This window comes from Hibiscus syriacus, unplaced genomic scaffold (assembly GCF_006381635.1).
Source record: "Hibiscus syriacus cultivar Baekdansim isolate YM2019G1 unplaced genomic scaffold, ASM638163v2 tig00110435_pilon, whole genome shotgun sequence".
NCBI classification, from domain to species: Eukaryota; Viridiplantae; Streptophyta; class Magnoliopsida; order Malvales; family Malvaceae; genus Hibiscus; species Hibiscus syriacus.
Genome location: NW_024062736.1, coordinates 729,677 through 801,765, shown reverse-complemented (window position 1 = coordinate 801,765; position 72,089 = coordinate 729,677). Strand labels below are relative to the sequence as shown.

The window sequence follows — 72,089 nt, the reverse complement described above, 5'->3', positions numbered from 1 at the left end:
AAGAAATCAGGTTAGTTAGATTCTTTTCCCCTTGGAAGGCTTGATGCAAACTAATTTGACAATTAATTTTCATTGTTGAATAATATATTTGTTCTAGTAGTTAACTCTAGTGAGCACATGCAAATCCCTCATGTGTCAAACAATTGAAATGAAGAAATAAATGATGAGCAGTGGTATTTTTTTTTATTGATATTTCACAAATTTTGTTGCTCACTTGATTTGGTGAATGATTTATTATGATATGTTCCTCATTTTCTATCGTTCCCCTCTGTTCCTCCCCCATCTTTTCTTCTTATTGAAGATTCTAACTTATAGGAAATCCTCACTTTTATCTGATATTAACAGAAGAACCGTGAAATGTTTGAACCCTTTATCGAGGATGATGTGCCATTTGATGAATACTGTCAGTACAAGGAAAAGGATGGCACATGGGCTGGACATATGGAACTGCAGGCAGCTTCTTTTGTTACTCAGAAATATATGCATACACTGAATAAGATCCTATCTTTTTCTCTCTTTTATGATTAGCCTTGGGCATCATGGAAGTCATACCACACACTTTTGCATTGTATACAGAACATGTCGCCGCACTGGTACATAAAGAATTTTGATGACAGAGCAACTCGCATGGTCCATTTGTATGTGTTATAGTATTCCTTTATTGATAACAGCAGTGCTCATTTTGCTTTCACTTCCTTTGGTTGTAGTCTATAGCATCTAATTCCTCTGTACGAAATGCAAATGTTTTTCAGATCATATCATGATGAGGAACATTACAATAGTGTAAGAACAAAAGTAGACCCCTGTAATGGGCCAGCAATTCCAATTATAATTAAGCTTTTAGGTTTGTCTTTTATAATTTTCCACTGTGACTGCTCTTATATTTATTCTGATTTAAGTTTGAATGTCTTAAATGATAACTATAGTCTACTAACTTCTAGTTTGTCAAAAGGCGGCGTCATCTAATCAATCAAAATTTGCAGTTGGTAAACCTAAGGAGGCAGCTGGAAAGAACAGGGTCAATCAAATTAGTAATGGCTGGAAGTGGTTGTGAGAGTGCTGAAAAAGTTGAAGAGGTGATGAACTATCATATATATATATATATGTGGTGTGTCTTTTCTAAGTTATGGCCTCAAGCCCCTTGTTTCGCATGCTCTAGAATTATGATATGCTTGGAATTTTCTCTTTGCATACTTGTACTCCTCTTTAGGTTTTACTACAAGTAGATGGCGATGTTGATTCTGCTATAGAGTTTCTGGCAGCAGAACAAGGGGCTGAAGGAGGTGCTGCTGTAAATGATTCACATACTTGTAATGCAAATGATTCTTATGGTAATTGCCAGTCAGTATTTAAGCTAATTCTAGATATTTTGTTAGAGTTCTCCCTTCATTACTTTTTCATTTTACTGTTTATAATGAAATAACACACTTTGTTTTTACAACATCTTATGTAGGATTTTTTACTTAGTAAGACAGTTGATGAGATTAGAAAGATCATTACAAGATGAAGTATGAAAATCCTATTCATACAATATATGGGTCCTAGTTTTTTATAATGAAGGGCCGCAATTTTATCTGTTGTGCCCATTCAACACCATCCTAGCTTTATTGGATTTATGGATCTGTCTCATGTGAAGATTTTCGGAGTTGATTAGGAAATTCATATTTTTACTTCAAATGGAACAATGTTAACTTGAAGAAGATTCATGTTGAAGTCCTCCTTTGCCTTTAGTTTCTCAGTGATTAAGAACAATTGATTTCTTTTTATTATTATTATTATTATCACCTCTGTTAAATCTGTTTTTTTTTACTTGATACCTGCTTGACATTTGGGGAGGTTTCACTTTGCTTTTTCTTTCTATGATGTTTGAAGAGAAATGTTTTAACATATATGGTATCCAGGTAACGATGAAAATGGAGACAACACAAGGAAGAAGCTGTAGAAAAGACCACGAAACAGGATCCATCTAGAATTGGCACTGAAACCTTTGATGGTAGCACTTATCGGCCGGATGAAAGGTTCAATGATGTGATGAAAATAATAAATCTTTTCCCTTAAAAAATTATATGTATGATTTAAAAGTAGGATTTTCACTCTTTTATCTTTCCAAACTGCTGAAGATTCCAAGAAACAAGTGTTGCCCTTGTGGATCAAAGAAAAAAATACAAGGCTTGTCGTGGATCTGTCTCAAGGAGGTCCTAGAATAAGCTCATAGTGTATTCCTCTGAAACTTTAGTTTGCTTTTGGGTCTATTTATGCTATCTGAGCTAAATGCAATATATATTAGTTCTATTACTCAAATTCAGCTAAACACTGGCACGCGCTGGACATTTTTTTTTTGTAGCACATGATTTTGGAACTTGAGTCTCTCTCTCATTTTTCCTAAACCTATTTTTTTGTATAATAACCAAACAAATGAGATCAGAAAGAGTAAAAAGGAACAGAAACAAGGCAAGAAAGGAGTATCTGCTAAATCTGCAGCATTTCCTGGATCTGATGGAGGGCCACCTGACATGGGAGCACTTTGCATATGAGCTTAGTTAGTGATTGCCTTTGCCACAATTATTATCCTAAATGATTTTGATGCATGATTGCATATATATATTAATTCTAATCTTTCAACGAGAATTTATTCTCGTTCTACTTGAGGAAGAAACAGAACTTTTGGTAGAAAAATTTAAGCCATTTTAGATAAGTACACCCTGCTGATTATTTTGTTCTTTGATTTGGGGTTTCATACAGGCCATAGGTAGGATCTTATCCTTACGTGCTGGCGGTCTGTGGAAAATGAATTTGAGTGCTCCATGCCCTCTGTCAAATGCTCGTTCTTCATTCTCGAGATTCCTTATCCATCCAAATGTTAATCAAGCAGAATAACCAGTTTGTGCTTTTTAACTCCAAAGTTTATTTTTGAGATTCCCTGTAAATAGTTCTTATGTATCTTTGGCAAAACATGAGATTATGCAAACATAGAATGATGATGGTGAAAAGATTAGTAACAGAAATGGTATAGATTCTTGTCTATATATGCCACTCTTGTTTCACATTCTATCCAAAGTGCCGGTAGCATTTGCTTCTTTTAGAAGCATAGAATATATTATAGGGTTCATAACTGTGTTTTGTGCATGCATACGGAAGACCTACCATCAAGTGTATGAAAGTTTTATTCCCTTGTACAAGTGCAAACTTGGTCTTATCATTTTGGGTCTTTCATGGCTTCAAGGAAACTGGTTCATGGAGCTTGCCTTCATTTAAAGTCAAAATGCTTATTTTGGCTTTTGATAAATAAATTCTAAAATTAGAAAGTTGGTTTGATCATAAAGATTCTTCAATTAAGGAAAGGTTTCATTTCAAATTTCATAATAACCAAACGATGCTTTAAGCAACAACTATATATTTATACATAACAGTATCAATCGAGTTAAGATTCAATTCAATTTACGGATTAGTTTGATTAGATTAAAATTTCTAAAGTTTGTATTTTTGTTGGTCAACAGGCCGTAGCCATTATCATGGTTTTATTCGTCACTCTTCTGTGGTGAAAACTGAAAGCCGCCCATTTTGGAAATAAAAAGGCAAAGTCTTTTCTTGCTTAAATCGGAAACTCGTATAAACCTTTCTTTGTTCCCCCAAATGGGAAATTATTGTTTTCAGCGTGCAATTATATGACATCAAATTTTTAAAGAATCAAAATACTTTCCATTGTAGAAAAGGAAATTAAACCAAATGGAAAACACAAACGAATTCTCATCTAAATAATATCAAAAGAAAGTCCCAAAATTGGAATTACATTTATATTAAATTAATATATTTTTAAAAAAAAGTTATATATATCATATTTTTATTATTATCTCAGTTATCTGGTCTTTTGACAGGTTCAGACACAATAATGACACGAAGTATACAAAGCCTGTGACATTGGGTAGGTTAGCCCACCATTGATATTTACTGAGAGATCTAATATTTCAATTTGTTTATTCACTGGTTCAAATATTTTTAGCATAAAAAGTGTGGTTTGGTCATGGTGTCGGCAGATTTTCATGATTAATTAAATCCGTTGTTTATTTGATTTTGCAAAGGTTTTTCCTTTTCTTATCGGCTAACTTTTCACTGAAAAAGATGAAAATAACAGCCATGTTCAACGTTTGTTTTGGTGGACCAAAGCTCACAACCCTCCATATTCGGCAGCTTGACAGAAACTTAACATGAAAAGAATGGACCAACTCCCTTTGAATTTTTCAATCTTTTTTTTATAGTTAAACGTCAATGCAATGTGTTACAAAGAAAATCAAATAATCGATAATTAGAAAATCTAAAGATAGATTTTATTAATGACAAAAATCCAACTGAATCAATTAATTAAAATAAATCAACTATTATCAACAAATAATACGTGCATCATATAAATAATCAATTTCTTAATTTACCGATTGACCGACGGGTTCTCTATTCAATGATTAAGAATTTTATTTATTGACATGCCTATATATAGAGAAAAGAAATGCCTGTTGGCAGCCAAAATTTGTTGAAAACAAAGGGGGACCCACTAAAGCTAAGCTAGTTAGCCTAGGTTTTTTTTTCCTTCACCTTCATAAATGGTCCAACCGGTTAACGTAAGTCCAACGAAAAGAATATGAACTATTTTTTTCTATTTCATCCAACGGATATGTTAATTCATTTTTTTAATAAAAACCGTTGATTTTATTAAAATATAAAAAATTAAATTATAATAAAAGTTTACTATTAAAAGTGTAAGCTTAACATATAATAAATATATTCTTTATAATTGTTAATAAAATAAAATTATTTATTTAATAACACAAAAGGATCATAAAAAATGTTAAAAATTTAATCAAATAAACTTGAATAAAAGCTAAATACGAATAGATTTGATTATATCGCAAAAGGGGATCAAGCTATTGAAAGATCATCGATAAATCACAATTCAGAGTCGAGTGACGTGAAAAAACTATCCACAAACACAAATCATGTATCCAAATCTAATTTTATGGTAAAAAGGGAAGATCGGCATGATACAAATAGACGTGGGATGTCAAATCTAATCATGAGAAAAATAAACGAAAACAATGATCAAACAACCGAAAATGTATCATAAATGCATAAAAATCGTGTCGATGTTGCTACGCGATCAAAAAGAAGAAAAAAAGATTAAAGATGACCCAAAGAAAAATGAAAAAAACTACCACGAAATCTAATAATAATTTTATTTATATTGACGTAATGTTAATTCGTATTTAGTACAATATTATTTTAAAATTTTTAATAAATTAATATGATAAATACAATATTATAACGTGAATGAGATTATAATTTAAGATGTTTGGGTTATTGAATGATCCAACCGACAGAAAAATTCGATTTAATGAGCCAAAAATTATTTGGTAGTGAAAGGAACAGGACATTAATGTAGTTACGCATATCCCTGTGGTCTCAAAAGGGACATAAGTCATATCAGTAACAATATTAAACCTAGACATGGCTAAAGAGACAAGTAGCAGTAAACTTTTTTCTCACTGCATCAGTGTTGCATTGTATTATTGGTTGGTTGCAGGTAAAGGATAATTCATTCATTCAGATGTGCAACTTGTTACACGTGGCAACAAAAAATCTGCTCATACAAGATTTTTTATTGTCTCAAATCGTATGTAAACGAGTGGTTGAGTATTGTTGGGTTAGAATGACTTGAAAAGTTTAAAATTATTTGAAAATTTACGAACTTAAAATGTTAAATTTGACTCTAATTAAAAATTGAAGTTTAACTCAATTCATAAAATTTGAATTAAAAATATTCTCAAACTTAGTACGATTGGAGCTCAAAGTCATATTAAACATAAACTTTAAATACATAAAAATTTATATTGCATTTAAAAAAAACAAATATATAAATATTAAGATTGTTAATAATTTATTTTAAAAAAAAATTAAATATATTTTTTGATATCAAATAGTTTACTTTGATTCATTAAGAACTCGAGTCAAATTCAAATCTAGTTAATATTAATCAAATTTTAACCAAGTCAAACTCATTTAACTTATGATATGCATTGTCTCTTATACAATCTTAATCTTAAATATGATATATACAAATGATTATTTGGTATAGAAAAAGAGTTTTTTTTTATTTTATTTTAAAAATATTATTCTCACAAATAATTATTATTTTGATAAAATAGCGGATTAAATCCAAAATGTGGTTGGAAGAATTTAGAGGTAAAGGAATGTTGGAAATAGAAAATAAATAAAAACAAAAGGCAGGAAAGGAAATAGAAGTGTAGGGAAGAAAAGAGGTGTGGTATATAACAAACCCAAAAATAGAATTCCAAAAACAGAAAGTGTCTGAAAGGAAAATAACATAATGAGTGGAGAGAGAGAAATGGCTAAAACCAAACCAAAGTACTGTAGAGGGAAAAACCCAAAGGAGAAGTTTTGTCAGTGTGAATGATGAAAGCGATCTAACACTTATCGCTACCCAATTTATTGCCTTTTTATTTGTTCCCTATTAATTTAAACACAAGCATGGGGACCAATGCCTACTCCCACACATTTGACATTTCTATTTCCTAAGATCACAACTAATTTTTCATTTTTAACCTCAAATTAAATGAGAATAAATAATATCTAGTGTAGAGATAATCTTATATTAAACATATCTTTTATTGAATGGATTAATTTTTTCTTGTTTTAGGATGCAAATACTGAAAAAGTTTTACTGGTTGAAGAAATCCTATAAATGGAAAGGCAAAAGTTGTACTCCTATCAAATCCCACACCCAACAGCAAGGCAAACTATTCTTTTATATATACTTAAAAATATCATAAAATAATTTATTAAATATTAAAATTCAAATGCTAAATGAATTAACTAATTTGAATACCACTTTACTTTTTATTGTTATTTTTTAGAAAAAAGAAAAAAAAATTGTAATGGGTAAAATAAAACAAAGAGAGAGAAGAGAAGGCTGAGGATTTGGCAGTGTTTCGTAGATCCTATTGCAAAGGAAGAGAGGATCTAATAAAGAGAGAGGGGGGGGGGAGAGAGAGACTTTACTTTTTGGTTTTTAAGATGCTACAGTGCCTGTTCTTTTTGCATTTGTTTCATCTTTTATCCGATCTTTACCTTGGCGCGTGGATACTTCACTTTTACCCCTACATCAAGATAAATTCGTGTAGAAAAGAACGCAGAAACCTCAAAGAAAGGGAAAGAAAAGTAACACCAATTGAATGTTATCTTTAAAAAGAAAGCGAAAGCAGTAAGGATGGAAATCAGTGTTTTGAAAATCGGACTGGATCGATCGGTTTAATCGGGAATCGTTATCTGATTCGGTTTATTTTACACGATTAAACCGTTATTAGTGAACTGAAAGAACCGCTGAACCGGCTGTGAATCATTTGAACCGGACTGGACCATGAACCAGTTGAAAACCGGTTATGTTTTTTTTCTAAAAAAAATTAAATAAAACGACGTGTCGTTTGTTAAATGAGCCGAGTCGAACTCGAGTATTGCTGAGCTCGACTCAAACTCGAAAACTTTAAAAGTAAGTCAACTCGACTCAAAAACTCTAGAGCTAAAAATTATCAAGTTCAACTCGAACTCGAAATATAATATTGAAACTTGAACTCAAAAAGGCTCGAACTAAAAAAAATAGAAGCTCGATTGAAACCTAAATTCAAGCTTGATTGAAGCGAAAGAATAGTTCGCTCTGTGCTCACCAAAAGACTCCATGATTTTGAAAGCCAAATTATCTCTATTATTTATAGAAGTCAGTTGGGATGCTCTTCTATATTTCTTAGTTATTTGGGATTGTTTTGTTTTCATATTTTTACTCTTTAGACTTTTGTGATGCTCTTCTATGTTTCTTAGCCATGTGGATTTAAAAAAAAATTAAACCAAACGACATCGTTTGTTATAATTTTTTTAGCCCCAAATTTATTTTTTTGATTATAATTATATTTATTATTTAATATGTTTTACCTTAAATATTATGTTGTAATTGATTTGAATCATTTTGTTTCACTTGATTTTATGATTTTTAACTTATATATGTTATAATTTGCTTTGAATGTGGCTTGTGATATAAAAAAACTATTTTTTATTAAATGTTTTTTATATTTTTATTTATTTTTTAAATAATTAATTAATTATAACGTCGTCCGATTCTTTCGACCGGTCTAACCGATTCGACGGTTAAACCAATGAACCAATAATACGATCGGTTCGTTGATCAGTCCGGTTCTAAAAACCATGACGAAAGAGCAGTTGAAGGGGACGATTCTTCATTTCTTTGCACCTATATATGTATTCACTTTACCAACCATTCATATATCTCCGTATGCAATCTGATTTAAAAAAATTGAAGAATGACGACCCAGATGACGAATTGGAAATTCATATTTTATTCAATTTAGGACCTTTATCTTCATTCCAAAGGTCAATAAAATCGGGAATGTATAAGGAAAGACGAATTAATATAATGTTAAAGAAAGACATATTAATATAAGGTTAAGAAAAAATGTGATCGAAAATTTAATAAGATACTTAATAAAGTCGGTTAAGCGCGATCGAAAATGTTGACCTAATAATAATGTTCTAGGTGGAAAATATGAAGAAATATTAAAAAATTTGGTAACCGACAAACTTCGATTATCGGTAGGTATCAATACATATATATAAGTATTGATACATGAGTTCATGAGTAGACAAAAGGTTGAAACTTAAACAAATCGTTTGAGCGCGACCGGAAATGTCAAATTACACATAATATGTTATATTTAGATATCGATACCTTTTTGATTCATGTATACAAGTATCGATACATGAGAAGAAAACAGGTAAGAACTTAAACAAATTGGTGAAAATTTAACATTTGAGGTTGGTTGAACTGGGGAAAAAATGTGAGACTGTAAGTATCGGTACTAATGTACAATTATCGATACGTGTAGTAACATATAAGAAACTTAATAAAATCAGTATTGCTAGACCGAAAATGTTGATTTACACATAATATATTATAGTTTGGTATCGATACTATTTTTCAATACATGTAGACAAATATCCGTACAAGTATTGATTTACAGGTAAGAAGCATCGATATCGTGCACACAAGTATCGATATATATAGTAAAATATAAGAAAGTGAAGAAAACCGGCTAAAATTTGACAATACCGGTTTATCGAGACCATAAATGTTGACTTAAACATTATATGTTATAGTTTGATATCAATACGTTTTTAAGTATATGTATAAAATTGTCGGTACTTTAGTAATTTAAAAAAATTACAATAAAAACATATCTAAAGTATCGATACCTTACACACATGTATCGATACATGACAATATAATATGTTAAAATTTGACAAAACCGGTTGCAATTTGACAAAATCGGTTGAAGGACAAAACCGGTAGGAATTTGACAATATCGATTGAAATTGGACAAAACCGGTTAAGCTCTACCGAAATTGTTGACGTGTACATAATTATAGTTTGGTATCAATACTTTTGTAAGTATATATATAAAAGTATCGGTACTTTAGTAATTTAAAAGAATTGAAAAAAAGAATTGAAAAAAAAACGGTTCGAAAGTATCGATACCTTACACAAAAGCATCGATACTTGGGGAATATTATCGATTAAATATAATTAACATAACCGGTTAAAATATTTTGAAGGCATAACAGAGAATTTGAAGGGGCATACGTTTCTGCGAAATAGAAATCATTACATAAACGTCTCGTAGTTTTTTGTTGCTGCGAAACAAAAGGGTTCCCCTGATTATAATTGAATTGAAATGTATGTTATTGAAAACCTAATTTTTTTTGTATTATAGTAATTGAAAATATGGTTAGGGTTTAAGGTTTTCGAAGTAAATAAGGATTTGGGATCGATTATAGGTAGAAATTGATATTCTAGGTAGAAAATAAATATCGATACTTTTATAAACATTATAGGTAGAAATTGATATTGTAGGTTGTATATGTTATAGGTATAAATACTTGTATTAAAAAATATTCTCATTTTTTGAACTCAAACGGTTATTATAGGATTAATTATCGATACTTGTATATTGGATAAATTGTATGTAACAAGTATTTGATTTAATTCAATGCAAGAATGTTCATAAATTGATATATTAAGGATAAACGAAATCAATGGATCTCTCAATTGTTTTTCGCGAATATGACTTTGAAATATAGTCGGAGAGTATCGAGACTAAAGAAAATCGAAAGCAACCACTATGTGGATATGTGTACTTCTAGTAAGTATCAATGTATTTGTGTAATTGTTGTTGAAATGATAATTGAATTAAAGTATTTAAGAACTTGAAATTGATTACAATTTTCAAATCTTAACAATATAACTGAATTCCAAATGATGAAGAAAGTTGTTAGTTACAAAATGGGTTCGATATGTAAACTGAATTTAGAATGAGTCTTAAAATGGGTTCGATATGAAGAAGTGTTTATGTTAAGAATGAACCATATACGACATTGTCCAAAAATGACAGAGAAAAACATAAAGCTTGGAGGAAATCACATGAACATAATGTATTCATTAAACTTGTAAATGTTGTGATAAATGATATATAAAAACACTAACATTATATATATTTTAAAAATGTAGGAAGTATCGACAATGTGTAACATCAAAAGAGTTCAGGACATAATTAACACTTGAAGATAAGAAGAAATAATATGTGTTGAAAGAAATAGGGTTTGGATCTTTGATCGAGTGAAGGATCGAACAATTTGGAGGGAATTGTGTCGATCGTTGATGGAGGAATTTGATGTGAAAAATTGTCGAGTTTGGTTCGGTGAATATTCATTTCCTCTGGGGGTCCCATGTGTTGTAGTCATATTGGGCCTACAAGATATATGCAGTAGTGTTGAAGAAGTAATTAAGAGGAAGAATAGGAAAACACTTGCCAACAAGTATGATTTAAAGACCAAGATTACATATGTTGTACTCGAGGAAGATATTAAAAGTGGTCGTTATGATGGGGATAACCTGAAGGCCCGAGTACTATTATATCTTATCAGAATCTTTCTTTGTTCAACGGGTGATACATCCCTGAGCAAGGACAATAAGAAGTTGATTTGTGACGAAGGATTGAAAGGTGAATTCAATTGGGATCAATTTGTCCATGAAAATTGATTGATGCAATCATGAACTTTCAGAAGCCGACAGCTACACATACCTCAAAAAGTGCATATCAATCTCATAGGTAAAAGAGTTGAAGAATGTGACGGGTTAAAAAACTTTTAAGTATATTTATTATAGAAAATGATAAAGTTCGTTATAAATATTGGTTCTATTGTTTGATTTTTGGACTGATTCTACAAATGTGTCAGTCTTCCAAAGAGCAGAGTGTCACGCACCCTTGCATAGGGCAAAGAATAAGTTGTTCGAGTGATGACAAAGTTAAAGTTGAAAAGACTGGCAAAGAAAGAAAGTGTAATAAAAGTAATTATATAATATTAAGGATTTAAAAAAGTGTTTTAATATTGTAATTTATTTTTGAAGATTATTGGCAAGGAGGAAAAGGAGAACGTAGAAGGGGGATTTTGGTGAGGGGAGTGCAAATAAATTTGACATTTTGATGTCTAAGTTGGCGGAGCTTAAAAAAAGTCATTTTAATTGTTTGCAAAGACAATCCAGAATCGAATAGGGGATTGAGAGCATTAAGGAGTAAGTGGGGGGAAAAAGTTGATGAAGTGGTGAAAGAAGTGGTGGAATTGAGGGGTGAATTGAAAGGGGTGATGAGAGAGCTTAAAAAAAGTTTGATGACGGGAAAAATACCATGGTTGAAATGAAAGACATGAAGAGTTATGTGGAGGAAAAATATGATGAAGAAAAGTTGGATGAAGTGAGGAGGAATGAAAAGGTCAAAGAGTTTGATGATTATATGGGATACCAGAGAATGTCATCGATGCCGAGCTGGATTTAGAATGTTGCACCTAAGAAGAAGCAGAAGGTAAGATGAATAAAAGAAAATTTATTTTGATTTTGATTATCGTGTTATGACTAATATTTATAATCAAAATTGTAGGTTGAAACCGGCTAAAAATGGGAAAATACCAAAAAAATGTGTATTTGAAAATGCAATGTGTGACTATGTATGGAATAGTGGGTTAGCATTGAAGTAAATAATATATGTTGCTTTGTGAATGATATTTAAATATTTATTTGAAAACATTAATCCAAAAAATATTATACAACAAAGTTGTAATCGAATTGGGAAACCAACACGCCACAGTAATTGACGTTGCGACGTTAAAACCTAGTGCATGGGTTAGTAGTGCGATAAGTAGAAAATATAAATTGTTTTTGTTGTTTAAAATGTGTATATTGATTGGAATAGGTTGGAATTGTGTAATTAATTTTGTAAGGTTATTGATTTGGTCGGCTGGGTGTTGGTTTACGAATCAAAGAAGAACATACCGGGGAAGCGGAAGAATGTCTACCTTCCATACAACTTTTCAGTGAGTTAAATTAATAAATATTGAAATAAAGTGTTATGGATGGTCAATTAATAATGATTGTTGAGGAAATGCAGTCAAAGGTATTAGAAAACAATCTGACTGGTGATGTTGTTGTGGACTTTTGAAAGTCCATATTGAAAGACTATACGAAATTAACCAATTGTGACACGGTAAGATACCATTTGTGACACGATATTTGGAAGTCCATATTGAAATACTATGCCAAATTAACCAATTGTGACACGGTAAGAAACCATTTTATTTGCAAATGATGTTTTGTATTTTAATATTTATAAAGAAATGTTATATTTTGTTAAATTGTGTGTGACATTTATTGTAGATCCTTATTACAATAAACGATAGTAAGAGTCATCGGTATCTGTTGACATTGGGTATGGTTTCTCGTGTAGCAACGCTTTATGATAGTCCATGTAACACCCCCACCTCGTACCCGACCCGGATACGAGTCTGAGGTGTCACATTGACTTTTCAAACTTTTACTCTGAACAAAATTCAAATAAATTTAAAACTTCCATTAAAATAAAAGCGATTTATCTACATAAATTGACCAAAATAACCAAAATTGATTAGAGCATATTCAACTCAATCACTTAATACATGCAACTATATTCAAATTAACCAAACACATTTAAATAATCTATTTTCTGATCTGAAATTTTGTACGAGAGATGTTGACATGTTTTGCGCTTCTTCGCTTCTCTTCTCGCTTCTGTAACCTACGTGTGAAACAATCACACGCTAAGTTATGACTTAGTGAGGCAAATAAACATATAATGTAAACTATAACTTGTAATCAAGCATGAACTATTACTGCTATCACTCATACCCTTATTCATGTAACAAATCCCTATAACACATATGCAATATATCATTACATGTAAGAACATATATACACACATATACTTATCATTTCCATCATTAGCATCATTTCATTATAAATATCATTATTATTTATCTCACTCCGTGCATATCCTCTTATACCTAGTATTTTAACCAACATTTGACTTATTTAATCATACAATCCACATATCATCATATAATACAATTCATAGCACAAAAGCATACAAGTCACATGTAATATGTTTGTTGTTATTTCTTTATTAGCCCATGTACATATATGAGAACTATAGATATGTGAGTCTGTATAGGTTGTGCACAAATGCTATCACCACAGCTTGTATAAATGCACCGAAGTTCCGCGTAGAATTGCACCGAAGTGCCATATAAAATGTCCCTAAGGACCACGTAGAAAATTCCTTAAGAATCATATACATATACAAAGAATCAAGTATGTGTCTCAAAAGACATCACACATGTTCCAGGAATACATATATGTCCCGAAGGACCGTGTAGACCCTCGACTCTTGGCATGCCAACTATACCCCTAGCTCTTATGACACATAACATGGGCATTACTATTTATGTCATTTCATATTCACACATTCATAACACTTATCTCTTATCTCATGTCTGATCTCTTATAATCATGTAATCATATAGCTCATGTCATTTATTGTGAAATCATACATATCATGTAAGACATATCAGACATGTTCACACAAATCACTTCCATATAATTCACATGATTTATTATCTCATAGATCATATCACATTTCCATACAATTTCACAAATCATTGTCATATATGGATATCACATTTGTACTTAATCACATAAATAATGTTATATAGCACTAAAATCCCACATTTCCTATTTCGTAGATTATATATATTGTTCTTATATCTTTTTATAGACATATAAACACCTAGATCATAATTCCCTAATTTGTTGTACATAATCATATCATCATTTATATTCATAACCCCTAGCTCATATTTTGTTCTCTTATGCTTACATAGATCCTATAACATATATTGTAGCATACTAACATATATCACTCATATAAATTCATTTATATACAAATTTCTTATATTCTCTTAATTCAAGTTTACATTACTCTTATAACCTTTTCATATGACTTCATAGATCTTTACCATGTAATTTCTATATCATAGTAGCACATTAATCTTTCTCATACAGGTTATAAGGTTCACATATAGTTACATAACCCGTATCATATAAATTCACTCCTCATAACATATAATATGAACAAAGCATATACACATAATACAAACTTAATCATGCTTCTATTCATGAAAACATATAAAATATTGGAAACAAACTTATCACAAGTCTAATTTCATACATAATATACACAATCTAATATTATGCACTCACCTTGGCCTCACTAAGCTCCAATCCACTTTTATGATTTCCTCTCTTTCGATTGAATCTTAACATGATAATCATTCTGGAACTTGTTCATGTTCGATATCTACATAATCATACATTGATACATATCAGTATTTAATTGATATACTCTAATCTATCATTTCTTAGACCAAAAGAAATGTCTATTTCAATTTCCCCTTGAAGTGCATCGATACATTCTACAGTGTATCGATGCATCCCTTAACCTGTGCATCGATGCACTCCTTATGCATCGATGCATTAATTGCATTCGATGTTTCCATTTTAAGGGGTGCATCGATGCACTTCCTGTGCATCGATACACACTGAATAATTTTTGGAAATTTACCCCTGATGCATCGATACATGATGAATGTGTACCGATGCACACTAGCCCAGAAATCCAATTTATGCCCGAAAATCCACTCTTTTCAGCTTAATTACTTCATACATCCTCCTCTTTCTTATTCTTAACTTACATACTCATATTCAAACTCGTTTTTATTCATTAATCACCTCTTTAACATCAAAATCCTATTCTCCATATGTAATTCAAGAATTATACTCAATTTCTAACATGTTCCAAATCAAATTTTATTACTTCATATCTCTTAATTAGATTGATGACAAGTCAAATTTAACTTCTAATTCTAGTTAAGAACTATATTCCAAGATTTCATCCAAGAACCTTAAATCTTTAATCCCTCCTAACTCTATCATACTTTGATTTTAAGATAACGTAAGCTTTCCTTAAGCTTAGTTATCATCTAATAATCAAAACACAATCTTAAATTTAACCAAAAACTCAATAATCAGAAAACTCACCTTTGGCTCTTGGTTTTTACGCGTGAAGGAAAAGAAATATGAAGAGAATTTGGAAACCACTTTGTTTCCTCTTCCCTTCCACGTGTTAAATATATAATCATATTTAAATATTTTCCTTGCAAATGATCCTTTTGTCCTTCAATTCACCTTATAATTACTAACATCTTTTAGGCAATATTTCAAAATAAATCATTGAACTATTTTATTCTTTTACTTTAGTCACCAAATTCTAAAACTTTACAATTTAGTCACTAACCCGGTATTGCGGATGTTACAGTCCATTTCATCACCAAGGGTAAAAAAGAGAGTGCAAAATGCGAAAAATTGGTATATTTGAAAGGAAAAAATAATTTATAATGAATAATTTGTTAGTAATCTAACTTTATATTTTTTCATGCAGATGACAGAATTAGATAAGTATAACAAGGAAACGATATTTCTAATACATGTGGGAAACTGAAAGTCCCATTGAAAGATTTCACATTTGTGGAGCATAAAATGAATGCTCAATTGAATGGGTATGAAATTTGCGTATGTAAGAAGTGAAATATTTATTAGAGTTTCATATTTGAAATTTGTGGTAATCAATTTTTTAATAGACATGATTGCGACATTTTTTTGTGATGATGTGGATGGAAGGGATCACTATTAGAGGTAAACAGATGAAGTGGTAAGTAGTTTGAAAAATTACTTTGATTTTAAATTTGTAAACTATTAGATTGAATGATGAGATAACATAATGACAATTTGAATATAGATTATTGGAGAGTGGGACCGTATGAGAATATTAAACGATCTCATAAATCACAAACAAAATAAAAGGAGAGATAAGTTGACAAGTGCTTGCATGAGACATATGAAAAAATAGAATACAGTTAGAGGGAGAAAACAATGATGTTCGTTTTGCCTAATTTTGTATGTATTTATTTAGCACAATTAGCTTGTAAATTATGTATATGATTACCAAAGTTACAACAAATTATGTATGTTAGGTTAGGTTACCAATGTAACATCCCAAATTATGGGTTAGTGACTAAATTATAAAATTTCAGAATTTGGTAATCAAAGTAGAATAGTTGAATAGTTCAATGATTTATTTAGGAATATTTTAAGAAAGTTGTTAGTAATTATCGAATGAATTAAAGGGAAAAATGGTTAATTGACAAGGAAAGATATTTTTCTCCTCTTTAATATGAGATAAAAACGTGGGGAGATGAAAACATTTCTTCTTCTTCTTCTTTTTTTTCTTCCTCCTTCCCGTGGAAGCTAGACAAAGGTCAGTTTTCTATTTTGTTGATTATTTGTTGAATGAAAGGTTGAGTTTTGATCATTAGATGATAACTAAGCTTAAGGAAAGCTTAAGTTGTCTTAAAATCAAAAGATAAAAGAGTTATGACAGATTAAAGAAAATGGGTTTTGAAGTGAAATTTTGAATAGAAAGGTTTAAATGAATTTGGAGGGTGAATTTGACTTGTCATCTATGAGAATAAGAAGTTAGAAGTGTTAGAATTAAGTTTGGATAACATGAAAATTTGGTATGATTATTGATTCCTATATGGAGAATAGAATTTTGAGGTTTAAGATGAAATAAATGATATAAATTAATTTAAGTATGTATAATTGAGTTAAGAATATGAAATGGAATGAAACTTGAAGAATTGAAGTTGAAAGAGTGAATTTTCGTTCTTAAGATACCTCTTGAATGAAAATTCCAGATTATGCAGGGGGTATCGATTCCCCCCTAAAGAAAAAAAAATGGAATTTTGGTTCTTTAAACAGGCTTAAGTTATTAACATCAAGTTTAAGGTTTAGGCTTCTGATAATTATTTTGAAATGTTATATTTATGTAGATATTGAGCCTAAACAAGTTCTGGAACAATCAAAAAATTAGGATCGAATCAAAGCAAGGCTAAGGCGAGTGCAATTTAATTGTGCTTATGTTATAGAATGAACGTTGGCTTGCGATGAGCCAGTGATGGAGTTACTATGGTAAGAACTAACTCTTAAAATGTTATTATATGTGACATGAGTTACATGATTATATGTATATGTGATATGTTTAACATGATGTTCTATGCGTTGTGTGATATATATATATATATATATGTGCTTACATAAGAACATGAGAAATAAAATAAGTTATTTGATAAGGATATAGAAAATGAAATGAATGATATGAAATGTGTGTATGCTTGATTATATGAGTGAATATGTTCTTGTAAGTACTAAATGGCTTATGTAAATAAATGAAAAGGTGAGACAAAATAAGTAGTATTTATTGATAAGGTAAAATGAGATTATATGAACAGATACTATTGATAGGGCACATAAGACTATATATATATCATTTAATGTAATAAAGTGAAATAAGTCAAATGATATTGAAGTATGTGAATATAGTATATGCGATAAGTGATGTATGTGAAGCATATGATAACAAGAGATGACAATGATTTACATGTCATATGAACACAAGAGAAGTGTTATAAGCTAAGTAACATATGATTATGAAATCATATGAAAAGTGGAATGTGCATGTGAATATATGAAATGATATAAATGATATTGCCCATGTTATGTGATATGAGAGCTAGTGGTATAGTTGGCATGCCAAGAGTCTAAGGTTACAGTGGTCCTACGGGACATAGTGGTCATTCGGGATAATACAGTGGTCCTTCGGGACAATACAGTGGTCCTACGGGAGATAGTGGTCATTCGGGACAAATTTTAGTGCCCCTAGTGGGAATTGTACGAACTGTAGTGACAACATTGTGCACAACCTCAACGCACTCACATATCCTTAGTTCTCACAAGTGTACCATGGGTTAATTAAAGAGATAACACAAATATAATATATGTGATGTATATGCTTTTGATGATATGAAATGTTACAAGAATTATATGATGATGTGTATATTGTTTGGTTAAGAATGTTAGATACAAGAGCATATAACTAAGGGATTAAGGATAATGCTAAAAAGGTAAATGACGATATATTTATTCTTTGGTATAGTGCTATATGTATTATATGATGAATATATGGTAAGTAAAAGTGATTAATGATAGTATTTGCAGATGTATGCCTTTTGTTTTATGAAATGATATATGGTTATATTATATGTTTTATATGCCTCACTAAGTCATCGACTTAGCTTGTGATTGTTTCACACGTAGGTTTGGAAAGAGAAAAGAGAAATAAAGAGGAACAAGACAGGTCAGTTCTCCTTACCAAAGATCATATCAGAAATGTAGATCGAATTACATGTATTTTGTTAGAAAGAATTTAGTTGGCATGTAATAAATAAAGGATTTGTATTGGATACGCTCTGATCGAGTTTTGGAATGTTTTAAACGTATATATGTAAATGGTAAATGTATAGAGATGAAAGTTTTAAATTTTAAGATTTTATATATATTTTACTGAAATACTGTAGCAGTATTGTAGCAGGGTATCGTTTCCCTGTAGCAGGAGAATCGATTCCCCTATTACAATCTGGAAAATTTTAACATTCGGGTACTGTTCACGGTGCTATTCATTAATGTGTATACCATATTTTACTGTTTATAAATACGTTTTTTGTCTCAAAATTTTATAACAAACACAATTCAATAATATATGATCGTATTTTCTTAAAATGAGTTCAAATGTTTTGATATTTTGTAAGAATATCGTTTTTAAGAGTTAATGTGACATCTCAGACTCGTATCTGGGTCGGGTACGGGTTGGGGTGTTACATTTAATGGTATCAGAGCTACAGTTTAGCGGATTTTAGGCTAAAACGAAGTCGAAAGTGTTTTAAAAATTATACATGCCAACACAAAGTGAAAAATTTCCTTATATGATAGTGTAAGGAGTGTATTGTCTTGTTAATAGAGTTAAATTATTATGTTATATTATAAGTATGATCATGAGAGCTTCCAAAGTGAAGCACAAGGCGATAGACCTGAAGATAATTACATTCATCTGCCCTGGTCAGGCAGGGAGAAAAGCGAATACCTCAGGGAGTGCATGTATAAGATTAGAGAATATTATATGATTTGGAATGATATTTTATTATGTTTTCAATTTTATACTTCTATAATTCATAGAATGAATATATCGAAATGAGTTGAGAACACCCGAGTTCAAGGGTGAATTTGAGAAATGTTCTATTGTTATAGACATTTGATTAAATAATAGGAATATAATGTTAGAAGATTTTCATTTCTCCAAAGTGGAGAAGTTAAATTGAGTAGTTTCGTTACTACGTGGGTAAGCTAGAAGTATGGTGGAAAAATGTCACCATAAGAATGTTGAAAGATCAAGTGATGTGGTTATTGTTTGTAGAAGAGTTCAATAATAAGTACATGGATGACCAGTTCATAAGACAAATGAAGCTTAAATATATGAGTTTGAAGCAAGGGAATTACACATGTATGTGTATGAGTATAAGTTTAATAAGTTAAAGCAGATTTATTACTGGATTGATTCATATTAAGAAGGATAAGAGGGATACATGTGATTGATTGTTGAAGGCTTGCGCCTTAAATTAAAAGAGTGTTACTGGTTTTGAATTTGTTATCATTTCAAGAAATTGTTAATCGCGTTAAAGTTCTTGAGAGAGCTCAAAATGAAAGGATTGAAGAACAAAAATCTTAGATTATTAAGAAAATTAGTGCTTAATAAAATTAAGCACCATCAAAGAAAGGTATAGATTCTGGTTTTTAACTTTAAACTGAATATAATTAGTTGTATTCTTCGCCAGATAATAAAACCAATCAGTTCAGATGGATTGGAAATTATAGTATTAAAGGAACTTTATTGTTCTGAAATAGAATAGTTTCTTTACAGCATGGGCAAGATAAAGTGGAAGAGATTGATGTTTATTGGAGAATATTAAAAGACCAAGGAAGGGTTTAAGAATATATATATATCAGTGATCAGTTATAAGACAAAGGTAAATGAAATGGTTGAATTCGAACCAAAGGAATTGTATTATGGACGAGTGAGAATAAAGGTTTGATAAGTGAAGAAAATAGAGAATGAATTATTTTGAATGGAAAGAATATATTTATATGGATAGTTTGATGAAGGTTTATGTTTTGATTGAAAGAAATAAGTTGAATAATAAAGTAGTGTGATAGTGAATGTATTAAAGTTAAAAGATTTGTATGTTTGACGGAAACTAAGGATTGATAGAAAAGTTAAAAGGATAAAGAAGGAAAAGTATAAATGATATGAAAGGAATGTAAAAGCATAAGGGAAAAAGGTAATGAAAGAATTAAAGTAATGAAGTGAAGATTATGATAGCATGAAAGATTTATTGAAGAGGTGATATGTGAAAAGGAATATCAGAAGTGTAAATAGTATTGTGTATAAGCAAGAGTGTGGATATGATAAGGGATTTGCATTATAGATGGAAAGAGTTAGCAATGGCTAAAAAAATTATGTGATGGAAATGTATTGAAATTATAAGATATTGTTAGGTTATGATAATCAAATATGAAGTGGATTCGAATACAATGTATATTTTAATTATGTAATGTGATGTAGTGAAGGATATAAGGATTTGAATGTTTAAGAGAAGATAAAAAGTAATAGAAAAGTTTAAGAATGAATATATCAGTGAGCAGTTTATAAGATAAAGAAAGTTATTTTGAAACAGAGGACTAGTACTGTGTGTGAGTAAGAGTATGAGTTTGAAAAGTTGAGTAAGATACCATTGAGGAAAATTTCAACGGAAAAGAAGGTATATGATTGAGTTGATAAGGGTTGTACCCCAGATTAAAAAGTTAAGTATTTCGTTCAAAAAATTAAATGTGCAACTGGATAATGTTAGAGGATCTCCACTATTCTAAAGTGGAAAAGTTAGATGAAATAATTTAGTTGCTATGCGGTTGAGCTAAAATATGGTAAACAAATGTTATAATGGGAATAAAGGAAGATTCATTGATGTGAATATTGTTTTGGAAAAAGTTTAAGAAATAGGTACGTCGGTGATTATTTTATATGGAAGACGTTGAAATGTTGAGTGTGAACAAAGAAAATTACATGGTGTATAAGAATAAATTTGGATTTGATAAGTTAAGTAAGCTATTGTTGGGATATTTTGATTGAAAGGGATGTATATGATTGAATGATTAGGGCTTGTGCCCTAGATTGAATAATTATTATTGACTAGCTATAGAGTAAAGGTGATAGAGTTGTAAGATTGGAAGAAAATATAAAGTGAGTTAATCAAGTATGATATGAATCTGGATTTGATTGTGTATTTTGATCATATAGATATGATGTAAGCAAAGAAATAAGTATTTGTATAAGATTAAATAAGAAATTATTTATACAAGAGATGGTAAAGGAAGAAATCATGTATAAAAAAGGGGATTATCAAAGTTACGAAGATGCGATAAAAATCAATAATCAGGGATACGTATAAGTAATATGAACAAAGTATGAGAGTTTGAAGGAAAGATATGATCTATGTTGCAAGAAGATTTTTGATTTGTGAAGGAGTAAAGGGATAAGGAAATTAAATGAAAAAGAAATTAAAGGGTTAGTATGATAAATGGTATATGGAAGTGTAAACGATAAGTTTGAGATAGAAATACGAAAAGTATGTAAGGTGATGTGAAAAGATTGTTTGATTCTATAAAATATATGTTTAATTACGTTTGAAGAAGATTTAAAGTTAATATATTTTTTATAAAAGGGTGATTATTCCTTGAACAAGTACGTGAGATTATATGAAAAGATTTTCTGTATTGTAATACAGACAAGAATTAAGGAATGAGTAAATATTTGGTTTATGGTGTAAAGCAATTAAAGAATGATGAAGGAAATCAATTGATTCATAATATTAAGTAGTAAGGATTGGATGTTACTGTTTACGTGATGAGTGATATTATATGGAGTTTTTTTTAAAGGTCAAAGAAAAATGCAGAATAAAAGACAGAAATAAATTGAGATTATTTGTTACTGTTTATATGATAAACTACAGTAGATGAATGATAAGGGAAAAAGTTAGTTGAAGAACTAAAGGAATGAAAGATTAAATAAATGAAACAACCTGAGAGTATTAAAATATATGTTTTTGTCAAAGTGTGCAATGAAAATTCGAGGAAAAATTTTCTTAAAAGGAGGGGAGATTTGTAACATCCCAAATTACGGGTTAGTGACTAAATTGTAAAATTTCAGAATTTGGTAATTAAAGTAGAGTAATTGAATAGTTCAATGATTTATTTGGGAATATTTCCAGAAAGTTGTTAGTAATTATCGAATGAATTAAAGGGCAAAATGGTCAATTGACAAGGAAAGATATTTTTTCTCCCCTTTAATAAGAGATAAAAACGTGGGGAGATGAAAACATTTCATCATCTTCTTCTTCTTCTTTTTTCTTCCTCCTTCCCGTGGAAGCTAGGCAAAGGTGAGTTTTCTATTTTGTTGATTATTTGTTGAATTAAAGGTTGGGTTTTGATCATTAGATGATAACTAAGCTTAAGGAAAACTTAAGTTATCTTAAAATCAAAAGATAAATGAGTTATGACATATTAAAGAAAATGGTTTTGAAGTGAAATTTTGAATATGAAGGTTTAAATGAATTTGGAGGATGAATTTGACTTGTCATCTATGAGAATAAGAAGTTAGAAGTGTTAGAATTAAGTTTGGATAACATGGAAAATTTGGTATGATTATTGATTTCTATATGGAGAATAAAATTTTGAGGTTTAAGATAAAATAAATGGATATAAATTAGTTTAAGTATGTATATTTGAGTTAAGAATATGAAATGAAATGAAACTTGAAGAATTAAAGTTGAAAGAGTGAATTTTCGTGCTTAAGATACCTCTTGAACGAAAATTCCAGATTATGCAGGGGGTACAGATACCCCCTAAAGAAAAAAAATGGAATTTTGGTTCATTAAACCGACTTAAGTTATTAACATAAAGTTTAAGGTTTAGGTTTATGATAATTATTTTGAAATGTTATATTTATGTATATATTGAGCCTAAACAAGTTTCAGAACAATCAAAGAATTAGGATCGAATCAAAGCAAGGCTAAGGTGAGTGCAATTTAATTGTGCTTATGTTATAGAATGAACATTGGCTTGCGATGAGCCAGTGACGGAGTTATTATGGTAAGAAGTAACTCTTAAAATGTTATTGTATGTGACATGAGTTACAGTGGTCCTACGGGACATAGTGGTCCTTCGGGACAAATTTCAGTGCCCCTAGTGGGAATTTTACGAGCTGTGGTGACAACATTTGTGCACAACCTCAATGCACTCACATATCCTTAATTCTCACAAGTGTACCATGGGCTAATTAAAGAGATAGCACAAATATAATATATGTCATGTATATGCTTTTGATGTTATGAAATGTTACAAGAATTATATGATGATGTGTATATTGCTTGGCTAAGAATGTTAGATACAAGAGCGTATAACTAAGGGATTAAAATAATGCTAAGAAGGTAAATGATGATATGTTTATTCCTTGGCATAGTGATATATGTGTTATATGATGAATATATGGTAAGTAAAAGTGATTATGATAATATTTGCAGATGTATGCCTTTTGTTTATATGAAATGGATATGGTTATATTATATGTTTTATATGCCTCACTAAGTCATCGAATTAGCGTGTGATTGTTTCACACGTAGGTTTGGAAAGCGAAAAGAGAAATAAAGAGGAACAAGACATGTCAGTTCTCCTTACCAAAGGTCAGATCAGAAATGTAGATCGAATTACATGTATTTTGTTAGAAAGAATTTAGTTGGCATGTAATAAATAAATGATTTGTATTGGATACACTATGATCGAGTTTTGGAATGTTTTAAAAGTATATATATGTAAATGGTAAATGTATAGAGATGAACGTTTTAAATTTTAAGAGTTTATATATATTTTACTAAAATACTGTATCAATACTATAGCAGTATTGTAGCAGGATATCGGTTCCCTGTAGCAGGGGAATCGGTTCCCCTATTACAATCTGGAAAATTTTAACATTCGAGTATTGTTCACGATGTTGTTCATTATTGTTCATAGTATTTTCATTATTGTTCATACAGTACTGTTCATATCATATTTTATTGTTCATAAATACGTTTTTTGCCTCAAAATTTTATCACAAACACAATTTAATAATATATTATCGTATTTTCTTAAAATGAGTTCAAATGTTTTGATATTTTGTAAGAATATCGTTTTTAAAAGTTAATGTGACATCTCAGACTCATATCTGGGTCGGGTACGGGTTGGGGTGTTAAGACCAAAGTTAGCAAACATTTTTTTAGATATTTGTAATACATGCTAGGTGTTATGATATTTACGATATATGTAGATTGGTACTTGTAGTATTCCAAAGGTCGTCGTTATCCTAAGACGTAATGGAGAGATTGAAATTATAAATAAGCATAAAAATGTAAGACATCATAGTAAAATAGATATAGTAACTATAGTAACTCACATCATTGTCATAATCTGCGAGACTGTACGACCATTCAATTTCGTTTGAAAAAATTCCATTTATGTAGGTTTGTACTTGTTTCCAAACTGAGCTTTAATTGAGGACATGTTACTTTGTTATGTCCCTCACCGTTGCAGAACCCACATCGCCTAATTTTCTCATGGACCTTATTCTTGTGTACTTTTCGCTTTCCTTGCTTTCATTGTGGGTCGCGAACGTCGTTTACACCATTGCTTCAGTGAACTAAATCTTTTAAACTAAACGAGTGTTCAAATTCGACAATTAGTCTTTTCATCTCATCTCTTGCGGTTATGAAAGACGCATCAATCTTTGATACAATTTTCATGATAAAGTATCGATACACATATATAAAGTATTGAGTTTTATGCAATATCTTCAATGTATATGTATCGATAATAGTTATGACAGTATCAATACTTTTTTTCCAATATGCTCTCTCAAATAATTTGCATGAAAAGGTATCGATACATACATATCAAGTATCGATATTGTTTATTTCGATACAAAATATGCAATATCTGAAATGTCAAAGTATCGATACTAGTTATAATAGTATCAATATTTTTGTTGCAGTATGCTCTCTAAAACAATTTGCATGAAAAAGTATCGATACACATATATAGAGTATTGATATTTATAATTTCAAAACAAAATATGCAATATCTGAAATGTCAAAGTATCGATACTTGTTATGACAATATTAATACTTTTATTCCACTATGTTTCTCAAATAATTTGCACGAAAATGCATCGATACACGTATATAAAGTATCGATGTTTATAATTTCGAAACAAAATATACAATATCTTCAACGTTAAAGTATTGATATTTGTTATAACAATATCAATATTTTTTTCCAATATGCTTCTCAAACAATTCGCATGGAAAATATATCAATACACATATATAAAGTATCAATATTTATAATTTCGAAACAAAATGTGCAATATCTAAAATGTCAAAGTATCAATACTTGTTATGTATCAATTTTTTTTCAGTATGCCTTAGTACAATCTATGTAATCAATATCAGTTTCAATGAATGCATATTCTTTTTGGAAATGTATTGAAACTTGCAAAAAAATGTATTGACACTTCAACCCTGATCAAAATGCATATTTTGTTTCAAAATTTTCAATATCAATACTTACAATATTTGTATAGATATTTTGTAAAGATAATTTTTTTAGATACCAGTCTGACTGCATGTATCTATACTTTCACTAAAAGCATTGATACTTGAACATTCAACAAAATGGATGGTGTGCTTTAAAATTATAAATATTGTACTTCATAATCTGTATCGATATTTTGTTATGCTCATTTTTTGTCAAGGCATACTGCCGAAAAAGTATCGATATTGTTATAACATGTATTGATACTTTGACATTTTAGATATTGCATATTTTGTTTTGAAATTGTAAAGGTCGATATTTTATATATGTGTATCGATACGTCCTCTTGCAAAATGTTTAAGAAAGCATAATGGAAAAAAGTATCAATATTGTCATAACAAGCATCAATACTTTGACGTTGAAGATATTGCATATTTTGTTTCGAAATAAGCAATATTGATACGTTATCTATGTGTATCGATACATTTTCATGCAAAATGTTTAAGAGAACATACTGAAAAAAAGTATTAACCGATTATGTTGTAAATATTTTACCGGTTACATTATTATTAACCCTATAAACAAACGGTAGCAAGTTTAAAGTAATAGGTTGCACCTAAATTTTTTTAACCGGTTAGGTTTTAAATATTTTACCGTTTACATTATCATTAACCCTATAAACAAGCGGGTAGCAAGTTTAAAGTAATAGGTTGCGCCAAAATTGTTTTAACATGTTAGATTATAAATATTTTACTGTTTACATTATTATTATACTGGCATATAGTTTAACGTAATAGGTTGTGCCTTGTTTTTATTAATTAGGCGCGTTTTTTCTTTGTTATTCAAAAAAATATCTATCCTCATACAATTGGTCTCGATAATTATTCAACTAGTTATAATTTTTTCCAACTTTTATCTATATTTTGCTCCCCAAAAGGTAGATATCTCTTCCACTATGACGAATACCACCATTCAAAAAAATTGTACAGTTAAAGCTTCTTTAGCAATTTGGCCCAAATTTCATTAAATTGCTTCTAAATTTTTATTTTTATTGTAATTTATTTAAATTGGGTTGTGACAAATTTTACATACAAATCTTATCGTAATAGCTGCAAAAAATGGGTCCAGTCGAAGGGATTTTTCGATAGTAAGCTATGTCCAAAGATTATCCTGAAAATGTATCCATACCTATACTATATGTATCGATACCTATACTTTTGATCTTTTTTCTTATGTTAACCGGTTTAGTTAACATTAAAATAAAATAGGCGTTACCTATTATTTTAAACTAGTTACCGGTTTGTTTGAAGGTATAATACTAATGTAAACGGTAAAATATTTACAACTTAACCGATTAAAATAAAATAGGAACTACCTATTACGTTAAACTAGGTACCGATTTGTTTAAAGATATAATATTAATGCAAACGGTAAAATAAAATAGTCGCAACCTAACGTTAAACTAGCTACCAGTTTGTTTAAAGGTATAATAATAATATAAACGGTAAAATAAAATAGGCGCAACATATTACGTTAAACTAGCTACCGGTTTGTTTTAAGGTATAATAATAATGTAAACGGTAAAATAAAGTAGGCGCAACCTATTACGTTAAACTAACTACCTGTTAGTTTAAAGGTATAATAATAATATAAACGGTAAAATATTTACAACTTCACCATTTGAAATTTTTTTAAATTTCGAAAGTATTGATACTTGTAGGTTGATGTGAGGGGAGTTCATCAACTTTTTCAAAAATATCGATACATCATATATCAATTATCGATATTTTAACATTCATCAAAATTTCAAATTCTAAAGTCTTGATAATAGTCATCAAAAATCTAAAATTCTAAAAGTATCAATATCGGTATTAATAATTTTTCTGAATACGTATCGACACATATACACTAAGTATCGATATTAATAATTTTCATACAACTATACCAAGTATCTATACTGAGTATAAGAGTTTCAATACATCTACACTAAGTATCAATTACTTTGATTAAGACAATAATGTTTACTTATAAGGAAGTAGGAGAAACCGAAGTATTGATATTTTCCGTAAGTATCAATATTTTTACAAAGATATTTTAATGGAATTTTTTAAATAATTAACTTTCGATCTTAACATTTCAATTTTTTTCAAATTAACAAGTTTCTAAAATGCTAAAATATTGAACATCATAGAAATAATATCAATATTTGCTAAAGTATCGACCATCAGATCATAGTAGTATCGATATTTATTTTAAAAACAATTTCCTCCAAAGATACGTAATATATTAAATTGCTACTGAACTTTAATATTTCAGATTGCAACATACTTTTTTATTTACAATAACATTATTGGGCGCAACCTAGTATATTAATATTTATTTATAATAAAATAAGTATTTAACCTATTTTGTTGTTGTGAGATTTCTAAGGCCTCGTCAGCTTTAACTTTGATAACATATTAGACACAATCTAATATGTTGATAATATTTATAACAAAATAAATAATTAACATATTTTATTATTGTGAGATTTCTAAAACCCTATCAGTTTAAACTTTGGTAACATTTTAAGCGCAACCAAATATGTTGATAATATTAATAACAAAATAAGTAATTAATTTATTTTGTTATCGTGAGATTTCTAAAGCCCTATCAGCTTAAACTCTCATAATATTTTAGGCGCAACTGTTATATTATAACTAACCTAAATTATTAAAGTCAATATTTTTTTGACCCATTTTACGTACAACAATAACATTTCTAGTTATTACCATTATTATTATCAACACAAATATTTTCAGTATCACATTCAACCGATCACACTATTTTTTAATCATATTTTAACCTCCTCACACCAGAAACTACCGTTAAAATCAGACTGATGCGAATAACACATTTATCTTAATTCAATTTACTACACTTACCAATATACCCATTTGGTCCCTTGCCTTGATTGCTTTCCCTTACGAGATGTCCTTTTTAAAGTAAACTGGCATTGGTTAGAGTGGGGAGGAAGGTTTAAGATGACAAAAGCTCATCATGTGATTATAACCACACATGTCTGACTGCTTTTGACTTGAGAGAACTGATTCAAAGGACATAAATGATGGTGACTATTCATCACCATCCCCATTCATACATGCATTCTCTCAGATTTTTCATTTAAATCATTTTAATATTGATAAGTTTCACCATCAATATAAAAACGGGGTCTTGTTATTATTATATCAATAATACCAATATATACAACTGTATAAGGCTGCAAAACAATGTCGTTAAAGACAACATAAAAAAAAGTCAGGATCTTGATGTAATAAAAAAAACATTCAATAATTTTGTTAGTGAGACTTAGGGTAGACTTTTTTAGATGATTGAATGCAAGCCATTTTGGTGAGGCCAAGTTTGGGAAGAAGGTCTAATCTACGATGGGAATCCTGATGATGCTGCAGAATTTCCAAACAACTGGTGAGGACCTGATTGCCGCTGTTGATTATCACAGCTTGATAGTGAAAGGTCAGTACTCCCAATGGGGCCTCCATTGCTGCTTCTTGGAAAATGAATCTGATAATTAATACACACAAATATGTTTTAAAAAAGGAAAGTAATTTAATGTCCAATCAATCAAAACACACACCTGATAAGTTGATGGACTAATGCGAGGAGGAATAATGTGAAACTGTCCGTTATACTTGGTTGTAGCTGGAGATTGAATGTGTGCTCGACTCAACAGCTGCATTGTTTCTTCCTCGATATATCCATCCGATCTTCGGTGATGGGCTTCATCAGTTCTAAATTGTCCCTGCTGCAGATTTTAACTGGGTTTGAACCGTATGATCAACTAAAAATGAAATCAGTCCACTGTAAAATTATATACCGACCTTAAACCTAAATCCCTGATGTTGCCAATCAGTTGCTTCAAATGGTAGATTATGCTGATAACCCATGCCACTTTGACTATCAGCCCCAGGTTTTACAATGTTCGGGATCGAGTTAGAGTTTGAATTCCCTAAACTTAAGTCGAGGTTGTGATCTCCGGCGTTACCCGAAGCTTCTAAACAAATAAGAAGCATAAAGAACGAATTTAGCATAGAAACCATTTGAAGGGATAATAATGAATGAATTATACGATGAAATTTAATTTACTTACCACCAGAATTATTAAGCTCGTTTTCGTATATGCTGGGATCAAAGTTAGTAACAGCGTCTTTGCCATTGCACTTAATTGCAGCTCTGTCATAAGCCCTACAATAACGGACCAGACACTTTCATAAACTTTTTTTTACTGCCTTGTCTTGGAACATCAAAAATAAAGGAAAATACACGTACCTAGCTGCTTCAATCTCGGTGTCAAACAAGCCTAAATAAACATACCTGTAAGAAGACAATTGAACAGCTCAATAAAGAAACGAAGAAAATATTATTTGCAAAGATAAAAATGTTAAGAAATTTATAAAAAAATGTTACTTTTTGCCTAAAAATTGGCCCATTCGAGCTTCCCATCTCCCACATTTGTGTAAAGTAACTCCTCTATATTTGGAGCTTCCTCTGGGAAAACCGGTGCTTTGTCGGCGAAGAACATGCACAAATTCTTCCTTGGTTAGGTTACTCATCTGTTATGCAACAAAAAGACAAAGAATCTTTACTTTTTCGTAACACAAGATAAACTATGCAATTATTCGTTGTCTTAAAGATCACCTGTTTCAAATCTTCCTTGTAGTCTTCGATGCTAAAATTTATATCGGCTTCTAATCCCCGGAACTTGATTGCTGCCCTATCGTATGCACTGCAAAAAAATATCAAGTTTTTGTTGAGTCTTTCCCCATTGTTTTCTTAGCGTAATAAAAGGGAAAAAAAGGTCGAGACTTGAAAGCTCACCGAGCAGCCGCATGTGCTGTGTCAAATCCACCTAACTCGGCCGAGAAAACAAAGAAATCAGACACGAAAATTTGTCTGAAGAACTTATAAAACTCATTCGAAGAAAGTACAGTACTCATACCTAAATAAACTTGTTTTCCACAATCCCTGTACGTCAAATGACAAACCCAAAAACACCTTAACTTCTGATTGGCTTAGATATAGTAAAAAAGAAAATGAAATTTTTTAGTTTTTTTGTTGTGATTTCAATGAGAAAAAAAACTGACCAAATATGAGACTCCCATCTGCCAGTTCTTCTATAAAAGGTAACTCCTCTATACTGAGAGCTTCTCGACCTTGGTCCTCTCCTGCTTTTCTTCATCGGGTGCGAAGCTTCTCCGGATCTTTCCGGTGCGAGAGGCTCCGATTGGCAGAATCTGACACCGACCCAGTGAGCCTGGGGGAAACCTGAGGATGAACCAGTTTCCTGGTCCTGATCGAGAGGGAAGAACTGGTGGGTCACGGGAGGAGGGTCACTCTCCATTGAGCACTCTTCTACTTCGTGAGGCACCGAGAAACCGAAAATCTTGCTACTTCTCTTCTTTAAACCTGCTTTAATTCGCTCACCATCTTCTTCTTCCGATCCATCCTCGAACACCAAAGCGGAAGAGTTCGAATTCGACACGGATCCGACCCGTTTTCCCTTGTCTTGATCTCCGTCTACGGAAGTCTTCTGCGACGAACAGCAGCCCTCGGATTCATGGTCTCTAGGTTGTTGATACGGCGAGTCATTAAGATCCCACATTTTCCCCTTTCTCGGCTTATAATCTCAACCAAAAAACAACAAACTCAAAAAAACATCATCACCAAACAAAGAAGGGCCAGAAAATTCAGAAAGAAAACTAAAGAAGAAGAAAAAACTCTCTTCTTTTATCTCTGCCTTAACTTTATACGTACAAAGTGAAGACAAACAAATGAGTGAAAGGTTAAAGGAAAGGTATGAGAATTGTGAGATAGCTAAAAGATAGTAATAGCTAAGGAAGGGTTAGAGAGGAGGGGAAGATGTAAAAAAACTCAAGCTGCTCAATGCAAAATAGACGAGGCAATTTTGAGTTAAACCTTGTACCCACAATCTCATCCTTTATTACTAAATATCTTTTTTTCCCCTCTTTCTTACCACTTGCTTATATATATATATATATATATATATCATTTTTGTGCTTCGCCTTATAACCCATAGGGCTTAGAGATTTTTTTATATATTAAACGAATGAAAATAAACTTCAGCTATCTTTATTTTCTTTTGAAATGTCCCGATACATTGTCTTTAAAACTATAAATTTAAATGTGCTTAAATATAATTATTTTTATTTAAATTTTTAAAATATAAATAATTTTGATTTTATATCTAAAATGTTCATACATATTATGTGAAATTCCATACCATTTTGAATTTGTTAATTTCTTCAATAAAAAATAATATATTTCCTTATTAAAAATACCTCTAATAGGTTGAAAACTACGCCACGTCTCTTAAATAGTGGATTAATATGGTATTTAATTATACTAATTCATTTATAAGTTCATTAATTTAAAATTTTATGATGTGAAAAAATGATGTTTTCAACCTAAAAAAGTATTGGTTTTTAATATAATTTATTGTTTGTGTATATGGTTTATAACTCTAACACGTAGCATGTATAAATGATTGGACTAACAACTTTGAATGTCTAATATAAATATAATTATATTTTTTTATTTTAAGTGATTTCTTATTTGATATTCAAACTTTTCATAATGTATAAATAAAAAATAGTATTAACACAAAAAGTATTAAAACTTACATATATTGACTTATATTAAAATGTATATGTTTATTGAGCTAGAGAATATTTGAATTATTTAACTATGCTCAAATAATTATATTGGTTATTGAATTTTAAAATGCTTATTATTACAATGATTGTTTTATTAAAATATTATAAAATAAATATTATATAATATTATAGTAACCATTTTATAATATTTTGATCAATTTAATAATTATTTAAAACATAAAAATTGAATAAAAAATAATGATTTAAATGTAATTTAATTACATGTACTATTTTTCACCTTTATTGCCTAAATCAACTTTAGTTCTTTACAAAACTTTTCCCACGTTAACCAAATCGAAAAGCAATTTTACTAAGTTTCTTTATCTCTCATGAGTCTCTCTATAAATGGTACAGAGCCCCCAACCAATGGAAAAAGACAGCGGAAAAGAAGGCTCATTACTCAATTCCATTAATTACCTCATTTATCAATTCATCACGTAAATAATTTTAAAAACATTAATTGCTTTATTTAAGTCAATACATATATTTCAACTTCAAACAATACAAAATTACTTAAAATCCAATAAAATTATTTTTTAAAATGAATTATTTAAATAATCTTTATAATGTGGGGAAGGATGAGATAGGGAAATGGGAGTGTTTGTAGGGGTGTTCAAATGGGTAATTCGATTAATCGATCGAATCAAATTACCCAAATTTTATTAACAGTTAATCCAATCATTTTTTTCTAAAATATTTAATCGAACCAAACTAAGTTCGGTTAATTGGTCTATTAATCGAATTAACCAAAATTTATAAATAATATATATTAAATATTTAATATTTTTTGGTTATTCAGTTAATTTGGTCGGTTAATTCGATAAAAATCGAGTTCAAACACCTCTAAAATTAAATAATATATATAATATATTAAATGTTTAATAATTTCAATTAATTAGATTAATTAACTGATTTTGAACCGAATTAACTAAAACCAAAATTTTAAAATAACTTTAATCACTAACCGATCGAAGCCAAAATTAACTAATCAAAATTTCAGTTCGAAATGTTAATTCGATTTTAACTAAACAGTGAACACCCTAAGTGTTTAGGTATCCAGAAAAGGAAATGATAACAATGTAAGCAAAAAGGAAAAGCTTTCCGGAAATGTTCAATCCAATAATACGGGTAGTTATGCGGTACGAAATCATATTAGAAATTTATTATTTTTTTAATATTTTTGATAAAGTGTTATTTAAAATATTATTTTTTAATAAAAATATTATTTTCTCTAATTAATTTATTGTATAATCTAATATTAATATTTATGGTATAAAAAATAATATTTTAAATAAAAATTTACTAAAAATCTTAATATTTTAAGTAACGCTCAACATTAATATTTTTTAAAAATATTTTATGTAACATTTTATTAAAAATATTAAAAGTATAATAATGTTTCCGTAATATTTTTAATTAACCGTATTAAGCTGTACTTGATTCATCCAAAGAGTACGGGATGGGGCCCCACCATTTCTCACCCTCCCTTTTTCTGTTCCTCCTATTTATTGTGATACACGAAAATAGGTTTAGATATAACTACACAATCTAATTATTTTTTTATTTATATGATCTTTTATTCTTAGATTAAGTAATTTTAATATTTGAGATTAATTTTTTATTAATGATAATATATTTTTTAATGTATAAAACTTAAAATTTTAACCATACTCACATCAATACCACAATTAAAAATAATTTTTTATACTAACAACCAGTTGATATAGTGGATGAAACAATAGATTCATTAAGCAAGGTTAGTGGTTCAAATATAGCGTTTGTGAATGAAACAAACTGAATTGGAAAGGTCGCTCTCGTTTTTGCAGTAACTGATCTGGATTAGTCGTTTAATAAATTAAATACCAGTAATTAATTCAAACAAAAATATTTTTTATAACAGATTCTCAAATATTTCAACAACAAAAAAATAACAACCGAATAATAGAGATGGGGACCATCTTTTGAAGCTTACGGCAACTTTACTATTTACGTACATAATTAGATGCAATGCATTCATTAAATGCTATAAGGAGCAACCTTGAAAAATCAACCCCTAATTTTGTTCCAATTGTTCATATGGAAATGGAATAGATAGTTCTAAAATTTTCTTTTAACTTACTCAATATGGTTTCATTTTCTTACATTAATTATGTAATATTAGTTATTATTTTTTTAATACAAAAGGTTCAATATATATATTAAAGGGCTTGGACAAGGTGTGTTTGGACAATAATTGCAACATATCTTTCTCTAATTACAATAAATAATAATTAAAATCTTACAAATATTTTATGTAATTACACATAATTTAATAAAATTAATTAAATAAAGATAAAAAGTATGAAACTCATTATAATAGTTATTCGTGTAACTCGATTGATTTCCCTCAAAATATATCGATTTCTTTTCTTAAAAAAATATGGATCTCATTTAAAATTTTACACGATTAAGGAATCTACCGGACCAAATTTTAGGGTAAACTACAAGTTTAGTACCATAATTATCATTTTTGTTACGTTTAGGCATTTAACTATATTTTTAAATCATAGCTAATATTTAGTTTTGGTTTTATTTTGGTCACATTCCGTTAAAAAAATAACAGTAATGCTAAAGTGTTTCCATAAAATAATACCATGTTATAATCGAAAAAAAATAAAAAAATATCATATCAGTAGTTCTGTTAATTTTTTTAATAATAGGTGACAAAAATATAGCGTTAGGTATAATTTTGAAAGAATAAATAATTGGATGACCAAAATGGAACAAAATTAATAGTTGAGATACTAAAAGTGTAGTTTAATAATAAAAAATCCATGACAATTTTGTAAAATTTAATAATAAAAGAAATAAGTCTTTCATGTATATGCAATAAACAAGTGTCCCCATTTGTGAGAAAGGAAAAAAATAAAGAAACCATGGTTTCACATTGATTTCTGGTTGAGGGCTGGGCGATAAAAAATTATATAATTATTGGACTTGATTTGGAAACTTTCTTAAAAAGGAAATTCGTGATTGGCATGTGTAATAAAAAGAAAGAGCAATTAGCGTAGACAAAAAATATGAATACCTGGACCACCAACCCACTCCTCCCACATAAACGAAATGAGACTATAAATTAACCATTAACCATTGTGGACCTACTTTTATCAAAATTAAATTATAAAATTTCTATACAATATATAATGTATACGAAAAAAATAATTCAATGTGGTAATAAAGATAATATAAATATACATATGATTATATTTATCCTAAAAGAACAATTATATCAAACTAAAATTCTATTCGTCGTAGAAATAAATTTGGCTTCGGTAATTTTAATGAGAACACTCGAATCATGACCAATGTCTTGTTTTTTTTATTTGAGAGAATTTCTTTATTTTTTTATTGTAAAAAAATCATAAGGGATAAGGTTATCTATTAGAGTCTTTAATAATTAAATCAGTACAAACAATAGTTTATGAGTTGCGAGAAATTAGAAGATGACAAAATTAAAATTCGTTTATTGATGAAAATAGAAAGAAAATAACAAAAATAATGTTGTCAGCATCGTGCTATTATCTAAGGTTACAATTTTAGGTGACGCAAATATTGAAGTCCACTTCAAATTTTGGAATTAAACTTCATCAATCACCATTCAACTTTATTTTTACCATGATATATCAGTCTAAGTCTTCAATTTTTTTTTTTTTTGCTTTTTTAGAGCTTCAAATTTGTTGGGAATAACGTTCTTTCCCGCTTCGTGAAGCTTCGTGAAGTTAAGATAGGCACTTAGAGATTAAAGGATAGTAAAGAGAGCATAAGAGTATAATTTTCCAATATGGAGATTCTTCCACTATACAAAAAATAGTAGGATTACAAGGATGTGTTCGTAAAATTTGACTCACACTTGGTAGCTCACTCAAGCTTGAGGATAAAGACTTCTCAAGTTATCTTTCTTTTCTCTCAAAGAAACTCTCTAACTCTCTAGTTTTTCACTCTAAGAAGTGGACTCTCTTAGTGTTTTTAGATTTTGGATGGTTAGGAAAGAAGTCTCTCACCCCTATTTATACTACTCCACCTCCACAATGAATGGTGGAGATTACTTACATCCAAGGGTGGAGGTTAATTATCTATAATGCTCAACACACTCTAAGAATCTCTACACTCTTCCACTTCCTTCCATACTCTTCCATAAGGTTCCACACATCTCCAAAATATTTCAGAGGATTTCACACTTTTCCACAAGCTTCTAGAGAGTTCTACACTTCACTAGAGTTCTCCGGAATGTTTTAGAAAATTCTACACTTCTCCAGAAAGCTCTAGAATTTTCTAAAACCTCTCCAATTAAGGAGGGATCCAACAAAATTTTCAATTCTTTGTTGAATTACAATTAAAAGATAATTATTTTTATACTAATAATATTTGTTTTTATTTTTTTTTATCAATTTGATAATGTAAAAATGGATAAAATAATTCACGTTAGCTTAACATTTATATTATTTTTGTATTAATTTAATTTAGGAAAAAAAGTTTTAAAAAGTAATGATATAAATAAAGATAGATGACTAATATTCTTTAAAAAAAAACTTTCAAAAAATATTTTTACTAAAATTGTAAACTATTTTTCATTCATTTCTTGTAATATGAGAAGTGCTTTTAGCTATAAACACAAATTTGTAAAGCAGCAAACATTAAGGCCTAAGCGTCAATATACCCGTAGGCCAACACAACAACTGCTATCTAACTAATTCATCCCATGAAAAGATATTATGCGATTAATCATTTTCAGCTCTTAACTTTTGAAAATTGTCATTAATAACATTCCATATCTAATTAACAGGTTAGCACTTGTAAATTCTAAATTTTGCAATATGGTAGTTAAGCATCCTAATTTCTTTAATACGTAGGATAAGAGTTTAATATAAAATTCATGAAAAAAACTTGAATTTCATCATCTTTAATATCATTTTAATTTTAATTGATGCTAACTCTAAAAATTCAATTTCATATAATCCTATATTTTCCTTTCATATATATAGGTATATATAGCTGTATGTAGATCCTAATCAAAGTTAGGTAGCCATTTAAAATTTAGGCTAATTTTGTCCATAGGCTTATGTTAGACATCCCTAACCTAGCCACACACAATTTGACAGCGAGTCCAAATGTCTAATTGATCTCAATTAAGAATTATTATCCCCTGCGGGGGCGTACAACTTGATATATATATATATATATATAAAAGTAATATGAACATTTTCATACAAAAAGTAATAAAATTCACACAAGGCAAATAATTGACATGTTAAAAATATATGATACCTTAGATGGAATCGTGAGAAAATAATATATAAATTATAAGATAATGGCACCATTGTTATACTACGTGTTTCCGCTTCCAGAAATGGAATCAGACAATAGGGTCTTAGATGATATAATGAATTATTGACAGCAAAAACACAAAAGGATATCTAAGAGCTCATCAGTTGGGAGGAGATTATATGCCTTATTTTATGCATTATAAAAGGTGATCTGATTTAGCTAGAAAAGAAAACTAATAATTGAATAGGAAATAATTATAAGATAATGTATGACACCTCATCCTAGTGCAGATGCAATTAGATACCAACAGTTGGAAACTTGACGAGTCAAATGGGGTTTAAGGATTCATGGCAGAGGTTTTAAACTTTGGAGGACTACTCTGTCTTCGCCCATTTTCAAGCACCGAAAAGCCCAAGTCCAATGTGAGTTTCAAGTTCTATGCATAATACATACACCCAAGGGCAAATTAAAACAGGTTTAAATTTTATTATTATGAGAAAATAAAATCAAACATTTTTGTTTCTTACACGCATCTTGTCACGAATAGTTGCAGAAAAATATGGGAATGATAAATTTACAGCCAACATCACTGGAATGGCTGTTATGAACACCGCGTAAACCAGATCATGGCATGATGGGGCAGAATGCGACCGTGGAGTGATTGGCAATGTGCAAGCTGAATTGCCCTCCTTTTTCACTCACATCGATTTTATCAGTTCCCGATGGAGTTTTCAGTTCAAAATTCGACACTAATTTAGCAACGACAAGCCCCAGGATGGGAAGCGCGAGGATGATTCCAGGACAGCTTCGCCTTCCAACACCGAACGGCAGATATCTGAAATCAACTCTCCCACCAGCCACGGCGGCGTCTATGCCTTGTTCTTCTTCCATGAACCGCTCTGGCCTGAACTCCTCTGGGTTTTTCCACCATTCGGGGTTGTTGGCTAACCACCAGGCATTGACTACCACCTTGGACTCCCTGGGAATGGTGAACCCACCGAGCTTCGCTTCTTCGAGGTTCATGTGAGGAACCAACAATGGGATCGGCGTGTGCAACCTTAATGACTCTTTCACCGTTGCCTGCAAGTAGGGCAATTCATGGAGGTTTGATTCCGTCACAGGCTTCCCATTTAGGACTCGCGAGATTTCTTGACGAATCTTGTGCTGAACGTCGGGATGATTCACCAACTCGGCTATAACCCACTCCATCGACCACAATGTTGTTTCGATTGCCGCGACGTTGATGTTCTCGACGATATACAGCACGTTTTCTTCGCTAATCTCTCCTTTCATTTGAGCGTCTATAATATGATCAATGGCACAGCTTATCTTGTGGTTCTCCCCGTTAGCCGCCATTATTTCCCTTCTTTTGGCAACGTAATAGTTGTTGAAGAATGCCAGCCTTCTTTGCTGCAAATCCCTGCACTTGTTCAAGTACCCTCGTAAGAAGGGTCTCAGCAATGGAATGAAATCACCATAATTGTATTCGAAACTCTGAGCCAACCGGCTTCTCTCCGAGTTAAATCGAGTCGCCTCGATGAACAAGGGATCTTCCTGAGACTCAAACTTGGCATCAAACATCATCCTATACATGATATTATAAAGCATCAACTGCAAACGTTTTCTGATAACAACCCCATTGCTCTTCACATTCTCATCTCTCTTCAAATCATTAACCACCAGATCCATTTCTTCTTCCCACATGTTACTGTAATGGTGCACGACTTTGTTAGTGAAAAACGGCAGCGTCATGATCCTACGCATTTTGCGCCAATGATCTCCGTAAACCGTGAACACCATGTCCTGTCCGTTGCCAGTGAAGATGTCAAAAACGACATTACGTGGCCTTGAACCGAACTCGACTCCTTGCGTGTGCAGCACCTGGGTGGCCAACTCAGGGTCCGATACGACCGTGAGATTCTTGGAGCCGAGTTTGAGGAGGAAAACCGGACCATAGGTTTGGGCCATGGAAGCGAGAAGTCGGTGGTTAAGGTCATTCCCAACTTGAATCCAGTTTCCGAATATCGGAAAAGGGAAAGGACCCGGAGGAAGAGAAGTGGAAGAAGACTTGAAAAAGACGTAATAGACAGCAAGTGGCACAACAATGGTTAAGACATTCATGTAGAGCTGAGGGTACAGCATTTTGGTTAGGGCAAGCATAAGTATGGAAAGAGTTATAATCATAACTGGTTTGTTAGACATGTTTAAGGATTGGTAAGAAACAGAGATTAAATTGAAATGGGTTGCTTATGGTGTGGAGGAGACAATTTGTGTATATATACAATACGGTAGTGGATGAAGTTGGTAGAAGAGTTGGTGGGTTGCCCAATGGTTTGTGGAGAATCCATGGGCTGATATTGTGTTTTGCAAATCAAGGTAGGAAAGGATTTTCAAAGTTCAGTTGGTTGGTGAAAGGGAGGGCGTTCAACGTCAATGTTGTCATTTCCTTTTGACAAGTTGTGTGAATAAGACTTCTGGGGAATGTCGCTTCAATCTTCTTATTATTAATACCCTCATAATCTCCGTAAGCGACCAAAATCAATGCAAAAGGTAAAGAAATAGGAACCAAAACATATAATTAAAATTAACTTTATCTACTTAAATTATTTAAACATATTTAATTTAATTAAAACGTTTTAATTAAATTAATTAACCTAATCAGTTTCAACAATTAAATTAATTGATTATCTATTATCAAAACCTAAACCGATTCATAATAAATAACCTATACCCAACCCAATCCCAAAATTTTTAATAAAATAACTCAATCCAAAATCTAAAATATAAACCCAAATCAATTGTCCAAATAGTTAAACCCAATGCTTCCACATATATGGGAAATCTTTTGAAATCTTTTGCGCTTTTTTTACTATGTTGTTTTTCATGAGATATCGTTGTTTGGGGTGTGTTTGTTTGCCGTAAAATTAATTACGGAATTAGTTTTCTCCGAAATCTCGTGTTTGTTTCATGTAATTCATTTTTTGGAAAATATTTTCCGTGTTTGTTTCACGTAATTCGTTTTCCGAAAAATGTTTTCTCGTGTTTGTTTCACGTAATTCGTTTTCCGGAACGTAATTCATTTTCCTAGTAACAGAATTTTCTTTGTGTTTTTTTGTAAAATGACTTACAGATTCATTTTCCGTAAGTCATTTTCCGAACTTTTTACTTCAAAGCAAAAATAATCAAAATAATTTTATTTTATGAATTTAATATTAATAAAATATTTTAATATCATTTTCATCAAAATATTAATTATTAAAATATTTAAAATATATTTATTAATATTTATAATATATAATATTATATTTTAATATTATATAAAATAATCAATTATATTATAATAATATAAGATATTATATTTTTATTTTAATAATATATAATAATTTTTTTATATATTTAATAATGAATAATATTATTTATATATTTAAATAATATCTTAGTAAATATATTTAAAATATACTAATTAATATTTTTAAAATATAATATAACACTATTACTTTAATAAATAATTAATATAATTTATAATATTTTATTTCACTAAAATATACCAATATTAATATTTTTATTAATAAAATTATAAAAATAATATTTAATAATAAATAAATTATTTTAATATTTTAAAATAATAATATTAAGTTTTATGATAAATAATATTATTTATTATATTTAATATTTGTAATAAATAATTTTTAAAAAACTCTTCAACTAGTGGAAAAAAATGTTTAAATAACATCTTCCAAACATCATAAAACGTTTTCCAGATGTTTTCCATAAATGTAATTCATTTTCCAGAAATGTAATTCATTTTCCAGAATTCAAATTCCAGTAATTCAAATTCCATTAATTCAAATTCCGGGAAACCAATTACAGCCAAACAAACAGACTCAGTTTAACTTCTTCTAATTAGAAAGCAAAACATTATTATAGTTGTTAGGTGACTCGTTTTTTTTTTCAATTCTAAGTTACCTAAATCAAGTTATTTGATTTATTTGAGTCGACTCAAATTATTGAGTCAAATTAAAATTTGAAAATTTTGAGTCACTTGAAAAACAAAAATCTAGTTGAGTATTTTGACAGTTTTGTTATTTAATTCATGATTTTCTTATTCTTTCAATTCCGCCTTTGTTTTAAGTTCATTTTTATCAAATTTGAATAACGTGTTTCTAAACCATTATAAAAAACCTATATACTTTTAATTCATCTTTTTGATAATTGTTTTTTCTATTTTTCAATTTAGTCCTCAACCTTTCATGATTTCCTTATCTCTTCAATTAATCCTTCATTTTAAGTTTTTTAATCAAATTTGAACACATGCACCTATGCCACTATAAAATATCTATATAACTTCAATTCCTATTTTTTTGTGCTAAAAATGTACTCTCTTATTTAATTTAGCCATTTAACTTTGTATTTTATTCAATTTGGTATTTTAATTGTAATTGTTTACAAATTCTTTATTCTCATCAATTCATTGACTCCTTTATACTTTAATCAATATTATACCTTCAAATACATTCTTTAAAATATAATATTATAAGTATATTTTATCATTTTAGATTGTGTTTAATATATTAAATAATGTTATAATACGAAGAAATATATATATATCTGTATAGTTAGAGAAAGTAAAAAAAATCGAAACCATTTTGTATCATAATACTATAAATAATTATAATTAAATTTATATATAAACTCAAATAACTCGACTCGACTAAACTCGAAAATTTTTCAAGTCAACTTCGTGTCATAAAATACAATTCATTAACTTGAATAACTTGAAATTTGTTGACTCGACTCCGTCGAATGCTCACTCCTAATTGTTGTTGTTTACTATATTGCATGCATGTTTTTGTCGACTCTAGTGAAACTAGTAGTACTAATTTTAGAACTGCTTTCGGGACAAAACATCTTAAAGAAGAGCTCTGTTTTATATTCAATTGTATCTGAAATTTTTGGCTTATTGAGGTTTCTACTTTCTTTGATTCATCGCGATAAGCAAGATTTTAGGTGGATTAAACAATGCTAATGCAGTAATTAAGTTCTACCATGTTATATTTATTAATATGCAAGCATGTTAATATATGGTGTTTGCGTGTCTCAAACAATTTAGAGCTAAATCAAATACTTCAGGTCAATCCAATTAGATCAAACTTTTTATATTTTCTGCCTGTGTAATTGTTACTCGAATCATAAATACTTGATTCAGAAGGAAAAAAGGCTGTAGCATTCCAGCTCGGGAATATTGTTTTTCCAAATTTACTCTTGCTCTTTTTATGAACATTTATTCTTTATTTGGGTTATACAGCCAATAGGAGTATATATAGTTGGGGATTTCCTGACAAGAAAAGAGGATTTGCAGGTGGTAAGCCTACAACAACTGTTGATGAAGGTTTTATCATTCATACTTTATATCTTTCAGTGTTTGTCATGATTCATCTTTTGCCAACATCAACGCACTACAAACTCTATTTGAACACAGAATTTGAGGTTTTCCTGTTGTTGATGATGATCGGAAATTGGTATGTTACCTAACCTTTAATGTTGGTCATGAGATTTTAACTATTCATTAGCTCTAATATTTGGAATTGTTTATAGTATCATGACATTTCCAGATAAGTGGAATTGTTACATATGCATCGTTCCACTAGGCCCATGGCCCAAAAGTGAGTGTTAGATTACAGTCCTTCCTTTCTCAATCCTTAAAACTTTTTGGTGAGCATATACTGGGGGAAGCAAAGATGGCTCTGCTCATATGATGACCTTTTTGTGCTTTTTTGCATCTCCTTTATATCAACTCATTATTGCTTCCACATTCCAATGTCTCAAGTGTTGTCATTTATATACCTTCTTTTTTCCATCATGCAGTCATTTGCTGCAAATTCGTATCTGTTTTTTCTGTTGGTAAATCTGCTTTATCTTTTTGACCTGATAAATTTTAACTACAACTTTTTGGAATAATTGGAATTGGACCATGTTATCTTACTGCTGCAGGTTGGACTTGTTTCTGATTATGACTTGCTAGCATTGGACTCCATATCTGGTATTTTGAAGTTATCTATTGAATTCCACTTTGACTTTATATATTTTTTTACTTTGTATATTATCGACTATTTGTCTACTCGGTATAATTCCACAACTATATTTGAAGTAGACAATTTTATCTGGTATAGGCATAAACTGCAGTATAAGTTTTTATTACTTCCATTTTCTCGTGGTTTTAGGAATTCTTTTTGTTGATAGTATAGCGTGATCTAGTCTTGTTAACCCGAGATGTAAGTTTTTTTATATGGCAGTTTCCTCCGGAATATTGTCTCTTCTTTATTCTTGCCAAACTAAGTGAAAGTAGTAGGCACCGACTGTGTTTAACCAATATCTTTATAACATAATTTGTCACTTAATTTATGTCATAACTTATGATAATAATATACATTAAAAATATGTGCCCCTAATTATAGATTTTAATCCAACATTTGTTGTTCTCTGAACCAGGGCTGATGACTGAGAATGACTTATTTCCTGAAGTTGATAGCACTTGGAAGGTATGTGAAAACTCTCTTCGCGAAATAGATGCAACCGAGGCCAATGTCTTTCTACATAGTTTTGTATTAATCATTGTCGAAACTTGTAATACCCTAAAAATTTAGATAATGACCAAAATATAAATTTTGAAAGTTTAATGATCAAAGTAGAAAATTTGGGAAAGGTTTAAAGAATTAAGTGTTAATTTTCCCAAAAAGAATATTATTCCACAAATGGATTTATTTAGTGACCAAATTATAATTTGGTAAAGTGTGGTGACCAAAGTATAAACTTTAAAAAGTTTAGGGACCAAAATGTAATTTTAAAAAATTACATATGAGTCACGAAAATAAGTAATAAAAATATTATTTTCACATTTTTAAAATATTGGGAAAAAATATTTAATGGTTTAATTTCATATTCAATTTGGATTGTTTGATTAAAGTGACTGAATTGTAATTTTTGGGAATTATAAGGGCAAAACGGTAAAGTGGAAAACTAATTTGTTCATCTTTGACTTTTGAAAGATGACAAGGCTGATATTTATCTGATTTTGAAGATGATAAGGATATGTATCTTGGTTTTATGGTAATTATGAAGTTATATTAAGGGTATATTGGTATTTTCTCAAGTTAATGATTTAAATAATATTTTTAAAGGATGTTAAGCATGATATCAATAAAAAATATCATGCCAATGTTCATCTTCTCGAGCATCTTCACGTGAGAAAGCTTCCAAGGTAAGAAAAATATTTTATTTTCAATTTTTGAGCTAATTCCTTTGGAATTGAGGTTATGTCGTGAAATAAGAAAGTGATCTACGTAAAAAACACTATCATTTGGTACCAATATTACTTTTTAATCTTGTTGGATTTCAAAGATCCCAAATCTAAGGGTTTATGTTCATGATAAGATTCATGAAATTGATGATAAATCTTGATGATTTACATGTTGTAGATTCATATTCAAGCATGTATGATGATTAGAACATGTTTAATCTTTCTAAAACTTGTTCTTTAAGTTTTGGCCATGGATTGTTTGAGTAAGGAAAATTATGGAAAAATTATATATGGGTTGGAAATAATGAAGGAAGTATTCTACAAGCTTTAGAAAAATTGGGGATTATTTTGTAATTTTTGAAAAGTTAGGGATCAATTCGGTAACTTTAGAAATTGATGGGTTTTTGTGTAAGTTTTATATAATTGATGTACTATGCTGGAATTTTTGGTACTAAGAATCTAAGTGATAAAATGGTGAAGGACCATTTTGTATAAATTGGAAAAGTTGTTTCCAATGTTAAAAATGAATTATTAAATGTTAAATACTTAGTAGAAAATAAATTCCAAGTATATTATGGAATTGTTTATGTTAGTACAATACTAACATAAGTATTGTTATGAATTTGTGATTTTATACAGATTGTGATTGAAGCAAATCAAGTATAAAAGAATTATTGTGGACCGTAGTGAGCCATACATATTGTGGATATTATAAAGTGTCAAGGTGAGTGCAATACATGCATGATATGGTACATAGATGTTTTATACATCGTGTACATAGATGTTTTATACATCGTGTACATAGATGTTTTATACATCATATACATAGATGTTTTATACATCATCTGGAAGACTTGCGATAAGTCGACCTTGTTTTATCAACATGAGATTTGATATGGAAGTTATTTTGGGTATGAATTGCCTTAATGTTTATACATGGTTATACGTTTCCATGGATGATTTAATTGATGACTATATGCCCAAATATGTTATTGAGGTTCAGTGGTATTAATGGCATGCCATATAGTATAACAACTGTAGAATTAAGTAGTACTATAGTGTCAAATAAGATATATAGTACAAGTCAGGTGGGTAAAACCCGACCTCAGCATTACGGTGCATTATTAGGTGAGCAATGCTCGACCTCAGCACTTTTGTGCAATATTTGACTCCTATACCGGGTTCCTCATAGATTGAGAATTGTGGGCAATAGTGGTGGATTTAGAGCCCATAGGGCGTATAGGGGGCGGGCTCGACAAAGTGGTGTCAAGAAGACTAGACTTAGAGTTTGTATGTTGAATGTTGGCACATTGAATGCTAGGCTGCTGGAGCTGACCGATGTACTAAGTAATAGAAAAATAGATTTTGCATGCATTCAAGAGACTAGGTGGAAATGTTCTCGAGCCAGAGAGTGTAATGGGTACAAGTTGTGGTATTCAGGCGTTGATAACGCTAGAAATGGGGTGGGTATCTTGGTATCCTCTAGGCATAAGGAAAATGTAGTTGAAGTTTGTAGATACCGTGATAGGATTATGATAATTAAGGTTATTATAGAATCGGAAGTGGTGAATGTCCTTTCAGTGTACGCCCCACACGTCGGCCTAGGGGAGGGGGAGAAATATTGCTTCTGGGATTCGTTAGATGATGTACTTAGGAGCATTCCGGAGGACCAAAGAGTTTTCATAGGGGGAGACTTCAATGGCCATATAGGTAGTGAAATCGATGGGTATGACGGTGTTCATGGGGGTTTCAGATTTGGAAGTAGGAACGAGGAGGGGCGTACGTTGCTTGAATTTGCTACTGCACACGATATGGTGGTCACTAACTCATTCTTTAACAAGAGAGATGTGAACTTGATTACGTTCCATAGCGTGGGACATTGTACCCAAATCGACTACATCCTGGTTCAAAATCGGGATCGGTGGACTTGCATTGATTGTAAGGTGTTCCCTGAAGAGGCATGTGCATCACAACACAGATTGTTGGTGTTGGTATTCCGAGTACGCCATGAGCGGAGCACTCATAGGAGGGTTAAACTTGGTAAACCTAGGATCCTTTGGAAGAACTTACATAGAGCGACATCTGATGACTTTAGGAGTAAGGTTTTGTCTCATTTAGGTTTTGGAACTACAAACTCAAATAATGCAGATATGTTATGGAAAAAATATGGAAAATTCCATCAGAGAGGTGGGCAAAACACCCTCGGTTATCGACAAGGAAGGTCAATGAACATAAAGAATCGTGGTGGTGGAACAACGAAGTCCAAACTAAGGTGAAGACAAAGCAAACTTGCTTCAAGGAGTTTATAGAATGCAATGATGACGAATAAAGATCGAGAGCTAAACAAAGATACAAGGAGGCAAAGCGGGAAGCCAAGAAAACAGTGGCTAAAGCAAAGGATAAGGCATACGAGGAAATGTACAAGAGATTAGACACCAAGGAATGACAAAGCGACATCTTCAGGCTTGCAAAATCCAGGGAGAATAGGAAAAAAGATATAGGTAGCATTAGGTTTATTAAAGACAACAATGGTGTTCTTTTAATGAAAGATCATGATATTAAGAGGGTTTGGGGTAGTTACTTCTTTGGCTTATTTAATGACGGTGCATTTCCCTGTAGAGATAGTACCGTTGATGTGTCAGCCGACCATCATACTTCGGCCAATGACTGCTCTACAAGTAGGATTGGGATTGAGGAAGTTAAAATGGCTCTTAGAAAGATGGGGATAGACAAAGTTGCCGGTCCAGATCAAATTCCTATCACTGTGTGGTTGGCCCTAGGAGAAGAGGGAGTTAAGTGGTTGACAAATATCTTTAATATTATTTTAGAGACTGCCAAGATGTCAGAGGAGTGGAGAGAGTCTACGGTGATACCAATCTATAAGAATAAAGGAGATCCCCAACGTTGTGGTAACTACAGAGGTATTAAACTACCCAATCATGCCATTAAGCTATGGGAAAGAGTGATAGAGGTTAGGTTGAGACATGTTACTAGGGTTTCGGAAAACCAATTTGGCTTTATGCCAGGCATGTCTACTACGGAGGCGATTTATCTACTTCGACGGCTTATGGAGAAATATAGGGAAAAATAAAGATCTTCACATGGCGTTCATTGACCTCGAGAAGGCGTATGATAGCGTCCGCCGCGATACGATCTGGAAGACCTTAGAAACGAGACGGATCCCAACTGCATATATTCGGGCGATTCGTGATATGTACTGTAGATCTACTACATACGTCAAGACTACAGTTGGCGACACTGAGGCATTCCCGGTGAAAATCGGACTCCACCAGGGGTTATCTTTTAGCCCTTACATCTTCGCCTTGATTATAGACGACATCTATTGTGCGACTCCAGACGGTGTTCCATGGTGTATGCTTTTCGCTGACGACATTGTCCTAGTTGCTGAAACAAAAACCGAGCTTAATAGTAGACTGGCTACCTGGAAGACTGCTTTGGAAGAAAAATGTCTAAGGATCAATATTGAAAAGACAAAGTATTTATGTTCAAACTTCAGTGAGAACCAAAACGTTGAAGATGTAGAAGTATACATAGGACACGTTCTCCACTCAAAGGATTGTTTCAAGTACCTAAGGTCTATGATACATAAAGATGGGGGTGTAGATGATGACGTTACACACCGTATAAAGGCGGGATGGCTAAAGTGGATGGCTGCTACTGGAGTTTTGTATGACAATAAGGTGCCTCTAAAACTTAAGGGAAAAATTTATAGAATGGCAATAAGACCGACGCTGTTGTATGGATCAGAATGTTGGGCAATCAAGAAGGATCACGTAAGGAGGATGGAGGCAGCAAAATGAGAATGCTTTGATGGACATGTGGTAAGACTCTGTGGGATATGACACCAAACTTTGCAATTAGGATGTCCTTGGGGGTGGTTCCTGTATCCGAAAAATTGAGGTAGGGAAGACTACGGTGGTTTGGGCATGTCCTTAGGCGACAACCGTCGGATGCGGTCAGGAGGGTAGAGTCAATTACAACCGACGGTGCCAGAAGGAGAGGAAGACCAAGGAGGAAGTGGGTAGACTGCTTGAGACTTGATTTGAAGGATTTAGCCCTTACCGAGGACATGACCTCTAATAGGAAAGTATGGAGACTTAAGACCAGGGTAGCCGAGTAGTGTGGGTCACATCATAGGGTGTAGCATCTCTGTCTTCTTTTAATGTCGTTGTAATAATTTCCACGACTTCTACTTTTTATACGTTTATGTCATTGGAATTTATGAAGGCTTAGAATTAGGGTAGCGGAGTAGTGTTGTCTTAGTTTAGGTTTTAACCCATTTGACTATATTCCTTCTTGTAGCTTGTTATTGCTGACTTCTGTGTATTCTTCTCTTCATTTTTCCTCTTTTTAAATTTAGCCGGAGTTATGTTTATGTCTATATGCATAGATTTTTACACAGGGATTACTTCCCATTACAGACACGCATATGAAGAATGCATATGAAGACTGTTCAACTATGTATTTATTTATTTATACATGCATTGTATTTTATCTTTATTTTTAATTTGCTCACTGCCGGAGGTCTTCCACGGAAGCTGCTCTCAACTTGACGTTGGGGGCAGCCTACTACCATAACTCCCTTTACCCTTTACATATGAGAATAGGGTTTTGTTGTTGTTGTTGTTGTGGTGATGGATAAAAATGATTTTATTATATTATGTTGTTTTGATTTTGACATGGAAATTCATGCATGAGTTGTATTGCACTATCTATTGTTTTAATTGCCTCACTAAGTATATACTTAGTGTGTGATGATTTTCACGCGTAGGTAAAAAGTCAGTAGTGGAATTTCAGTAAGACATCCTAAGATGTATTTTGCTGAAATTACTTGCTTTGTTGAACAAATTTGGAAACAAAATGGTAATTTTATGAGTTTTATGTATTTTGCTGAAATTACTATAGCATTTACTGTAGCAGTGCATCAATACACATTTTTATTCGAAATTTTGGTGCATCGGTATACTATTCACGTACTGTTGCAGTGCATCGGTACACTACTCACTGTTCACGATATTGTTCATCACTATTCATAAAAAATCTTTTGTCTTAAATTTGTTATAATGAATCATAATTCATATGATATGATAATTTTGATAATATCATTTATCATAAAAAGAAAATAAATTTTAAATCACAATTTTGAATTGAAAATAGTTTTTGAAATTTGGGTTACATCTATAATCTGTATAGGTATAATTATATGGGTTATGGGTGTTACAAAACTTCTTTATTCCATTGTTATAAACCTATATAAATAATAGCATCTTGAATCTGGAATTAGGTACATTATTTTTCTTTTTCCTTAAAAAAATTGTGATATAACTTATTTTTTAAGTTTTGAAAAGTATATTCCTGTAAAATGCGGTAAAATAAATAGTCCTCGGAAAAATTACCTTCCCTGCATCAGTTGGTGGTTTAAATGGGAGATATGCTAGACCATCTTGGGATTCCATTGGCTGGTTCAGGCTGCATAACTTGGTTGTACCTATTTTAGTTTACTGCAACTGGCCAGCAAAAACTCATTTATCCTTTACTTTCCTATGTGTCCTACCAAATGGTCCTCAATTTTGCAGACATTCAACGAGATACAGAAGTTGCTCAATAAAACCGATGGGCAGGTGGTTACCGGCTCCATTAGTTGTACGTGAAACGACTAACCTTGAGGACGCTGCTAGGTAAATTTGACTTACTTTTTCCTTTACTTCTGCACATTTTGATTGACACAAAAGCTCCATGCTTTCGTTTTTTTACTTAGGAAAGCGTTTAGATTCAAACCTAAGACATTCCCATATCATCCCACCACTCGAACCGTACTCAACTGCTCCCTTATATTTTACATTGTACTATAGGGGTGAATATTCAATCTAATCAAGTCAAACTTTATTTAAAAAAAGAATTCGGGTCCTGAAATTACGTTGTAAATTGATTTATCAAAATTTTCAGATTATTGCTCAAGACAAAATATGGTCGCCTTCCGGTTGTTGATATGGAGGGTAAACTGCTAAGTGAAAAACACATACATGTATGTAAGTAAACATAAATTTGGCGTAAAGCCGTGGCATGTTATGGTATATTCTGGTGTTTGTTAAGCTGACATCCGTGTGTTTTGAAGACGGGCATCATCACAAGGGGAGATGTTATAAGAGCTGCTCTTAAAATAAAGCGTGATAGCCAAGGATACAGTAATTAGGAAGAAACTCGTGTGAATGCCATAAATCCCCGCACGTTTGGTAAATGGCCAAAATTCTACATCAGAAGAGGCCAGCGTGGCATTTAGGATGCGTTTGGTTCACGGAATATAAGATTACTGGGAATAAAAGATTATCAGGGAATAAGATTACTGAATGTTGTATTTTGTGTTTAGTTGGTTTAGCAGGAATGTAAGATTACCGTATTTGGTTAAAAGAATAAAAGATTATTGGAATGTATATTTGAACAAATTATCCTTATTATATATTTTTTTTAACAAGTATTTAAATATTTATATTTTCTTAAAAAATTAAATTCATAAAATTTATATAATTTTTTTACAAAATTGAAAATATAAAAAGGTTTAGTGAAAGGGTAAAAACCCTTGAACTTCATATAAAATTTTAATTATAGATTTTTTTGTAAATCTAAAATAATTTAAGGATAAATTTATAATTTAACCTTTGTAGATTTTTTATTATTCAATGACAAAAGAATGATATTTTTGAGGAAAAAATTTAAGGGCATTTTAGTCTAAACGCCGGTAATCTAACAATACATAAGGAAGGGGTAATGACATTCTCGATAATATACCTCAAAAAATTCACTATTGATAATAAAACATTACCGAAAATGAGATTCATGACCAATCAAACGGGGAATGTAAATTTTATTAAATGAGAATTCCACATTCCCCGAACTAAACAACCTCTTAAAGATTATGAAAGCATGGGGCATACTAGTTAACTATGAATAAGACGACAAGCTAAAGAAGATATCGGTGTTATTTGCATTGCGAAGGAGGAGCGAGATTTGACAAAATTGTAACATAACATTACATACCAAACATGATCATTCATTTTCCTTTTTTTAATTTTTGTGTTGTGACCCTGTCCCACGTCCAGCGGGGAGAACTACATAATACCTAACTCAAAAATCTTATCACTAAAGTAGTTATAACGTTAGTGGTTAGTATGGCCACTCAGCACCCAACTGCCTCAATCTCTACCCCTCTGCATGTTCCCTTTCTATTAACTCTACTCCTTTATGATCATCTAATGCAATCAAAAATTTATAAAACACAAATATTAACATGTGGTATTTTAGAGTCAAAATTTTCACTTTCTTTTGTTAATTAGACAGAGAGTCAATTTCAGATAAAATCAATTTAATTTTAATTTTATTATATATGTTTGAAATTTGTGATTTTTTTAATAATATCATTTTCAAGATTTAGATTTATTTTGTTGTGAATATAGTATATTTTTTCATTAAACATATTATTAAAATGAATAAATTATCAAATTAAAATTTTTAATAATAATAATAATAAATAATAATGGACCAACTAAAAGTAAAGGGCAGAGAAGTCAGTATAAAAAGTAGAAATTACTCAAATTAGCACCAAATATACAATTATCCCCCGCCCCCTTTTTTTCACCGTTAAAAGATTTAGAACGGCATCAAATCCCACCAATGAAATAAAAAATAGGTGATCTTCCATTAAAAAACTAATAATTAATACAAAAGGCTTCATCATTCTTTCAGCTTCAGCTAGACTTACCTCCACAACACTGTGCACGATAGGGAGTGCCCTCGGTGCATTTTAGCAACCGCCCCCTTCCTTTATCAGGATAGTCGCCAAAAGCGACGGACCAAAAATTACAAGTTTGTAATCGTAAAAGCTGGAGGACCATGATTCAATCAACTTGCCTTTTCCCCCTGTATTATTTCCTTTCCCATTCAACATCCAAATCTTCCGGGTCGGGCATCTTGTTCAAGTCAACCCGATGTAAAAACCCGCCGGTACTTGGCTTAAACTCGTCGTCGTAACCATAAGTACGATGATGATGATGATGATGATGATGATGGTGAGCTGCCTCAAGAGCATCAACTCTAGCACCAACTTCGATAGCCTTTTTCCTAATAGAAGCAGCGGACAAATCGCCGAATTTTTCACCCGCCAAAAGGTCGGGAAAATTCAACCTAGCCGAGGGTCCACGGAGGTAAAAAACCGCCGTGTCATAAGCTCGAGCCGCCGCGACAGGTGTGGAATAAGACCCCAACCAAATCCTGGACCGCTTGTTGGGTTCCCTAATCTCAGCTACCCATTTCCCCCACTTCCTCATCCTTATCCCTTTGTACGGCCTTCTCCATCGTAGACTTCCTCGAACTCTCCCTCGAAGCAACAACGGCAGTTCCACTCTCCATAGTATTCGATAAATCCTAAGTTTCTCAGCTTTAGGTTTTATCAGAACAGAAGAAGACTGAAACTATGAAGCAGAATTGAAACGATCCGTGTCACGCGTTGAAATGTACTCAAATGTTTTTCGACACAACAGAGTATATATGTTGGAACGGAACACACACACACACAGAGAGAGAGAGAGAGAGAGTATAAAACAGAAATTCCAAATTCACCGACACAAATCTATTTGAAGGACTTGTTTATATATTTTCCGAATGTTATTATTTGGGGAAAAAAGAAAACGGGGCCAAATGCTTTAAGAATTATTGCTATATTTTCATTAATAAATAAATCAATACAGTCGTTTCGTAATTGGATTTTTAAGACCGTCATATTTTTTTCATAATTAGTGACAATGAACGGGTGTCATTAGGTGTTTGTTTAGCTAAGATTTTCACATTACAAAAATAGTTTAATCATTGATTAAATAATAAATTAGATTAATCATGTGAACAATTATGTAATTATGGAGGCGGTGATGGAGGGATTTGGCAATTGTCGTTTTGTGGGTAAGTTAAGTGAACTTCAATGGATTTGAAAAGGAAATTACATTAACCTTTCTTAATAAATTGCTTAATTTATTATTTTTGCTCTTTTGATTTTTTTCATTTATAGTTTGATATAATATATAATTGATGTTAAATTTATATATTACTTTTTAGAAAGTGTATATTTAAGATCCAATAATATATTAATATATAATAATTAGACTTAGTTTCATGAAAATGATGTTATCTTTGTTTGATCTGCCAATTTTTTTTGTTAATTTATGTATTAATTTATTAATTAATGTTAAATTGGTGAGTAGGCAAGCAATTGGTAAGGGGATAGGTTAGGTCGGTGCTGGGTCGGTGGATAGATACCGTTGGGAATTGACTTTCCTATACGCAATAACATTATTAGTCCATGACCTTTTTCGTCTTTTCAGAATCTTGTCTATAAAACATTTTACGGAAAAGGAAAGTAAAACTTTCTCCAGATTTATAACTTTCACTCACAGGTCCTCAGATTATTTAAGTTTGATTAAAAATTTAGGGTAAAGTACACAAATGGTCCCCTGAGTATAGTGTATTACTTTGTTTAGTCACTTGACTACTAAAAATTATAAAATGGTCCTCTAATTATAAGACGTTGCTTTGTTGAGTCCCCGACTATTAAAAGTTATAAAATGATCACCCGACTATTTATTATGTTACGAACTTGTCATTATCTGTTAAAAAATTAACGGCAGTCTAAGTTGGACGTTAATATGTTGATTGAGATATGACAAAATATGATCTCATAATCTAAAATGACTATCATAGCTCTGTCACATGTTAAAAGCCAACTTAGACAATTATTAATTTTTTAATGGAAAATTGTGAGTTTGAAACATAATAATAGTCAAGTAACCATTCTACAACTTTTAATAGTCGAGGGATTCAACAAAGCAATGTCCTATAGTTGGGGGACCATTTAGTAAGTTTTAATAGTCGGGGGACTCAACAGAGCAACGTATTATAGTCGAGGGACCATTTATGTACTTTACCCAAAAATTAATTTGTTTGATCATTGTTTATCTCTTTCTGGTATTAAGTTTAAGTATTTAATAATTGTATTATGAGTATTGGTTTAACAATATTGGTATATCACGAATTTCACTTACGATATATTCATTTATTGTGTTATTAATAAAATCAATTATACGGTTGAACTACCAAAATAAGATAAACTAAAAAATAAGATATATTCATGATTTTTATAAATAGGTATAAAACATTATTTATAATTTTGTGAATGTGATTGTAACAAGTAAAGTAATATACATTTTTTCTAAGCCTTAATATATGTTAATATAAGTCAAAATAAGATAAATTTGAAAAAGAATATTACAAAAAAAATACATAAAGTAAATATAATGTTTTTGTTTAGGATACAGTAGATAGATAGTTATTAAATTATGCTAAAATAATTTTATTATTATTAATTTTTTAAAAAATTGCAAAATAATAATTTAAATTATCGACTGTTATAAGATATTTATTATATGTTGTAAAATAATAATAAATTTTAATAATATTCTAATAACTTTAATAACTATTTTATGATAATATAATAAAACTAGATTATTATTTTATAATCACTTAAATAAATTAATAACTATTTTCTGATAATTTAATAAGACTGGATTATTATTTCATAATCGCTTAAATAAATTAATAACTATGTTTCATTTTTAAAGCTTTAATAACTAAAAAAATAATTTCAAATGTAATTTAATAAACATTTGTCTGTTTTACCTTTTGTGTACGGTGATTTGAGACGAAGATTGTAACGGCAAAGGTGTAGTAGATGGGGATTTGAGTCCACTTGAAAGACAGACTGCTAATTTTACAATTACCAGTGACCAAAATTGCAGGAAGCAATAACAATGGTCATATCCATAACTGTGAAATTGATTTTTTTTTAGTTCTGCCGCTTCCAGATTTCAGTTTTCTTAAATGGGTCTTAAATTCCAGATTAAACCAATCCACTTCTTTACACTGCTGCTAAATGAAAACCTTCATTAATTTTCGTATCATACATCAATGAACATTGTCTTTGGTCCATGATGCAGACATAAAAATCAGCACAAAAGCAACTTTCACTTGCAAGTTACATGTCTACTTGTATACGATAAACAAACACTTGATCCGAAACACGCGAGTGCAAAAACTGGTTCATAATCATTCAGTTTACACAAACGGGTAACTGATCATTTTACTAAATGTCAAAAGGCCTTTTTTTTATTTAGCAAAAGCAAAGTCTAACATTGTACATGGTGCAGCACGCCGCAATGATTTACCGGCAACCTCTAGCAAAATCTAGTATCTAATCACATTTAGACCAGAGGCGGGTATTGCTTCGCTTGCATGCAGACCCGTCTCTTATATTCATTAGCATCCTGGACGAGAAAGCAAAACAGATCGAGATTTAATGAATTAGATTGATTCAGCAATGACATCAGGGATGTTTTAATCATTTGGTTCGTAATCAATAATTATCCAATCTCCGTAGAATCAACTTAACTTACGAAACATACCTGTATGAAGAGGTGGTACCCTTCAGTTTGAGCAGGATCGGCAGGATTGGGCGCATCCAACAAATCTTGGATTCCGATGAGAATCTGCTTCACAGTTATGGCAGGTCTCCAACCCTATGAATACAGGAATGGGATGAAACCTCGAGGATGGAGTGACGGAACCACACTGAACCAAGCATGTAAGTCAGCAATCAAGAGGAGAAGATACTTGCACTGTCCTCGTTAAGGATCGAAAGGCAAAAGTACCAGACGGGTAAACATTTGGGTGGAAAAAACCTTGTGGAAATTTACGCTTGGGTGGCTTGCTAGGAAAATCTTCACTGAAGTGTAGTGTGAGTGGGAAGCAACCACCTTCCCAATCAGTCTGTAAGATGACAAATCAAGTTAAGCTGATCCAAAATTTAAAAGAAGCACAGCTACAATTGTATCGAATATGCATATATTCTTTCACTATTCAATATTCATCTCTCTATTGTATATTGAAACAAAAACCTCACTAGTCGTTTTAATCAAATATTTGACTTAAAAACTTTTGTTTAAAAGGAATCAAGTATTTAAGAGCCATCAAACCTTCAAAAATTATTTATATATTTAAAGAACAAAATCACAAGGAAATAGTAACGCTCACGCAAAGAGTATCGAGGGGAATAACATAGAAGCTGCAAGGTCTATCACATTTGAATGTTTAATATGCTAAGGTGAATAAGGAACCAACAACAGAAGCAATTTCAGAGATGCGATATTACTATGTTATACTATTACAAGTTAAAAGTCAATAGTAACACAAAGCTGAAGCTCTTTAAGTAACAATAACAATCAGCAGTGCCGCAAATCAAACCTAAAACATGCGGCCCAAACTTGTTAGCTCTTAATCTGCAATGTACAAATAGTCAGAAAATCTCAAGACCTGTAATTCTATAAGAGGCTGCTTGAAGTGTCATGCTACTTATCAAAATTGCAGATACCTTAAAAACCAGGCACTGGGTAATTTAAAAGACAATAAAACCTACTTTTAATTATAACAGGGAAAGTAGAATTTCAAGAAAAAGAACTATTACGATAATAATGCCCGGTAATAATGAAAAGAAATCTACTACATTAACATGAGTAATGAAATGAATGAGACAAAACTTGAACAAACACCTCACCTGAAGTTAATTACCAAAACAAATGACAAACTTTCTAAATGGACTCGCATGATAAAAATGCTAATGAGGTTTCTATGTTCTTGTACGAGAATGCAATTAAGGGAAGAAGGAGACCTAGAGCTTTAGCAATCACTAGAACCCCAGAAATAAAAAGAAAGCAATAATAAATAAACCACTAGAATAGGTCTTTTGGCTTGCAGTTAATCAGCTATACAATGCCATATAAATGATACAAATAGTGACAATTAACATATTGTCCCAGCTCCACAATTCACAGGCCTTAGTTCATAAACTCTTGATTAAAGCAAGTTCAGCGGTGCAAAGTACATGCAGCCTACCAACTGACATAAAAGATTGCTTAAATACAACAAAAACTTGCATCATACAAGGCTAATAATTATCTTTATTTCCCTTTCTATGTAAAAAAATATATATAAATTGAAAAAATGCATATCGGCTCCACTGTCAGCATAAACTCCAGTGTTGACCGGTTTTCCAATCAATCATCATTTTCCTAAAACTTTCCAGAAAAATATATAAAAAATAGTGAATACCCATTCAACGGTGTACAAGCCAACCTTTCAAGCATCATTATGAAATATAAAGCCAACGCTCAATTTTTCAGAATTGTTTGCAATTTTACACAATTATATCGCAAAAAACCTTAAGGTTTCAATTTCATCCATTCGGCTCCATCTCTAATAGTATCTCAAAATTACTGTCTAATTTTAACCAAAATGGAAAAACCCAAAAGAATATCCTAAGCATAAAACAACATATCAGCATCCAAATGCCAAACAAACAAACAAACCCATTTCCATAAAAAGAATCCTTTGAACTTAACCAACAACAATAGAAAAAAATCTCAAAAAATAAATAGAATCTCTAGCTTACGCCTGCTTTACCAGGGATCGTGCAATGCCACACCATCAAATTCACCGTTCCATCAGGCAACGTCTCTGGTTTCGCAACGAAACCCGGAATTTTCAACAACGAAATGAAAAATCAAACAAACAATAAATTAAAATTTGAAAACCCAACAACGAAGAGGAAACATCAGCTATGTTTTTCGTCACGGCTGTTAACGGTTGTTAAAGTCGAGTGACTAATTTGTAACTAACGATAATATTAGTAACCGATTTGTGACTTTTGAAACATCAGTGGTGAAAATAAAAACTTACTCAAACATTAGTGACCATTTGCATAGTTTACCCTTAATTTTATTAAGACAAAAATTTAAATTATAATTAGGGTTTACAATTAACCTCGTAAATTGAACACATAATTTTGTTATTCTTCTATAACCATTAAGACAGAAAATTAATCACTTAAGATTATATATGGACCATATAATGAAAATGTGAAAAACCCATTCAAAAAATCTCGAACAATTGATAGAGACGAATATATATAATTGTTACGGTAAATAAACCACAATATTGGATTAAAATATCGAAAGACTACAGACAAAAGCAAATTAAAGTCAAACATCATGAGAAAACTATCTACGAATATAGACTGCATATCTAAATCTAATTCGAGGGTCCGTAACAAAAATATCAACGGGATAACAAATTAACGACATCTTGATCAGTCGTGACGATGTTAAATTCAACATTAAAAAAAATAAACGATAAAAATTATTGAAAAATAAAACTGAAAAAGCGTGTTAAAAGAAAAAAAAAGTGTCATGAAGATAAAAAAGCCGTATCATAAAAGCATAATTTTAAAAATAAAATAAAAATATGAAACAAAAGTAAAGAACAAAGAAAAATCGATTGGAGCAACCAACATTAAGACGCCTACTAATTAAAAAATAGAAAGAAGCGAACAAGTGGCAAAATTTAATATTAAAAATATTTGGACGGAATATATAATTTTTTTTACAATATTTGGACGGAATATTAAATTTAAAAAATATATTTCAACAAAACATAAATTTGTTTAAAATACGATTCAAACTTAAGTTTTAATATTATAAAAATCTGAATTTAAATTAATTTTATTTGTTTTTTCTAATTACATCATAAAGATTAGACCATAAAATGGACGATCTACAAAATAATATATAACTTGTGTTTGAAATGAATCGTCATAATCGAAACTTTCAAAATATTGATTTATAATATTTAAGTATTTAAGGGTGAACATTCCAATCGAATTAAGTATAATTAAACGAAAAAAATTTACAAAAATTATTTCATCATTCAAATTTTAATTAAAATCAAATTAGATATATTAATTTGAATCAAATTTAAAAATTAAATAGATCAAATTAAAAGTTATATATAAAATTCTTTCAAAGTAAAATTAAAGAAAAGAGAGAGACTTTAAAAAGTTAAATTAGATTTGATAGTTTATTTGTTTAATATAGAAAATTGTTTTAAGAATAAATTAGAATTTGTTACAGTGAAACAAAGGAAAAGAACTGAATCTGGGTAATCTCAGTTTTGGGCCATTGCCAGGATTTCTGGGTGGGTTGGTGCGGTGTTACACAATTTTTTATTATAAATTTGTGATAAATATAAGATAATACAAGTTTAAAAATTCTTAATTATTTGACAATGAATACTCATACCCCTTCATATACAGGTTTAAATTCGGGATCCCAAGGGATAACAATAAATCCCTTAATCACTAAGGTCGCTTGATTCATATCGATATACAAACAATTAGATTAACATTTAATAACTTTAATCTTATACCATTAGGCTCTAATATGTAATTGGTCTCCAATGAAAAATTGAAACATAAATATGTAAATTAAAAATAACTAAAATGTAACATATTTACAAAATTTAAGATTATTGATTGTAATCTTGTTTTGAAAGTTGAATAAGATTATCTTGATAAATCCAAAAACACCCCTTCAATTAATTAATTTATAATTATTATGCAAAAACATGAAACGATTCTGCAAAATGGAAAAACTGGAGTAGGTGGATGGTCAACTTCAATGGTAACTAATTAATTAAGAAACGATAATAATATAAAAAGGTTACGTGAAATGTAAAGCTGGAGTTGATCAAGGCAAAGGGACTTTTGGTTTGTAATTAGTTATGGGGTCACTTACAAATATTCCTACAAATATTCCACCCACCCCAGCCCTCCTGCTTTTCAGACCGCATTACGTCTTCGATCATCCCTTCTCACCAGCACACAAATCACTTTTACAATAAAATCATCTTATTATTATCTCTAAATTTCAATATTTATTTATATGAAATTTAATGCATGAACGTGCAAAAAATACAAGGTAGGGAGTAGAGTAATCCCACCATTCAAACAATAATTATTTTCACATAACAGGTTATTTGAATTTGAACTCAAAAATAAATATTAAATAAAAATTATTGTTTGATTTTAAACTCGAGAGCTGGAATATCGTATAAAGTTCAATAATCAATTATTAGAAAATAAGAGGAAAAATAAACTAATTATGGTTATTATTATAATAAGTTCCAACAACCACATGAGATGTACATAGAAGCAAAACCGGCCAACTTGAAAAGAAGGGTAAATTATTCCAATGTCATTGAAATTTAGAGTTTGTATCAATTTTACTATTAAACTTTAAATTGATTCAATTTTAATATTGAATTGTAGTTTCAAGTTCAATTAAAGTATTAATTCGTTAAATAATTAACAATAAGATGATATGGTGGTCTGGTATTGACGTGAAAGCCACAAAAAATTATTCCATTTCAACATCTTCTCTATCATAATTAGGGGTTCACCTATTGTTAAATGTCATCGAAAACTATCATACTTAGATATATTTTGCAGTCATCCTTAACGATCATTTTATTGATTTATATTTTTCTCAAAACCTCTTTAAAACTCACAAATTTAAACATATAAAACTATCATTTTTAGCGGTTTGAAGGCTTTCTCGGATTTAAGGGATTTGGAATGTTTGTTCTATTTTTTTTATTAGTTGTTCTAAAACTTAAATAGTGAGAAACATTCTTTCAAGAAATGAACAACATACCTTGAAATTAGCCTCATCAGACAATCTCGAAGGAGATTAAGCATTAGAACATCGAGCTTTTAGATGAATCTTTGTCAATTTTGAACGGGTTTCATAAAAAAATTAATATGAGTAGAAAAAGGAGTGAAATGAAAATATTTTGATACTGATATTATCGCGAATGACGACCAATGATGGACAATGATTAACCAATGGCGACTACTATATGAAATGACAATTTTATGAAGAGACCAAATTAATACACAAACTAGAGTATAATACTTAAAGATGAAGTATTTTAAAGTTTAATGATAAAAATTAATACACAAATTAAACTTTACAGAAAAAAAATCAAATTATCATGTCGTTAAACGATTTTAACTACCTAATGCCCTAATTTAACCCAAAACTATAATTCGGTGTTAAATTAAAATAATTTAAAGTTAAAGTGGTAGAAATGATATTTACGGTAGTTAACAACTGTACCCTAAAAAGAAAAGAGAAGAAAAAAAATACTTAATGTGTTTTCCATATTATATAATTTGGGTTTTTAGAACATTATTAGGTTGTGTGTAATATCAGTTCATGTTGCATATTCTTCTTTAAATCAAACCCCATTTTCTCTCGGTCTTCCCATCAGAAGACAAATTCTTCTGATTCATTTCAAGAGAAAAGAAGGGGAATAATTTGCATTTTTTCTCAAGAGAAAGCCTCCACGAGAAAATGAAGAACAGTAACAGCAATACTAAGCTAATTCTCCTTCACCCTTATATCCAAAAACAAGGGAGCTCAAACAGATTATGGCTCCTTGCTTTTGTTTCTTTCTTCACTATTGCTTTCCTTTTAACTCTTATATATACCAGAGAGTCAATTACTGGTAAACCCGCCGCCGTGAGCACAACCGTAATCGGCCTTGCGGTTGGCTCTTCTTCGGGCTCTGTCATCGTTGGTCAGCCGTTGCCGACCACAGTGATCAACACACTCCTCCATTATGCATCGAAAAACAACGAAAGTTACCACATGACATACTCCGAGCTGAAGCCGATCTCCGATGTGCTGCGCAAATGTTCTTCCCCTTGCAACTTCCTCGTTTTTGGCCTAACGCAAGAAACCCTTCTGTGGAAGTCATTGAACCACAACGGACGCACCGTTTTCATCGATGAAAACCGGTACTACGCGGCCTATTACGAAGAGTTACATCCCGAAATCGACGCCTTCGACGTCCAATACACGACGAAGATAAGCGAGACAAGGGAGCTAATAGCGTCCGCTAGAGAACAGATTAAGAACGAATGCAGACCGGTCCAGAACCTGTTGTTCTCGGAGTGCAAGCTCGGGATAAATGACTTGCCGAACCACGTTTACGAAGTGGATTGGGATGTGATATTGATAGACGGGCCGAGAGGAGACGGACCGGACGGTCCCGGAAGGATGCAACCGATCTTCACTTCCGGGGTGCTGGCGAGGAGCAAGAAAGGTGGCAACCCGAAGACTCATATCTTCGTCCATGATTATTACAGAGATGAGGAGAAGATGCCGGGAGAGGAGTTCTTGTGCAAGGAGAACATGGTGGAATACAATGATACGCTTGCACATTTCGTGGTCGAAAGAAGGGAGGAAAACAGTTTCGAATACTGTCGTAAGAAGAACAATAATACGTTAGCGAAAGATTCATGATGTTTCATAGTTAAACTACTTATCCGAGTTCATAAAAACATTACATATACCGTACAAGGGGTCGAAAAAAGGTGAATATTTATCATGATTTGATTTGAAATTTGTGTTAGATCTATCGACCCCTTTTTTGTTGAGGGGGTGTGTTTAAACAAATAACCTTTTTTGGCAATGAAAAACAATGTAACTTCATTGCATCAGAAATGAAATTTCTTATCCTGTTTCTTTCCTTCACTTTCTTTTGTTTATGTTAGTGGGTTGATGTGAATCAAGTGATGGGGGTTTTTGTTTAAGGTTTCCCTTCAAATTTGTCGACTTTTATACATAATTGTTCATATGATTGAGTCAAGCTGTTGGCATAGTAGCATTGTGCGTGCGTGCGTGTGTTTTCTTTTGCTTTAGTAGGAATAATAATTCAATGCTTGAAATTGTTTAATCTTTTAGATTTGCTTACATAAAGACCAATTATTTTGTTTAGATGATATAATAAAAGATAAAATAAATATAGAAAGATTTTTTTATAATTTTTGGTTAACTATATAAAGAGATGGTTAAAAATTCAATTAGACAATTAAAAAAACTAATATATATATAAACAAACATGAATATTGATGATGAAATATAAACATAATTAAAATTAACATAAAAGATTATATAATAATAATAATAACACGTTGACAAACTGATATTATCACAATTCAACTACAATCTATCTTCGAGGATTTTACAAACACCGATTAATAAAAAAAACTGACTTGATAGTCTAAAATAGAGATAGATCAACAAGAAAATTGACATCAAATAAAATCATGAGGAAAAAAAAGGCTTGCTAATATAAAAAAGTACTACAACAAAACTGGCTTGATAGCCTAATTACTATCTCATTGTTTTGGAGGATTGGGATATCTTGTGGGATCGATAGTTTGGTGCTTATGGATTATCGCAATAAAATGATTTTTTATTTAAATTTTGTAGCAGGCGAAAGCGTATTGGAGCAAAGTCTGCAACTAAAATATGAAGCAACTAATGCTCTAGCAAGGAAGATTTCCTTGAGGGTTGATCGTTGGATAAAAGTTAATTGGGATGTTCGATGGAAAGCTCCGCCAGATAGATGGCTTAAGCTAAACATTGATGGCGTGCGACAATGAATGACTGGCTTGACTGCATGTGGGAGTATTATTCGTGACCAGAAAGGTGAATAGATAATGAGTTTCTCGAAGTACATCGAGTATTGCTCTATGATTGATGCAGAATTATGGCGAATATATATAGGGCTGTGTATTGCATGAGAGATGAATTTATGGATAATTATAGTGGAAACTGAGAGTAAGGAGACCGTATTCATATTTCAACAAGAACTTAGAATAGAAGAAATTTCAGCAATGATGTCGCATATTCATGATCTTATAAACAGAATTGAAACTATAATTCAGATACGTTCCACGGGAATGCAACCTGGTGGTTGATGGCTTAGTTCGCTTAGCTTGAAATCTACCTGCCGAGTTACACTCGTTCCTAGAGCCACCAGCAAAGGCACGAGATGCCTGCCATGAAGATGTCCACGCTGCTATGATCACATAAGAATTAGTTTTCTTCTCTCTAATAAAAAAAGTACAACAAGAGAAGAACAAATCATCTATTATTTTTATAAAAATAATTAATTAAGTAAAAGATATAACTCATATATGCAAAAGAAAACATGATAAAAATGATACAAAACTCGAAAAAAATATAAAAGAAAGAAATCAACAATCGATGATTAATTTAAAATTGATATCGCTATCAATGATGTGATATTTTTAATATTTTATATACAAAATGAATATATATGCATATGTTTGCCTCGCTCTAAAGGAAACTCAGTAACTCACCCACTTTCAACACCAAACTCTTTCTCCCTTTCTTACTCCAATCTCTATTTCCAAACTCCAAATTATTTTTCACATGCCCAAATCAAATCTATAACATTTATGCGCATTTGCAGCTTTCTTGTTTCTTTTTTAGTTTTGATCGAGAAATAGCATGGTTGAATTAAAGTTTCAGTTAAGTAGGAAATGGGAATTGTTGGCGTGCCGTTGTTATATTCTTTTTGTTTTGAGCAACCCAAATGACAATGAGTAGAAACCAAACCAAAAGTAAATTGCAAATTCGACTGCTTTCCTTTTCCCGTGTCTGGTAGATTGGAATTTCTAGTAAAATTGAAGCTCTCAGTTCATGCCACCTACAATCATCTGACCTTATATGGACCTTAATTTCTCATATATTGCCAACAATTTCATTATTTATAAACAGTTTCGCTTATAATAGCGATTGATTTTTTTAATTACAAGTATATAATAAGTTATAATCATGATCCATATATTATTATATAAACGATATTAATAAAATTTATGAAACTCTAATATAAATTCAATGAAAATCACAAAATTCATAAACAAAGAATTATACTCCAAACAAACCAAGCATATAATATGCAACTCGTTTGACAAAGAACAGCACATCATTGCAAATATTTTATGTTCAAGGATTTTTATCAAATTTAAAAGTATAATTAAATTTAGTGACCCTATTCCCATTTGTAATGGGGTAAGGGGAGGTAGGGTAGTAGGCTGCCCCCAACACTAGGTTGAGAGCAACTTCCGTAGAAGACCACCTCCGGCAATTATGAATTGCCCACCGTGGGACTTGATCCATGACCACAAGGTTAAGAGTCTTGCGCTCTACCAACTGAGTTGGCCGGACAATTCAAAAGTATAAGTAATTACATTAACATATATTAAAGTTCTCGAGTGACGATCACTTCTAAACATGGAATATAAGATTAAAAATATGTTTCTATTATTTTAGATATTTTATAATAAAATTTCTAAAGAAACGATATGAATTAATGAGAAAGACATAATGTTAAAAAATAGTCTCCAACGTTTATTAAAATAATCATTTTAACTCTTATTGTTTTTATAGAGCATTTTAGCCTTTTTTTTAATCGATGTTTCATTTTGGAAAAAAATTTTTTTATATAGATGAAAATCATTAGTTAACACATAATTAATATTTCAAAAAAGAGCATTTTTTAATCTAAAATGAAATGTTAAGAGTTAAAATTTCCAAAAAAAAATAAAAGACAAAATAATTATTATGTCAAATATTAAAGATCTTTTTGTCTTGAAATAAAATGTTACGAGTTAAAATACTCTTAAAAGTATAATAGGAAGTAAAATAATTATTTTGATAAATGATGATGGAAAATATTGACATTATGCCAATGGGAAATTATTACAGTAGCAGAATTAAAAGAATTGACAAAAAAAAGTTGTAAAATTACTTTAGTGCATCAAATACTATGATTCGTTGTCTAAATCCAGCACCTTTCTGAGATGTAAGCAAGCAGTAAAATCTTCCCACGTTTAACTAATTCCACGCGTCTTATTGTTTTGTTTTATTTTAATTGTGTCACCTGGTCCCCTCCCTAAACTCATGTGCTGATGTCTTAAAAGAAATTAATCAGCAAAACTGAAAATTTAATTTACTAATCATAAATTTCAGCCTTTAATCAAACTCTCAAGTCCACCTTCCTCACCAGATCAAGAGCAATTCCTATTATAATCCCATTAACTTCTTTTCTCTTACGGGAGCTTTGGGATTGGGGAAACAATGAAGCTTTCGGCGTTGCACCAGAGCTATCTCAGCCGCCGGAGCAGCAGCTTCAGGTCATCAGGACCGTTAGATTCATCATCCGACGGCGGCTATAAATCGTCCGCAGCTGTTTTTTGGCTTATTCTCCACTGTCTCTGTTGTTTAATCAGCTTAATTCTCGGATTCCGTTTTTCTCGCTTGGTCTTCTTCTTCTTGTTCTCCACTTCTTCCTCCAACCTCTACACGCCGCCGTTTCGTTCCGCTGCCGAACTGGCAAAAACCCTCGATGTTCACTCCGTTCTGTCACCAACTCCGTCACCAACAACCTCCGGTTTCCGTTTCCGAACAAGACGGCGAAAAATTCACGAGTGGTTGTAGGGCGGCACGGGATCCGGGTCCGTCCGTGGCCGCATCCGGACCCGGTTGAAGTTATGAAGGCGCATCGGATCTTAGAGAGAGTTCAAAAGGAGCAGAGGTTACAATTCGGTGTAAAGGATCCCAGGACAATTATTGTGGTCACCCCGACGTATGTCCGGACATTCCAAGCTCTGCATTTGACCGGCGTGATGCACTCGCTAATGGCGGCTCCGTACGATCTGGTTTGGATCGTGGTGGAGGCGGGCGGTGTCAGTAATGAAACCGCGTCGCTTATTGAGAAATCTGGTTTGAAAACTATCCACGTCGGATTCAATCAACGGATGCCAAATTCCTGGGATGAACGACATAAATTGGAGTCCATAATGCGCCTTCACGCTCTAAGGTAATCAGTTATTAAATTTTTATTTAATTTAAAAATGTTGATAATTATGAGTTTAGGAATTAGGTTGTTATAATCGAGGGTTGACTCCCAATTCTGTGTTACTTTGTTGGCAGAATTGTAAGAGAGAAGAAACTAGATGGGATTGTTATGTTTGCGGACGATAGTAATATGCATAGCATGGAACTTTTTGATGAGATCCAAAATGTGAAATGGCTCGGGGCAGTTTCCGTCGGAATACTTGCTACTTCAGCTAATATTGATGAGTCATCAGATCGGAAGGAGGAAGAGGAGAATCCTAGAATGCCTATTCAAGGTCCAGCGTGTAATGCATCTAATATGTTGGCAGGATGGCATACTTTTAATACATTGCCCTTTGCAGGGAAAAGTGCTGTTAATATCGATGATAGATTGACTGTGTTGCCCAGGAAGTTTGAGTGGTCAGGGTTTGTTTTGAATTCTAGGTTACTTTGGAAAGATGGAAAAGATAAGCCGAAATGGATTAAGGATATCGATATGATGGATGGGGATGTTGGGAGTCCATTGGGTTTGATTACGGACCCTTCAGTGGTGGAGCCACTTGGTAGCTGCGGTCGTCAAGTTTTACTCTGGTGGCTTCGAGTTGAAGCTCGCACTGATAGCAAATTCCCCCCCAGGTGAATCTCTCATCTGATTCTCGTTATGTTTCGGTATTGCGCTGCATAGTGATAAAAATGAAAATCATTGACAATATGAACTCTTCCATAATGGTTAAATTTAATGAGTGACGGTTTATAATTGTGCCAAATATGTAATCTTTCTTCACTTGATTTGGGTTTGATGAATACAGACACTACAAGGTTAGATAATATAACTGATGTCAGACTGATCATGGGGTAAGAAACTTAAAAAATCACATAAGATATGGATTGGCAGGGTCGGAGCCAGGATCAAACATCGGGAGGGGTCAAAATACTGAACTTCAAAACTACAAGAGCTTATTAAGCACTTAAACCCAAATTTTGGGGGGCAAGGCCTAATTTGTCTAATATTTAGACTTATGGGGGCCTAAATTGTCATTAGTCCAAAAAAATTGGGAGTGACACTGCTCCTCCCACCCCTTCTTTAGTTCCGAACCCGTGGATTGGGTTTGCATTCATTTGATGGTTATGATGTGTCTACTTGTAGACCTTATGTTTGGAACAACTTTGACAAACTCCAAATTAAGCACCCTTCACTTCACATGTTTTAGTGAAATCTCCGTCATATGGTGCATCATCATCATCAAGAATCTTGTAATTTCATTGACGTTTAGGCACAGAAATAAATGATGAGGAATCAATTGTAGACATTATGCTTTTTGTTCCTCCGAACCATGTGGGTTGAAAATGAGTAAATAACTAGTCTTGTGCTGGATTTTTCTAGATACCTTCTATAAAACCTTGAGAACTTACCCTACTTATGGACTGATATGTTAGGATTCTCTGCATTTGTTAAGTTGTTTACTAAGAGATATCATGAACAACATTTAACCTAGGATGGTAGGAGTAACTCTTTGACCTTTTCCTTGTTTTTGAGGAATTCATTGTGACAGTAAATACATCTACATCCTTATAATTTAAGTTCTTTTATTTGTTTGTTTCACGTGTGTGTGTGTGTGTTTAATGTATAACATGTCTCCATGATGATCCATGCATATTTTAATTATGTTTGCACTCTACACACGTCACGGGCTACAATTGTTCTGTATGTGTGTATTGGTTTGCATGCTATAATTTGATGATTCATCTATTGCTTCGGCTTGGTCTCCTCTACATGCCATCTGATCATTAGTTTGTACATTGAGTAGATGGATCATTGACCCTCCTTTGGACATCACCATTCCATCAAAACGCACTCCATGGCCTGATGCTCCCCCTGAACTCCCTGATAAAGAAAAACCAGAGATGGGCATCCAAGAACCAGTAGTGAAGCATACTACCAAAACCCGAACATCCAAATCAAAACATCGAAGCAAACGAAAGCATGAAACAAGAACAGAAATGCGGGTTTCGACAAGGCATTCTGAACAAAACTAAAGTCGGCTGGCAGTCCATGCATTAACAGATATAAAACTTGTGCAAGAAGAAACAAGGGAGAATGCAGATGATCTTATCATCAGGCCAATTTATACATTCATTTCTGTTTGAGTTCCTCTTGTTCCTCCCTAGTTTCAACTTGTATTTTCCCATCTATGGCGTGTCATTGGGGTGATCGATATTCTGTTTCATCGAGGTATGTGGGCAGGTCTTGCAAGAGGAAAATACCTGGCATGCTTTTGATTTACAAATTTATACAGTCTTTCAATAGGGATCAAGTAGCTGTGTTGAGTTGGTTTAAGGTTAGATACAACACTAAGAAGAATAAAATTGTTCATTCATTTCCAAACAATGTCTCTGGTGTCTTGAATTTCTGTGTATTAGAAAAAAATCTGCAAAATGGTGTGGGTGAGGCAGCTCCGACCACATTACTTTTTTCTATGAAAATCATCCAAGCCCGTAACTGGGATAACATATCGGTTTTTCTATGAACTTCAAAATAACCCTTTCTCCACGTGGAAATCAAATATTTTATTAATTGACAGTTCCAAGATCCCCTCCTGCATCAGTCATTTGAGTTAGCAAGTTTTATCATTTGTGTCCAATCGGCACTTGCCTTAGTTCAGTATTTTGCAGAGTTGGTTCTGGAATTGTGGAGAGTTCGAAATCATTATCTTGGAATTGTGGTCCTTATACTATAAGTAAATTTCACTTTGGTACTTTTCTAATTTTTATCCATCTGACCTTTATACTATCATTTTAGTATCACGTTGTCAAAACTCGTTATCTTAATTGTAATTTTTAAAAAAATATATAAATTCAAATAATTATATATGTAAAATGTATATATTATTAATAAACTAAAAAATGGGAATAAATATACACTTTTTATGTTTTTCGTTAGAATGTTAAAAATGTAATAAAAGTGAAAATTTCTAAAAAAATATAGAATTTTCTAAAATATCAAAAAGATTTCAAACTTTTAGAGTTTTTTGTATTTTAAATTATAATAATGTTTTATTTTCTAAACAATAAAACTATATAAAATCGTTAGAATGATAAATAATGAGTATTTTAAAAGAATTATTTTTTTCATGATTTAAAAGAGTTTTTTTTTGTTTAATATTAACTTTATTTTTATTAGACATAACATCATGTCATTGGGCAACAAGTTTTTTTTAACAAAAAAATTAGGTCAGACTGGTCCTCCAACCCAGGGTCAAGGCATATCTAAGACACAATTGAGATTTACATAAAATTTACAGATTGCACACCAAAAGTGATGATGGTATGATTCAAACTTGAACGTACAAACTCAAATTTTTAAAGTTCAACCACTTGTACCAACACTTGTTGGCGGCGACAATAGTTTGCTTTAACAAAATAGAAAATGATGGGATAATGTGATAACAAAATGGCATTATAAATATTAAACTCATAAAAGAATTTTAGTAATATCAAATTGATGTTAACAATGTTTAGAATGTGATTAAAAGTATTCACTTGATATATTCTTATGTTTTAACGTTATATGTTTAATATATATTAGGAGCAAAAAAAATTCCCCTCCCCTAGATAAGAATTAACAAGTTAGAGTGTAGGACCAACCCTAAAATTTATTAAAAGATTCCATCCAAATTGGCAATGGATAGCACTGAATTTCACAATATGAGAAAAGAACATGGGAGTGGTATGGAGGTGTATCCAAAGTGATCAAATTGCAGACAAATACAGATATGAATATTGAAGCAAATTTTGGGTTTATACATTTTGCAACTTGCAACCATTTCAACCTCTTATAATAATTGTGC

General features: G+C 31.3%; 3 protein-coding genes, 2 long non-coding RNA genes and 4 pseudogenes across 6 annotated transcripts; 5 read left to right on the top strand and 4 right to left on the bottom strand.

The window, feature by feature from the left end:
- The window catches only part of LOC120125609, a 3,154-nt pseudogene extending 528 nt beyond the window's left edge, over nt 1-2,626 (top strand).
- A 9,233-nt stretch (nt 2,627-11,859) lies between these two features.
- LOC120125671 lies at nt 11,860-30,797 on the top strand. Its single transcript, XR_005516383.1, has 3 exons — nt 11,860-11,872; nt 18,973-18,980; nt 30,626-30,797. It is a non-coding gene; the product is annotated as an uncharacterized LOC120125671 (long non-coding RNA).
- On the bottom strand, nt 29,542-31,995 carry LOC120125667 (floral homeotic protein APETALA 2-like). 2 transcript variants are annotated; one of them, XM_039144037.1, is made up of 10 exons: nt 31,324-31,995; nt 31,179-31,204; nt 31,058-31,088; nt 30,878-30,965; nt 30,647-30,792; nt 30,509-30,553; nt 30,330-30,424; nt 30,061-30,233; nt 29,817-29,984; nt 29,542-29,743 (listed from the first exon to the last, which is right to left on the bottom strand). In XM_039144037.1, the coding sequence occupies exons 1-10, from the start codon at nt 31,839-31,841 to the stop codon at nt 29,603-29,605; spliced, it is 1,431 nt and encodes a 476-aa protein (XP_038999968.1). In that variant the 5' UTR covers nt 31,842-31,995; the 3' UTR covers nt 29,542-29,602. The 2 variants fall into 2 exon arrangements, with proteins under 2 accessions (XP_038999968.1, XP_038999969.1); XM_039144038.1 differs by having other exon boundaries at nt 29,613-29,723; nt 31,324-31,993.
- Nucleotides 31,996-38,680: 6,685 nt separating this feature from the next.
- Nucleotides 38,681-40,465, bottom strand: LOC120125666 (cytochrome P450 CYP73A100-like). The gene has a single exon (XM_039144036.1). The coding sequence runs from the start codon at nt 40,417-40,419 to the stop codon at nt 38,842-38,844; it is 1,578 nt and encodes a 525-aa protein (XP_038999967.1). The 5' UTR covers nt 40,420-40,465; the 3' UTR covers nt 38,681-38,841.
- Nucleotides 40,466-51,110: 10,645 nt separating this feature from the next.
- Nucleotides 51,111-51,741, top strand: LOC120125670. The gene is made up of 3 exons (XR_005516382.1): nt 51,111-51,213; nt 51,482-51,543; nt 51,651-51,741. It is a non-coding gene; the product is annotated as an uncharacterized LOC120125670 (long non-coding RNA).
- Nucleotides 51,742-53,269: 1,528 nt separating this feature from the next.
- Nucleotides 53,270-53,953, bottom strand: LOC120125669 (annotated as a pseudogene).
- Nucleotides 53,954-56,605: 2,652 nt separating this feature from the next.
- On the bottom strand, nt 56,606-59,180 carry LOC120125608 (annotated as a pseudogene).
- A 3,622-nt stretch (nt 59,181-62,802) lies between these two features.
- LOC120125625 (protein IRX15-LIKE-like) lies at nt 62,803-64,056 on the top strand. Its single transcript, XM_039144011.1, has one exon. It carries the CDS (start codon nt 62,878-62,880, stop codon nt 63,829-63,831), a length of 954 nt encoding a protein of 317 aa, XP_038999942.1. The 5' UTR covers nt 62,803-62,877; the 3' UTR covers nt 63,832-64,056.
- A 3,399-nt stretch (nt 64,057-67,455) lies between these two features.
- Nucleotides 67,456-70,630, top strand: LOC120125592 (annotated as a pseudogene).
- Nucleotides 70,631-72,089: the final 1,459 nt, after the last annotated feature.

Excerpts from the sequence above, each read along its gene's own strand:
- LOC120125667 (XM_039144037.1), bottom strand. The coding sequence starts at position 31,841 with ATGTGGGATCTTAATGACTCGCCGTATCAACAACCTAGAGACCATGAA. Across the intron at positions 31,205-31,323 it reads AGATGGGAGTCTCATATTTG|GGATTGTGGAAAACAAGTTT; the intron begins GTCAGTTTTTTT and ends TTTGACGTACAG. Across the intron at positions 29,744-29,816 it reads TTAGTCCATCAACTTATCAG|ATTCATTTTCCAAGAAGCAG; the intron begins GTGTGTGTTTTG and ends ATTAATTATCAG.
- LOC120125666 (XM_039144036.1), bottom strand. The coding sequence starts at position 40,419 with ATGTCTAACAAACCAGTTATGATTATAACTCTTTCCATACTTATGCTT.
- LOC120125625 (XM_039144011.1), top strand. The coding sequence starts at position 62,878 with ATGAAGAACAGTAACAGCAATACTAAGCTAATTCTCCTTCACCCTTAT.